Source organism: Macrosteles quadrilineatus, unplaced genomic scaffold (assembly GCF_028750875.1).
Source record: "Macrosteles quadrilineatus isolate MER2022 unplaced genomic scaffold, UCM_ALF_1.0 Scaffold_22__1_contigs__length_1958994, whole genome shotgun sequence".
In the NCBI taxonomy this organism is placed as follows: Eukaryota; Metazoa; Arthropoda; class Insecta; order Hemiptera; family Cicadellidae; genus Macrosteles; species Macrosteles quadrilineatus.
In genome coordinates this window covers 590,702-662,790 of record NW_026542615.1, presented here as the reverse complement: position 1 = coordinate 662,790, position 72,089 = coordinate 590,702, and the positions used below count along the sequence as shown (strand labels likewise).

At 32.7% G+C, this 72,089-nt stretch overlaps 2 protein-coding genes across 2 annotated transcripts; both read right to left on the bottom strand.

Annotated features, from left to right (window-relative positions):
- Positions 1–23,438: 23,438 nt before the first annotated feature.
- On the bottom strand, positions 23,439–28,208 carry LOC129005484 (uncharacterized). Its single transcript, XM_054434387.1, has 2 exons — positions 28,124–28,208; positions 23,439–24,411 (listed from the first exon to the last, which is right to left on the bottom strand). Exons 1-2 carry the CDS (start codon positions 28,188–28,190, stop codon positions 24,266–24,268), a joined length of 213 nt encoding a protein of 70 aa, XP_054290362.1. The 5' UTR covers positions 28,191–28,208; the 3' UTR covers positions 23,439–24,265.
- Positions 28,209–47,784: 19,576 nt separating this feature from the next.
- LOC129005518 (uncharacterized protein DDB_G0284459-like) lies at positions 47,785–71,853 on the bottom strand. Its single transcript, XM_054434428.1, has 5 exons — positions 71,811–71,853; positions 59,456–61,200; positions 56,381–56,576; positions 48,754–49,029; positions 47,785–48,224 (listed from the first exon to the last, which is right to left on the bottom strand). Exons 2-5 carry the CDS (start codon positions 61,152–61,154, stop codon positions 48,164–48,166), a joined length of 2,232 nt encoding a protein of 743 aa, XP_054290403.1. The 5' UTR covers positions 61,155–61,200; positions 71,811–71,853; the 3' UTR covers positions 47,785–48,163.
- Positions 71,854–72,089: the final 236 nt, after the last annotated feature.

Sequence of the window (72,089 nt, the reverse complement as noted above, 5' to 3'; positions counted from 1 at the left end):
AAAAGTGGTATTTTTTTTTAAAACGTTCCTAATGAATGAATTAATATGCGATCACAGGTTAATACAGTAGCAATCAACTACACAGCATTAAAACAGCACAGTGTATGTAAGGGGTGTGATTTATTTCTTGGTACTAAATTAAGTCATTCTTCAAGTATAAGTAAAACTTCAGCATGGGCATACTCTCTAACGTACTATCATATGATGGATTAGCTGAAGGCAGATAAGTCCGATTCAAGCTTATATTGCTTACTATAAAGATTGTTGTAATACAATTAACTTTAACTAGTGGTCGTCCAGTGGTCGAAAACTCGACCAAAAATATGTAATGTACAGGTTTCAAATGATTTAGGCCTAAAACTTTTTTCCCCGTGTGAGTAACTAAGGACTTCTGGATAGTTTAAATATGATATTTATATGTTTCTTATTCAGGAACAATGCCGTTCCGGGACACTATATAAATGGACGTCAACGTGATTATAAATTTGCATTTTACATAGTCAAAATACAAAAGGTATTGCGCAACCGTGATATGTTAAGTCATTAACCTTGGTTTACTAATAAAAACTACACCGTATGCTTACTCAAACAAAACAAAACTTGCTTACTGTACAGCAATAAATCACGTAAAGAACAAAACAAAATGAAAATGTAGACTAGAAGACTACTGATACCGTAGTCATCCTAGGCTACTACTACATGATGTTTCAGAACAGAAGTATGGGGATAAAAATATTAAATAACTCATAAAACACCATAAAATCATAGTACTGTACTTAAGTGTTTCTGGTAATAATAAAAATGATAAAAATAAGATAAAAATGATGTAAAACACCTCTTATTATTTCTCTTTGTTCTATTCTTTCTTTGGTTTCTCTACATCCACAAGTTGTCATGGTTACTAATCACCCAACGACCCAACCACAAAATATTGTAGTGTTGTGACAGCAGACAGAAGCAGACGATTGTCAGTATGTCAGTGTCAGTGCAAGATTGTCAGTCTGTAGGTGCGAGCGTATAGGTTGGCCTTGACGATACTGATCGATATTTCTCCGTTTTGCTTCCATCTTATTTTTGTTAAATGAACTGTAATATTTCAATAATTGGGAACCTACTGCACATAAAAATTACCGTAAATAGTTAAATATATCGTTCATATCGAAATATAACACTGAAAAACACAGTTAATAAAACATTTTCTTGGGATTTGTGAGGTTATATAATATATAGGCATCATGATGATGCGACTCCAGTTAAGCGAGGTTCTACTGTATTTGCAAGTTAAAGTTACAAATAGAAAACCCATTATATGGTTTGTATTCAATGACCGATGTATTATACAAAATAAATTATAACTTATTTTGATATTAATGAGCAGCATTTATTAGAGCTTGCAGCACTTATTGGTATATATAAATATCCCAGTTACTATTAGTAAAAAAAATAAAACACAAAATTGTGTGGCCATTCAATTTTTATAAACACAGTGTTAAACATTTGACTCTGCAGAATACCGGATGGTAAAGAGTGTTTGGTTTCAAGAAAATAAAATAAAAAATAGTTTAACCTGCTTTACTATTTATTTTGAAAAATAATAGATAGGAAACCATAAGGATAGGTATGGGATTGAACTGAAATAATTGCAGGAAAACTTAAATAGTAAAGTCCACAATCTATACATTGTTAGAGAGCGAGAGAGAGAGAGAGATAGAGAGAGAGATTTGATAAGGAATCTGAAAAGTAAACAAATAATCGTTTCTGGCGTTCGTTATATTATACCCCCCTCCCCCCCCCCGTATTTGCACTCGTGACCACTTTTTGTTGCTTCCTTATCATTCATCCGTCCCAAAATATAATTCCTGTAATAGTTTGTTTGTAAAATTGAAATTATTATAAAAATATTTTATCTTTCGAGTGTAGTTTCATGGTTATTCTTATCAGATAGAATAATATCGTTGTCATATGTAATAGTTACTCCTTCACGTTACGCAATTGCGTAAAAAACAGTTCCAGTATCTCGGACAAGATTCACGTATATTTCTCGAGATAAAGAAAATCCGTATAGTTCCCGGTCCGTGGAAACACTGTAAATACTAGGATAAAAAATATTGTATAAAGGAGAAGTTGACTAAAATTTCAACTGAAGGTAAAAAAAAAATCAAAATAACTTAAAATATGAGATGATGAACGGGTAGGATCAAGATTCAACCAATTATAATTAATTAATATTCGACGATCCTTATTAGAGGTGCATCATATTTATTTGGAGTATGAACATGTTTAAACATTAACACGTAGTTAATCACTATCCCAACACAAATAGTAACAAGGAGTAAACTAAGGTTACAGACCGCTGGGTTTTACCGCTACAAAGTAGGGTAGGGTGCCGTACTGGCTACACTACTCCACGATAGAACACACGATGAGACAGTCTCCACATTGGTATTGCAGTTACGCTTATCGACACAGGCAGCAGCACCGGTTTGCTGTTTTCATACGTATAAAGTGCACGGGAAGCCACACCTGACTGGCTTATGGGAGAGCTGACTGGCTTTTGGGCGGGTGACTGCCACACCGAGTAAATTACCAGCGCACTGACCGCCAAACCGGGTGGGCACAAAAGTATATATATATATATATATATATATATATATGCGTGTATGTGTGAAAAATATTTTATCAATAGCTTTAAAATAAGCATTGGTGTGCTAGTTATTATCTATTATGAATTAAGAAAACTAGTTGGCGCTTAACAAAATTAATGTAGCCTATATAGTACGGTAATAACACTTCCACCGAATTATAGTTGGTCCATGAAATAATATTATCAAAACCCATCCAATCAAACATAACTAAACATGACTAAACATAACATAACCATGACTAGTAACATGACTAGTAAACATGACTAGTATTAAGAGAGTGTAACATCCAAACTAATGCGGAGACATAGTAATTGGATCAGTCAGTTAGTTATCCCGCGGGTACTTAGTGTAATTGGCTAGATTACAATGTTGCCAACAATGATTACATTACAACTACGGCCAGTATAAGAAAATGTTGTGCTGTTTTTAAACTATAACAGGATTACACAATTTAAAAAAAAAATGGCATGGGTTTGAACCAGGTTCTTAAAGAACGTCGCATCTACTGTGATATTTGAAAAAAATCAACATCATTTTTTTTTTAAGGACCTAATAACAGAATGATACAATTATTCTGGCCTTAGCTCTTACCATGATCACTATTGCATAGTTAACATAATAACTAAAGGAAGATTTTTTACTTGTCCATTACATTTTGGGTTTACGTTTTACTAAGCAGCCTCTACAACCCTAGTCACGGTTTGCCCATTTATGTACCGTAATGGTCACACCCTTGCAGTAATGATCTAACAAAGAGTGCAAATTGCTTTCAATATTTTCGTCTAGTTACCTTACTGCGGTACTGGTATTACAATTTTAGACTATCTGGTTATCTTTACGATATATATGTTTTACTTTTTCTATCAATTAAATAAATATCATTAATTAACATATTCGTTGTTGATATAAAATCGTTTACAAGGAAAATAATAAACCATTTAGAATTGTTAATATTTTTATCTAATAACAATTTCAACAACGGTAACAAAAGAAGAGCATCTGTAAAATAACTATAACAGTTAGATAACTAATTATTATACAAAAAAAACTAATCACACACTTTTCAAAAAATTTCTATATTTCGGCATGAGCCTCTTCTTCAGGAACAAACAAATATATATGCAATTTGTTTTAATAAAATCTGTTTTGATTTATTTCCCACTAATATCATGTCATATTATAGCGGTAAAATGTTTTTAAGATACTGCATTACAGTTTGTTGATATTTTATATGTTACACAAACTTTTCCATCCAAGACCAAAACTTTGGCGTGCCCAGTAATATGATTTAGCTTTTCCGTTATCCTTAAAGTAGGGGGTTTTGGTGGAATATAAATCCAAGCTTCTAAATTGTCCTTTTTGTACATCTGACCACCCACTCTCAACTTGCTCTCAGTTTTATTGAATAGAACTGTAAAAAAACTAGTTATATTCTATTTTATCTTGAAAGTAATACTTATGATTATTTTGCTCAACTTTCATATTTTTCATTATTTTCATTATGCACCAGTTTAAGCTCAGAATATGTGTAAAAACATTAAAGTGTAAATAAGGCCTTATTTCTGTTTGAGTAAATCTAAGGTTTTCAGGCACAAATCGTGTAAATACAGCTTAATTTATAAATCAGCATTCTGTTTTATAGTCTTAACTAGAAGAGTACCCATCCTTCATACGGGGTTAGCATATAAGTATAAAATGCTTATTACAGGTATGGGAGAGGACGCGGTTTAAGAAAATTTGGTCATTAAATTTATAAGGTATCATATAGTGTAGCACACATCTACTAAAGACCTAATGTTCTACCACTGCACCTAAACCATACAAAAATGTAAAGTTCTCATTGTGTACTACAACTTTTTGGCCCAATAGCAAATATATAAAAACAAACTCAAACCATACACATATAGTCTAAACATTTATTTAAATGACATTACAAATACTAGCTAAGTAGATATTCTAAAAGATAAAAGTTAAAAGATTAAGTTTTTCGTTACAAATGCCCTGAATTTTATTAAAAAAAGAAACAATGTTAGCTAAGTGGTGACCAGGTGAGGTCGAGGTGTAACATTAGGAAGTCAAATGAACTGTCACTCACACTAGGGTCTAACAACAACCGATGTTTTAAATCAAACAAAAAAATCTATACTGATATTGTAGATTGTGTTGATTCCCGAAGGCTAAACAGAGTAAATAATAAAATACAATTTGATATTTTATACTGTAGTTTCATAAGATATCGATAAATTACGTTAAAATAGTTGGCAAAAGTTTGATTAAAATTTAAATTGTTATTAAATAAACATTTAATTATGCATTTTGTTTATTTTAGAGGTTCAAAATATATTTATATTTCGACAAAAAAATAATTTGGGAGCAATATTTTTAATTCGTTCTAATAAGTTTTTTATTTATCGAACCATGATATAAACATCAGAAACACGTTGTCAGCTTGACAATTCTCTGATTACTATGCTCAAACATTACAAAGGACATCTCAGTCTTTGTCCCATTAGTGGTTCTTTAGGTAGATGAATAGTTCTTTGACTGGTCATGTGAACATGGGACGAGAATTCGCCTAATGAGTATTTCCCCTGCATCATTCCTTTATTATTCATCTTTCCCCCGAATTTCAATAACTCCTTAAAGAAACTTTGCTATTAATTAAATTATTTAAAGTTTAAATACACACCTGGCCGATTCTTAAAAAACATCCAATTGGTATTTTTTACAATATTTATTCTCGTATTGAGTAATTTTAATGTTTTGTAACAGAGAAACATACACTAAATGCTATGTCAAATACGCGAAATATTTTACTAGGTAAGTTGTGTTTAATATAAACTGATGTAGAAATCAGGTTTTCCTACATCCAAGCAGTTTTACTTACGATTAGCCCGTCATATGACAAATAACTTTACTGTAACATTACGGTTTATTTCATTATTTATTAAATTAAAAGTAGGAACCATGACTGGCAAAGAGTTGGTATGGTGTTAAAAAGTTCGATATTGAAGGGTCGTTAGTTAAGAAGCTTTCATGTTTCATGGGTAATTAAGGGGGTTACGTACAACGTTGCCAAATGCGACAACATCGACATTACCACTGCACCAAACATCGTGCCAAGGGTCAACTGCATGGTTTGGACTTTTGCTGTTACAATAATCATGTGTAGATTTGGTAAGGTAAGTTATTATCTCTATATTTTATAAAATTCAATGACGTCGTGTATACGTGATAACATTTTCTTAAATGTGAAACAAAATCTTTATAGTTAGTAAAATACTCTACACCCTAATAATCAAAATACCCCCGTCGCAGCAAACCTGCATACTAAGCGAATTTCCAATTACCCAGCTTAATTTATACTAAAATATTCCCTATAAATTTTCAGATTTGTTTCCTATTTAAATAACATTAATTTTAGTGAGTACTGTAGTTAGGTTTGCTGCTACGGGGAAGATGTTGAGGTGTGTTTTATCAATTGAAATATTGATAGCTTAGTATGAAATAAACCAAATTGCCAAATTTGATTAAAATATATCCATAAACAAGCAAACTAGAACAGTTTATTTATTCTCCATAAGAATAACATGGGATTTTTAAATTTACAATTTTTTAATTTTTCTCCGTAGTCAATGAACATTCAAAAACACTTCAATATACTAAATTATGTGTTAGAAATTTAAAGTTTTTAGGGTCAAAAATGAGAAAAACCCATTTTTACCCCGTAAAACCCCCCATAAACCCATGATCCCATGGTCCGATTATGCTGGTTCGCGAACTCGTTCGAATAAATGTAGGTTTACACGTTTGTACCAAATTTCATCAAAATCGGATCAATTTTGCTCGAGTTATCGCGCTAACGGACACATATATAAATAAATAAATATATATATATATATATATATGAATTTGAACGGATAGTGTTTTTGGCCTCTGGGGACCTCAAAACGAAAAAGTAAATCGGTCCCGGGTCTAGGTCTTACCATGAGACCTACGGTAATAGCTTATTCCCTATATGGGAAATTCGCTAAAACTAATATTGTTTAGTAGAACCAAGCAACATATTTACTAAAACGGAAGGATAAAATATCGTTAGCAGATTATCTAGCAAAAGTTATATATTACGGGCAAGATTATCTAATAAATGGTTATAACAAATATTGTTTCGACGGAAAATGTTATTTTGGCTTTAAAGTTTATGTTCTTAAAAAATTTTACTTTTAGTTAATACTGGTAAGTTTGTTTGTAATGTTCTAATATTACAGGTGAAATGATGCGAAGGAGATGGTGAACTTATCAGTAAGATTGTATCAGACGCCTTCCCCACCACTTGTAATGTCTCGGAGCAGCTTATATGTATTAGGCCTTTGAACAGTGAAACCTAATGTAGTCCATTAGTTTGATACTGTTATTGAGTAATAACTACATGATAACTATATTTCTAATTAAAGATTGAAATAAAAAATTAGATAAATTACTACAAGAGATCAGAAAACTGGAAATCAAACCATCAAAATCCAAACGTTCAAGCTGGTTTATAATTGAAGACTTGTATTCGCTTGATAACTTTGCTCAATATAAATCTTTTGTGAGCTTTGAATAAGTGATGCATTGGTAATTAATAGCATATAAGATTTATTAGTATTTGCCATATTATATGTTGATTGGTTGCTTGGTGTTATATTTTAGTTTATTCTGTAAATATTTTAATCCTACTAGTACATGGTAATCTTTCCTTTCATCCTGTGTACTACTTTATTTATAAAGTTCTGTGACGTTTTCTATAGCAATGCAATGTTGGTAAATAAAAGACGAAATTCTAATTCTGTATTGTTAAGCTATGTTTGATGGTATTATTTTTTTCTTCGAATGGTTGCCTACTACCAATGCCAAAAAATACACAATACTTTAATCAATATATATATATATATATATATATATTTATAGATTAATTTATGTTCTAGTGAAGATCGTAGGGTTATGTTAACAATTATTGTAAATTAAATACGTGTAAAACTAATTGAGAACTGTATTGATTTTTTCATCCAAGAACTCCATAATTGAACTATATAACTTTGTTAAAATTACTCTTTTTAAGTAATAAGAAAATATGCATATTTTTATAATAGTAACAATTTTAATGTATATTAGTTAGTAATTATGTTGAAGCAGTAGTAGAAATTAAATGTTCCAATAGATGTAGTTATAGCATAAATAATAACATATCGTAGTAATAATGGGATTATGAAATTAATAATAATGTTATATGCAGGTATGTGCATACAGAGCTTGAAGTAAATTATAACTGAATAAATTCCAAGAGGGTGATTTGACAAGGCTTTACGAAGTAACAAGGCGTAACACAAATACTGTACAAGGAAACTCAAACACGAAGTACCGAGGAGTTCATCAGTTTTGTAGACGCCTACCAGTAACATGGCTTGTAAAAAAATATGGCTCCACTAAATGTAAAAAAAAATATTATCCAACATCATCTAATTGTATTATATTAAAGAGCATACTGACCTTTATTACTTCTTTTTACAAACCTGTAACAATTAGCGGGTTGTATAAATTATTTTTTAATAACAAAAATATGGCTTTACAAAGGTTAAACAGACAATAATTATACACATACTTATTTGGGGGATTAGTATTCCAGTATATATTTTTGAAAGTATTTTTTCTGAAGACTCAAGGAACTATTTATCGCACTATAATCCAATATGTATTAATATCTAGTAGTTTACTATTTTACAGAGAAGGAATTGTGTACACATTTCGTTATAGGTATGTTAACAACATGTTAATATAACTTTCGCATTAAAGATTACATTTACATGTTGCTGTATTACAATTATTATTTAAGACCTACTAAAAACACTAATTGACAAAGAACGGACATGCAAATCCCGTATTTACTTTATGAGTATCTCCTTAAACAGCTTAACAGCTCATTAACAGGTTAGCTGCAACATATTTTTAACAGCAACCCCCACTTAACTATACAATGCTTATGCAAGTGTAAATATATAACAAAATAGCATAAATACTCGTTAGCTGCAATGCCGATTTGCATATTATACCCAGTTTGCTAATTCAAGATGCACAAGTTCTGTAGTATCATATTTCTCATCTTTATTCGTTTGAAAATAAATATTTGTTATTTTAAGGTTTTAAGTTTTACCCTCCTGTGGCCACTTAAATCCAAAATGATTTTTAGCCACGCTAACAAGTTGCCTCCAGAGCTCAATATCCTCCGCCATGCCATTTTCTCCACAATTCTTCTTACATGGAACTCCATCCACTTTTGCTCGCTTCATCTTGATCTTGATCTTCGTAAGGACGAATTCCTTCTGGTCAACCTCTTCCCATCCTTCTTATTGTTGCATCCTAATCTCTTCTCCTCACATGATCAATCCACCTTATACTCCTGCCTCTTATCTGGTTCTGTACAGATTCTTGAGTTCTCTATTTTTCAGTATTCTCCAGACCCATTCGTTTTTGGCATGAGTTTTACTTCATATTGTGTTAACTGCCCACAAACATGTACTCAAACAGTATATTTCGTACCTAGGGCCGAAAATGAGGTTTTGCCAGCTTGAAAGCTGCAAAACCATTTCGGTCCGTGGTACGTACGCTATTTTTCACCACACTATACCCTATTACCACTATTCACCACAATAATAATGCACACTGATAGTCAACACAACTACAACTTTAAGGTTATGTCAAGAAATAATTTGAGGAATCAGCAAAAATAATCATAAATAGTTGCAAGGCAACAGTGACAATAAAACAATTCTATTGCAATGCTATGAATACTGATGGTGTATTAAATATACATTCATGTTTTAAGAAAGTAAGCGATCAGCTGATTTTACGGCCCTAGAGATGTAAAAACCTGCTCGGTCCCCAAATGACGATGACAGCTGGAATGGCCAACAACGTATTTAAAACAGCTAAAACATCATAGTGTGGTGAAAACAATATAACAATAAATATTCTGTAGCCCAGACACAAAGACATCCATATAAATATGGGGTAAACATTGCATACGTATATTTAGACAATATCTGCTAGCGGAAACAATTCAAAGTTAAGACAACAAGGTTGCCAAGTCTTTGTATGGAGTTCAGAAGGCTACTGTGTTTTTCCTTACGGATAATATTTCATTGTTGTTATTATGTTTGTTGGAACCATAAACACGTTTCGTTGAATATGTTTGTGTTTCCCTTCACTGAAATACCAAAGCTATTAAAAAAAAACATGCTTTTATTTGCTACGAAACTAATTTTTACTTATTAATTTGAAATAACAACTTCACCAATATCCTTGAATTTTTAATTGTTACGAGGCCTTTCGCCAGCTATGCTGGCATCATCAGACACATCACAAAACTGAAGGTTATGTTTATGTTTAAAAAATACAATTATAAATTTTAAAGAATGTAACATATGGGTAGTTAAACATAAAAACTATTCTGTTAAGTACATTTAGCTAAAATTATAAAAATTAATTATATATGTATAAAAATGAAATATAAATCAGAATTAACTTATAACTTTGTAAATTTAGAATTTAGTAATGTAACATTTTGAATTGGACCGTTATCATTATTTACCAAATCGTCCATTTTATTTATAAATAATGACTAGTGGAACCCCGTCGAAATCGACGGTTAATCTTGAGGTTTTATGTAAATTCAGCTAACTGCGTTGGATAGAGTGAAGTCATTAAAATCTTAGTTATATGAAGGGACGATAAGCAATAATAAGTATGACGATTGTGTTCCCTAAAAAACGTGATTGATGAATTCGTTTAACACAATATTTCCTACCTTTCTTTTTATCGGCTTTAGGTTGCCTAAAAGGTTTTTTAGGAGTCTTATAATTGTTTCTTCATGAGTTTGTTTCATACCAAAGCCACTTTCACTATATGGGAGAATGAGTTCATATAATTAGTCTATCATGTTACGGAAAGAGTCAATATTTATTACTGACCATTAATTCAATCTGCTTTAGGAAAATCATTCAGATTGTATCCGGATTTATAAGTAAATCTTTATCACTTTTTTTTTTTTAAATATCTGATTCTCCAGAAAGCAGTAACATTCTTACTTCGATCTCAGCAATTTTAAATCCTTCTCTTGCCACATCGACCTATGTATTTAATTATCCTGTTCTTACTTGATAGTTCATTAGCTTATGGGGTAGTTTTGCCTTGACCATATAGATCACATAAAGCTGTGCATGTATTTCGTGGATACGAATGAACCATAATTGTAAGAAATTTTATCACAAATCTTGAACATTTGCGGAACCAAATCCATAACCTAGTCCAGCATTGGTAACACATTATGCAAATGCGATGAGATGTGATGACACTGTTGTGTTTCCGAATGTTTTGTATGTAGTGAGGTTTAGATGCGTTGTTCAACCTAGCTACATGTGTACATCAAAGTAAAAACTGTGTACACATCTATAATATTAAAACGAAACAGTGTTTTTTTATTCCACGATTCTAAATCAACCACTCGACGGATTTTCATGATTTTTGTGTTGAAAGAAAGATAATTTTGAGAACTAGGGAATGTCGAAGCCATAAATTTAGTTTAGGGTCCCAGTTTTTTAGAAATTAATTTTTAATTTTTAAAAAGTCTAGCAGCCGACGCTAAGATTCTAAACTAGGGTATTTACTCAGGGGAGGTATAGAAGAGGCTACGATGACAGCTGTGGGCTTCTTATTAGCTGAGGGAACGCCATTACCGTAACAAAACGATTAGTAGTCATCGGCCTCGGTGATCTACTGGTTAGCGTGCCGGGCTGATATGCTGAAGGTTCCGGGTTCAAATCCCGCTCGTTTTTTTAATACCTAAATTGACATAGTTCATCTACTTTATCAAAACCATAGACTCCGTAGTTAGTCTATTCCAAAACTTGATCACAACTCTCATCCTCATCGTACTCATCTATGATACAATTTTCAACCCGATTATCAAAAACTGTTATACCAATAAATTAATCTCAGGCGTTCTTTCTTGAATTTAAAAATAAATGGTGATTGAAAGTAGGAAAAAAAGTGCCAACCTTACAATATGTATAAGCTAACCCGATAAGGAATAGTTATATGTTCCTTTTAAATTTATAAGTCACACTTATTTCATAATTTAAAATGTTCTAAGATCAATAAAGCATTGATGTTTGAACAAAACATTTCAAACGTATCATAAATTCATCATTTTGTTGAAACTATAAAAAACTTGCCATGCAGTGGAGAATCCATTTAAAATCATAAATAGTAATGTAAACATTTAATTTTGACAGTTTCAGTAGACCTTTGAATACAATTTTAATATTAACAGCTGGTTCATTAAAAGTAGTGTAAAATTATCCATATGGTTGAAATGTAAACAAAATTGCAGAGTGAACTTTAAAGGCCTCTGGGGCAGAGCCCCAAGGAAATTTACATCGTTTCTCTTTTGAGGGCTCACCTACAGACTAATACCTTTCTTTAGACACCCATACCAAGTTTCTACGCCCAGCCGTGTTCTCAAATTAGCTGTGACAAAAACCTCGTTTTCCTCCATAAGAATAACATGGGATGGGAATTTAAAGGCCACTGGGGCAGAGCCCCGAGGGAATTCTCCATGTTTCTCTTTTGATGGCTCATCTACAGACCAGGACCTTTCTTTAGACACCTCTACCGGGTTTCTATGCCCAGCGGTTCTCTCAAAATAGCTGTCACAAAGAAAAACAGTTTCAAATTAATATATAGACTAGTGTACCTGTTGCTCGAATTCGAGCAATTGCGAAGCATTACATGCGACTCAAAGATTATGGAAATACTCACGATCTACACAACAGTTAGATATAATCTAAATCTTTTGTAAATATCTTATCTTTTTTCAAAAAGTTGATCTTGTTTTTTTAGTGTTTTTTTAGTGTTTAAAAAAAAAACATTATTTCTATTTCTTTTACTTGGTTGTGTTCTATGACTTTTTCTATGTTTCTATTGTTTGCAAATCGGTTATTTAAATTATTGCTCAAGAAATGTAGCACAGTGTTAATTCAGTTTTATTTTTAGCCTATATCAAATTGTCCAAGATTTCTCGCTCTTTTCCATTGTAATAATTACACCAACCCAAGTTTGTCTACAGATACAATATGCCAAAGAATATCACCTACGTCCTAGGAGTGGTAAAAAAGGCAGAAACCAACCCATACAATAGATATAAGTTAACTCCATAAGAAATATTTTTAAAAGTTACTGTGATATTAGGATTTTCCACTGATTTGGTAATAGAACATTATATTGCAGAACATGACACGATGCAGAAGAAAATCAATTTTAAAATCAGAAAAATCCATTGCAAATACTGAACTTCATTTTGACAAATTCAATAAATCACAATTTAAATATTAACAGCTGTTGCATTAAAAAGTAGTGTAGAATTATGCATATGGTCGTAATGTAAACAAATCTGAAGAGGTAACTTTAAAGGCTTCTAGGGCAGACCCTCAAGGGAATTTACCTCTTTCCTCTTTTGATGGCTCATCTACAGACCAAGACCTTTCTTTAGAGACCCCTACCAAGTTTCTACGCCCAGCCGTTCTCTCAAATTAGCTCTGACAAAACCCCCATTTTCCTCCATAAGAAAAACATGTGGTGGGAATTTAAAGGCCACGGGGGCAGAGCCCCAAGGAAATTCGCCATGTTTCTCTTTTGATGACTCATCTACAGTCCAAGACCTTTCTTTAGACAACTCTACCGAGTTTCTACGCCCAGCCGTTCTCTCAAAATAGCTGTGACAAAGAAAAACAGTTTCAAATTAATATATAGATTCCCATCCATTTAGTTCATTGGACTTTGTTATATTTTTTAGTAATTTAGAATTATTGATTGATATTGTGTGGTCCGTTTCTAAGCAATGTTTTGCTATTGCTGATTGTTCAGGTCTGTTGTGTGTTTATGAGAGAAGTGTGTTCTTTGAATGAAATTTTTATACATACATAATTAATTTTCATAATTTTAGGAACAAACTAACAACCTAATTCCACCTTAAAATTGTCATTGTAAAGCAAAATTTTAAATACGGAAAACACCTTTAGACATGTACTTATAACCAGAATAAATATAAACCGGAACAATTATGTATGCTTTAGTTTTGCTAGGGATGTTGTACTATTTTTAGTAATGTTGATGGTGGATGGATGATTGATAGAGAGTTGTATCAGTGACGTGTCATCAGTCAGGCTGTCGTGACGGGCTTTACACATACGTCAAACGGGAAGATGTCATAAAAACCATACACAAGTCAAATATACAATTAGTACCCATGTAGCTTTGTATTAGGTATGTAGCTACTATAAATGGTGTATGTATAACATGTAATAAATATGTTAGTGAACACGAAGTTTTGGAACGCCTAATAGCCCACAAATCTGCAACCTCCTAATGTTAAGCTTTCCGTTTTTCCGTTTTTCTGGGGAGCGAGCTGGCGTAGTGGTTAGAGCGCGGGACTTCAGTCCCTGAGGTCCCGGGTTCGATCCCCGCCTAGTCACCAATGGATTTTATCTAAGTGATAATGCCGCAACCCCTAGGTCTAGCCTGAAGTAATGTGAAAAACAATCCCAGGCTCGTGCCTAGCGTCCTTAGGACAAAAAAAAAATGTTAAGCTTTCCGTAAAAATCCAATTCTGATTAACCCACTGGCCATAGTTGTCTTATCAACTTATCCTTCTTATTAGATTTTGAGGTATTTCAATAATACTTAAATAATGAACATCACAGATTTTATTTGTCTTCAAACAATACAAACATTTTTAAATTATAGTTTTGTCTCCCTGATTTGCACCAAATCTAGTTATAGATCATCTTTGATGTGCAAATGGATTTGTGGTACAATCACCTGTCTGTTAGTTACTTGTGGATTCTAGCTGGTGTCGTTAATTTTTCCACACAAAAATATCTGGATCGGTGTATCATGTAAATGAACTCTACAAAGTAATGACAAGCAAGGAACTCTTTCACTCTTTGAGATGATCTGGAACCGTGAACCTTGTAGTAGACTTCCATAAACCTCTGACTCCAGCTAGACGTATTCAGTTATTTAACCTTCAAGATGATCTGTATTTGGAACATACAGTTGATACTCTGTATAATTCAACGGCAGTTACGTCGAGTTATATTTATTGGTTGGTTTGCAGGCTTTTGTTTATGGAGAGAAAAGAAATATCTGCAAAAAGGACAAATAAAACAGTACAAGAAAATAGGTTACATCTGCTAGAAAGGAAACACGTGTTTGCCTGTTTCCTAAAAAAAAATATATGTTATTAAAAAGTGGCATGATTCTACAGTGGAAATCCCTCTTAAAATAGCAATGAATAGGTTGGTGCGACTTTGGATACTATTTTAACTTGACAACTGGTACGCTCATATACCACCTGCTTCAGGAATAGCAGTTAAATACATTTCATAAATCAGAATTAAAGTTGTAGTAATTATAAAGGTGTTCTACTAAAACTAAGTTTTAGAAATGCGTTCAATGTGTTCAAAAATCTAAGCAAATTTAGTTGGGATATTATAGCACAGAAAATATACTACTATTAGTATATTTTCTGTGGTTATAGTGAGAAATTGTTTTTTCTAGTTTTGAATCAACTTTAAATTGTATGAATAGGTCCAATTAAATTTATATCACAATTCTCCCTAAAAAAAATGTGAACAGTTTTAAGATGGCCTGGATAATCATTTTATTAAATATCATTTGAAAATGACTAATATACATGGAAAATGTTTTGAACCCCGTTTTATTTATCACGAAAATAATACTGAAAATATTCTGCATCATGGACATTGTACTCAACATTGACATTTCTACTTCAATACATCAAACAAATTGGATGGATGTAGTTCTGCACAAAAACTGAATTGACGACCGGATAAACTTGTCTTGCGGTTTTCGTAGTCCTTGCATAAAACCCTTTCTCACTCTTATATATATTTAGTAGATTAAACATTTCCTTCTATTTATAATAATATTGATGTATTGAAATTTAAGACGCTCTTATTATCGTTTTCTGTTTTTATAAAAATATTTATCTGCCTCATTAGCATGGCACGAGTTATTAAATTGACGGAGAGTAAAAACGTTGTTGTCACATGGAAATGGATAACTCCAAAATAAGTAGGCGTCCAATGGTGTTGTTTTGCATTCCTAACTCTTGTTTATTAACAGCATTAAAAATATAATGCTAATACTCTGAATACTCATTCCTTATGAAATTGTTAACATTACTAAACTGTACCTACAAAAACTGCAAAAAGTCAAAAACTATTTGAATGAATTTCACTAAACTATTGTACACTAAATTGCAGGTTAACACCAATTCATTTCAAACCCATTAGATCCATACCCTTTAAATTATATCAAAAATATTGTCAGGTTGTGCAATTCCGTTGCGATATATATATAGCATATATGTATATATATATATATATAGTTAATTGTAAGTATAAACAATTTTAACTCAAAAAGATTATTCTAAAAGACATAAATTTGAAATACATAGCTTCCATACAATAGTTAAAATTCTGACAATGTGTTTTATGGAATATCGTAGCTAGGAGTTTTGTTATTTGGACAAAAATGTATAGGTCTTGTCATCTTACAGTGATTTTACTCCTGCTTAAGGTATGTGTGAAAATGTATTATATAACATAGAGTAATTTGTGGGTGTATGTGTTAAAACAGTCATTAAAGCATGTTGGTGCCGCGGGGGAATAGCTGTCACAAAGATGACACGCCAAAGCCCTCATCTGCATTTTTCATCTACTATAAACTATGCAAGCTTTCCTCTACAATTTTCTATTCTTATTTTTCGTTTGATGGACTCTTCAAAAGCAGAAAATAGTTTAGATTTACGATATGCACTATTATTGTGTTTCACAAAAAGCAAAAACAGTACTTGTACTAAAAGTATAAACTACAAGCTGTCAAGTTCTTAGTTAGTTATATTCTGAAATATCAGTTTATTTTCATTTAAAAATGAAGAAAAATATTATAACTTTACCATTAGTTTATAAAATAGTTTATATGGACACAGTTTAAAAATTGAATGTAAGATACAATCAGTCTACATCCAACAAGTTGATTCCTTATCTGGAACAGTTCAGTGTACTGAATGTAACTTCAGCCAACTTTTTATTAAACTGTGTATATGAGGTAAGTTTATTATAGATTGGTCTTATCAATTAAACAAAACCCGTGTTAAAACTTAACTACACTAGGGACCACGAGAATCTGCACCAAACTAGCACAACGTTGCAACAAATCAGCTGGTATTATTAGATGTGGCAACACCGCACTATCCTCATTGGCTCCCTCAAAGTCACGTGGTAAATAGGCTCCTCCCTCAACTGCAGGCTCTCGTGGACCGTACTGTAAATGCAAATTTTCACAAATTGCATACTATAATAATATTATCGTACCACAAACCCTCAATAAATAGCCGAAAACGTTAATTAGATAATCACTGACTAAAATATTTGTTGTATCATTTAAGTCTAAATTAATTAATCAAAAACACAAGTCAGGTCCTTTAAGGAAGTTGTATGTCTAGCATTCACTGCAAACGCTTAAAACTTACACCATAAATTGTTTAATATGTAAAGATAATTATGTTTGTTTATATACTTATTATTATGTCAATGAATTCGAGGAAATTGAACAATGATATATATTTTTTAAAATAGTAATATGTTTAACTTTCCTAGCAGGTTTTTACTTCTTTCACAAAATATTATTATCAGAACAGAGGCAATTCGTTACTATTTTAAAAAAACTCCATATAATTACTATTTTGCTTCTCCCCAAAGGTTGAAAGTAGGGCAATGATAGCCTAATGACTGCCTTAAGGAAACTCATTGACTAAACATGAGTAATATTGATTTTTCGATGATTGATATACCAAACTACGGATTCTAAGATTAACGTAATAATGTGTCTACTACTCAGCAAATATTATTATTTATTTTCCTTATGAACCAGTAGAGTGAAACATTGTTGATTACATTAATTAAGTGCACCGCTTTCACGGAATTTAAATCTTGCATCTTGTGACCTACTTACCTCTTTTATGCTCGTCATGGTTAACAAAAGAAACGATTATTTACTCTTAAATATTTATTATAAAGTTTTATATAATTTTATATTTTAATAATGCTTTGAATATTTCGAATGAAGGTAAAATCATAATTTTCCATGTACACATGTATTGTAGGGACTCATTTCAAAATATTAATATTTTAACTACAATTTCAAGTCACTATAAGACAGCTCAATTTGACATATTCTGAGAAAGTCTATAAGTTATTAAAATGTATTTAGCTTTAATTATTTAACCTCTCTGTTAAATTGATTATTCACAATATTGTACAAGCACAGATCGAAATCGTAAACATTATAGGAAATTGGCCCCTCGTCTTCGTACGACCCGTGATTTGTAAAACTTTAGTGATAATATAGAGTTATAACTGATGAAATGTGTTTGACTGTTTTTAGTATTTTTCATCATAACAAACCCCTAAAATCATACTTTCTCTCCTTAAGCTGGTTTTTACTCCGCATAAATTTATTTCTATTTCTATTTCCTTCGTCTCAAGACATCATAAAACCTCAAATCCTAACTTATATAACTTAAAAATTATATACAATACTATGCATGCTTCACAAAACTTTGATACACAAAACTTTGTTTGATTGGGACAAGTTGAACACTGATATAAACAAACATTGGAGCCTGGGTCAATGTTTTGTTTGGAGAGTTGATCCGCAAATCAAATCCCAACCCAATCTCTTGTCAGTTGATGCAAACCCCTCTGAGATAGAGATGCGAAACATCTCAGTATGTGTTATAAGAAATTGACAAAGAATTAATTAATTAAATGTGATTTTAGGGCGGGTTAAATTGTCAGTTGTAATGTAGGCCTACAATTATTTCCGGATAATTATTATCTCAATTTAATAAAGATACGAGAAAGTAATTATTAATGTAGAGGATTTAGAATTGTAATTAATAATTTAAGTTGCCAAATCGTAGTTAAACGATTGCTTGATCCAGAAAGTGACGTGGGGTGGCTGTAAGAAATTACCACGACTGTTTTCATTGAAAGATAAATCAAAATTTTTCTACGTATTGAAATTTGTAAGACAATTTTAATCAATATTACTCAGGGGTACAAAAGTATTACTATAATATGTCATAGAATGTTTCAATATTCAAAGCAGTTGGGTTTTTGGTGTAGAATTGTGTACCCCATATTCAAGGTTACACAAAAAATATAAAATTAGAAAAATATAAAATACTGACTTTATCTGAGTTACATAGATTGTATACAATTTTCTTGTTGTGGTTTGTTTTTATAGTACAAATGTATAATGTAGTTTATTTCAAAACTTACTTTCCTTTCTTTCGGCGGAGACCTATACTGAGGTAAAGTTATAATTATGAAGGTGGTATACAATTTCCTCTTGACTGTACAAAAAGAATCCAAAATAGAAATATATAATGATATAATTAATTTGGTAGAATAAACAACTTGTGTTTTAGCATAAACCTGTACCCTGACAAAACATGTTTTGCTCTTGAGCCTTTATTTGAATGGTAAAAAAATTTCAACTAGTGTTTTTGCGTGGTAAAAAAGTACCAATGGACGGTTGTGTTCCACACTCGTACCCTGACTTGAAATTACTCTATATCTCAGTTATCCACGTAATACTAAACTGTGCTTTGATGGTACTGATAATCATTATCTAGTTTATTTGGTTGAATACTACTTTTTGTGTTGACCTGAACCCCAACTTTCGATTTGCGTATAAATATTTACGAGGGGTTACAAAGCCCATGGAACAGAAGTTACAAAATTCATAAAGGGTTTAAGGTTTAAAAATGTAGTGTTGGGGTACAAACCCTATGAAGCTTAACACCATTGATTTTAATTTGATACGATTTATCTATTTAGACTAATGATGAATGGAGGTCCTTATTAAAATATAACTCTTAAATATCATAATCATACATGATCAAAGACTTAAAGTATTTTTAAAGACTTTTTTATCGACACGCATTGTCTTTTTAAAATAATTTATAAACACTGAATAAGAGCAAGAGCGTACCACTGTAGAACATAGAAAGAAGATAAGAATGATTAAGAACACCTAAACTACCTACAGTAACGGGTAACAGTTCTTCACAATCGCAGTTTGTCAGCGACTTTGTTTTGGCTGTAAATCAACAATGGAATTGCAGGTTTTTATCCTCTTCCCTTTTCCTCCTCCTCTTTTTCTTTTAACTTCTTCTTTTTAATAAGAGATTAATTAGGACTGTTTTCTCCTATTACATGTGAAACACTTTTAAAGAAGCGGGTTTAATTGTTTTATTTCATAAAATTCATAAACAAAATATTAATACCACATTTACTTTTTTGCTAAATTAGCCCAAGCAAATTAGGAAAAATAGAGGAACAAATCTATGTATTCCCAATTTTTTCAAAAATGTGTCGGGGAGGGTCCCCTAATGAATATATAATAGATGAGAATAAAATCACCCTGCCGCTCTCTGGTGGTGGGAGGTATAAATGCCCCAATTTGCGGTTTTTTGCTTATAACTTGAAAACGGCGTGTCGTAGCTTAAATTGTTCAGTGTAAAAGTTAAAGCTTATTAAATTTGCTACAACTTTGATCATATACATTATTAGTGAAAGACGCATTGTTTCTGAGATATCCGCGCTCAAAAAAATATAACGTTCAAAAAAAGATTTTCATATCACATTTGTCGTTAAAATCTTATTTGTTTCTCCTCCCTTGTTATTTTTCAGAAATATTGACGGAAAGAAGGTTGTAGAGAATTAAATTTACTTCAATAATATATACAAATATGTAATTAGATAAGATGTAGGTATAAAGTTACAGCGTTTTTAAGATTAAAAGAGAAAATCATGAATTACACAAATAGTTGCAAAGTTTTGATTTTTTATCATTGCACGATTTGTATGGTTTCTGATCATTGTTTAGGCCAAATATAAGTATATTTAAGGTAAAAATTAGTAATAGTTATGTAAATAACAATTTGACAAAATAAAAAGCTTATCTATTTATTATGATGATCCAAGTTAAAACAATTAAATCATACATTCCCAGGTATGTACCTGCGAGGGAGCTTGCCTGAACCATGCAACAACAATGTGAAGATGATGAGGAAGAAGACAATGAAAAGAATAAGATCAATCTTTATCATAACATGAATTTGTGATGTATTTCTCAGTGGCAAGAACTAGAATATTTAATTATAGAACTAATGTTACCTTAGCCTTTGTTTTTGTTTTTGCAAGAACAACATTATTTTGCTCAGTCAACATTAGTTCTATAATTAAGTATGAATTTATTTTGTATGTTTTAATTGTTTTAACTGGGATCATCGTAATAAATAGATAACCTTTTTATTTTGTCTAATTGTTATTTACATAACTATTACCAATTTTTACCTTAAATATACTTATATTTGGCCTAAACAATTATCAGAAACCATACAAATCGTGCAATGATAAAAAATCAAAGCTTTGAGACTATTTGTGTAATTCATAATTTTCTCTTTTAATCTTAAAAATACTGTAACTTTATGCCTACATCTTATCTATTTTCTATTTACATATTTGTATATACTATTGAAGTAAATTTAATTCTCTTCAACCTTCATTCCGTCAATATTTCTGAAAAATAACAAGGAAGGAGAAACAAATAAGATTTTAACAAAAAATGTGATATGAAAATCTTTTTTCGAACGTTATATTTTTTTGAGCGCGGATATCTCAGAAACAATGCGTCTTTCACCAATAATGTATATGATCAAAGTTGTAGCAAATTTAATAAGCTTTAACTTTTACACTGAACAATTTAAGCTACGACACGCCGTTTTCAAGTTATAAGCAAAAAACCGCAAATTGGGGCATTTATACCTCCCACCACCAGAGAGTGGCAGGGTGATTTTATTCTCATCTATTATATATTCATTAGGGGACCCTCCCCAACACATTTTTGAAAAAATTGGGAATACATAATTGGGATTTGTTCCTCTATTTTTCCTTATTTGGACTTATTTGCTTGAACTAAATGTCAAATAAGCTGATTTCGTTAATTTACTTGAAGCCTTCAAACAAGGGATGACTGTATTGCAGCTGCTCAGGTTACATTTAACTGGAGGTTAGACGGTGATTTAGAAACTAATGTTACCTCTTTAATTCGTTCATCCACTTTCTTTCGTAGATATTAATAAAATATAATAACACTTTGGCAGAAGAACAAACAAAGGTCAAAGACAACGATAAAAATAAGAATTACATTTAATCACAGTCAAAAATAATTTCCTTTTATGTACATATAACTTTGTAAACAAGTTTTATAATGAATTAAATAACTGACATAACTTTAAAATTAAGAAACATAACAATATTAACTGAGTATTAGATAATTTACACTTTATAATATTAATTACATATATTGGTAGCTTAATCGTATTGCATATATTTCGTATTAATATCCAATAGTAATTACTATACGTGTATATTCATAAAAAAGAATATTTAAATTTCAAATTCTCGGATTATATACACGAATACTCTAATCCATGTAATATGGCCAAAATATTCCATCACTTTATTCAATTCTAAATTTATTAGACCACTATTTTTTAATGAAATTTTAATTTAGGAATCATTTTAATTTTAGGAAGTCCCATACAGTACCATTTTGTTCTACATTCAAATATCGTATATTTCATTTCATACGTTATAAAAGTAATAAAATCCTATTTTAAAAATACGCATGCTAATTGTAGTAAATACTAAGTTACAAATTTTCTGTAGTATTTGGTAATAATCATGACTTATAAATTTTGCCATCCGCAAATTGCTTATTATACTCTCTGTTCAAAGAGAAAACAAAGAATAGCAAATTTTATCATGTTACTCGACTATCACAATCTTTTTCTGATTCCTTAAAATTTTCATATTTTATTCCTAATTGTTTTCTTCTTGAATTGCTTATTTAATGTAAGATGTTTTTATATATAATAAAACTATTATCATAGTACGCTATTATGATTCAAAAACTAAAATCTAACATTTCTGTTTAAAACAACCGACAAAGTTTATTATATTTTGAATATCTTGCCAGTATTTACCACCGTTTATAAATTGGTGTTCAGCTATATAGTTACTTGTCACAAACTATTTACAAAAAGTTTCCTGGTAATTTAAACGGCATTACATCGTTCTAAGAAGCTGGTCCCCAGAAATCAAGCATTATTCTAATGTCCAGTAGCCTAATGTGTAAAGGCTTTACGACAGTCATAACATCATGTTTCACTATTTTTAGTGTATAAATAATATCATAATAAGGACTATGTGCTAGAATTTAATGGCTAAACAAAATGTTGAAATGTTTATAGGTTTGTTTTTACCGCACAGGAAAAATCGTGATGCTAATAGGGAACTGATGTGAGTGTGAATCATGACACTTTAAAATATACAAATCGTCAATTGTATTGACTGAAAAATTTCATATTTATGAAAAGGTATCGTTAAAGTCTTATCCTTAAATGCGCACTTTCGCATGACAAATACTTACGTAATACTATCCTATTATAAACACTTTCGTCTTGTAGCTTTGTGAAATTTTAACAGAATACATACAAAAAAAATCAAACTATTCTATAAAAAAGAGTGACTTAATTATATAAATTTTTCTTTCGAACATTACAATTCTTTCTTGAACTCCTAATATTAATAATACAAAAACAGATCTCAACCAACTTGTTATTGTTCTGCATGTATCATTGGTCGTTAGTTGTTTAGGTACCACTTTTAGATCGATATGCCTCCAAAATCATGCGTTGTGAGACTTAGAGAAATACAACCCTAAAGGGTCTTAAGACTAGTGGTAGGATAAGTTCTTGTACTTAGTAATAATGAATGGTCCACTCCTTCCAACCTTCAAGTCGTTTATGCAGTACTCCCTTTTCTCAACCAAAAAACGAGCCAAAGCAACAATATACTCTCTAAGGTATAAACTGTCATGGAGTCTATCGTTGTGTATGCCCAAATACGATACTTTTATGTAATAGTTCCTTGGTCCATGGGACAGGGGGGTTGACCGATGCAAACAAATAATAATAAACTATGATAATATAAGTTGGCTTGTATTATCATAGACTCTGCGTGGTCCAGACCCTAGGGTTGTGGAGAGTATCCTTGCGTATGTCCGAATGCTAGACGTTTATGTAATACTCCCTTGGTCCATGGGCCAAAGGAATAGGCCGGTGTTACTATAGACTCTGTGTGGTCCAGACCCTAGGGTTGTGGAGTCTATCTTTGTATATGTCTGAATGCTAGAGGCTTATGTAATACTCTCTTGGTCCATGGGCCAAAGGGATAGGCCGGTAACTATAGACTCTGTGTGGTCCATACCCTAGGATTGTGGAGTCTATCCTTGCGTATGTCCGAATGCTAGACGTTTATGTAGTATTCCCTTGGTCCATGGGCCAAAGGGATAGGCCTATGTCACGCGTGCGCCATATGGTCGTGTCGTTTTTTGCAGTTCTCGTGCAGCAAGTAGCACAGTGCTATTGTGATCAGCACTGCGATAGTGATGGCCAGCACGATGGACATCCATACGATCTCTTCGTTGATTCCAGTCAAACTTTGTCCTGAAAAAGAACAAGGATAATTATTAGTAACGCATAGATATTGATTAGAAATCGTAAATGAAATTTACCAGACACTGATATATAACTTACTCGTAATTTGTCCCATCATCCATAAACCCACTTAACCTTCTTCTTACATGGTTCCTGAATTACATGGTTCTGGATAATACCTTTTTGTGAAATATAAATTATACGTGTAAATCAACAACTGTCCTAGTAGTTATAGCAGAAATCAATTAGCCTTTTTTGTAGTTACTGGTTTTGTTATATTGTTTGTGGATCTAAATTAGCATCGGATCTTTAGTGTAACAACAAGGTAGTCAAGAACATAAGCTGTACCTACTTACAACCTATCAGGACAAAATTTAACCTTATATTTTACCCTTATAATTTATTTTTCATATTATTGGAGTAATTAAATATTCCTATATATGATTGGTATTTTAAAACATTACTTGATTTTTATTGGAAATTCGTATTTTGTTGCTGGAGTGAACATTTGTCGCAATGTTCTTCAAATGGTCGAATGAGGTCCAATCTGGTACAAAATACAATCCATTACATGGGCCAGAAATGAACTTTAGACCGACATTCATTTTCCGACCTCAGCCTCACTACAATCGTTTTTTTTAACAGTATTTTTAGGTTCTTTCCAGGCCTTCACGGTGAAACATTCTATTTTCAAAACATGTTTTAATCAAACATACTACTACAATTTGCTGCTATTGCAGTTTTTTTGTTTACTAATACAGTTTGCTGACCCTATGATAGTAATGCTATACAGTGAGCTTTTTCCTACTTATTGGTTCTCCAAATATCAATACTCCCGTTTAGATAACGTATTACAGTGCAATAGTTACTTCCAGTAGTATCATTGTAGAGAATAAAATACAAGAAATAAATTTCAAGCGGTTTCATCATTGGGTGTAGCGTAGACAAGATAGGATTTCAGAAGATGAAACTAAAGACCCTGTCTCAGTCTCAACCCAAAACAATAGTCAATATTTCACTGTTAAAAAACAATTCTAGAAAACATTACTCTTGTATATTTGGTAATAACGTTAATGATGCACAATTTTAAACCACAAGGTTAAGTAAGATGCGCTTTTATTTGCAGATTCGTATTCATATTATGCGAGCTTTTAGTGATTTTTAATTTCATTAAAACAACATTTTGTGTTACTTGTAACCCTAGGGGTTAGCTATAATCGTTCGAACCTTTTAAATGTTATTTATTTATGACGTAAAAGCAAAATATAGACGTTAACGTAGAGAAAAACCCTAAGTCCGATTTCTACCGTTTTAAATTTATACCTTCCCATAGGGTCTTACTATGACTGTGATAAATGTCGTGCAGATCGCTTCAGCCATTCATTGTGGTAATTTAAATGAAAGTTAAGTTTAAGTAAAAAAGTTCATGATTACTTAACTTGTAGTCTGGTGGTTTGGGACGTTTGGGGAAAATATAAAAACAAGTCAAATTGAAGGCTACGTTTAGACTGCTCAAGTGGAAATATCATCTGTCTCCTATCATAACCTTAAAGTGTGCTTGCCAACCATTTAGCGACGGAATTGTATCTAACCTTAAATTTCTCATCTTATTACAGGAAATTGTGTTTTTGGTCTGGTGAAATTAATTTCAAAATAAATATTATGATTTCATGAATCCCTTAGTCATTAAATAACCAGGTTATACGATAGTAAAACAAAATTAATAGTTTATTTTAGTTTAAAATTGGTTTGGTTTTCAATTATTTTACTATAACTTATACACAATTCTATAATATGCCAAAATTATAACTACTTTTGTAGACCAGATAGATGAATATAAATGTATTTTCAATGCACTTTGTAACAATTTTATGAATTTTGTATTTTAAAATTTTGTCATTTAGTAAACTTATTAGTTTTGTCAAAACTTGATGTAAGCCTGCAACCACCGTGAGCTCTCTGATTGGCTGTTCATAGTCGATCCTATTTAAAGATAATCAGAGTGCCTACGTCACAACCGAGCTTATAAAAGAGGTCGGACCACGTGACCCGGTCTCATTTGGTCAGTGTAGTATCTCATTTGGTGTTGTATCATGTGAATTGCTTAGTGAACCCTTTGTGGGTAAGTCCTAGCTTAGTTTTAACAATTTTATTCTATTTATTGTTGTGAGTACGGAGGGTGCAGGCAGGCAGTGGTCTTTTATTTAATAATTTTCAGCTTCATGTAAGAATATACGTTGGCCCTTAAGGCAATTAAAAATAGGGTTCAACTACCAGTGAGGAAAAAGTCAATAAATGGGAATTAAATCTAAAAGACTATTAATTATTTACAAGAACCAAAACCTGCATACTTAAATTTCTGTGTGAATAAAACTATCCAAGAACAATAAATAATTTGTACTGGTTTGAAAAGACATTTTAAAGTAAAACGGTACAACTTTACTAGTTGGTTTATAATCTGTCTCAATTTTACACCTCAAAAATAAAAGGTAAAAGGTGTATTATTGAGAACGAAAACACTAAATATTGCCTATTTATGATTTGTTTTGAAATGGTTAAGTATGACTTTTGTTTTGCCCTAAAGTCAAACTAAAGGTTTGAAATTAAATAAAAGATTCTGGATGGTTCATTGATCATACTAATTATTTGTATCACCAACTTCAAGCACAAACACTTTGTCATACATCCAAAATACAATTTCCTTCCATTAAAAGTTCAGTCTAGCAGTCTGAACACAACATTGTCTTGGTTAGTTATGGGACCCGTACACAACGCACTGTCAAAGTCAGTTTATTAGTCAGCCATTGACAATGAGTGACATGGTAATATCATCTTACACAGTGTCAACATGAATCATCGTCTAAGGTTGAATTACAGTGTTCAGAGTGTCTTAACATGGAAGAAGACACCGTATTCTCTCATAAACAGTATTTTGTTACTATTATAATCGTTGCTCAACTTATCGTAACTAAAATAATTTCTCATAATTTAACATTTTTATAAACGTAATCCGCAGAATATTTTTTTAGTGATAATCCTGGCTAATAGGCTAAAACTCATTAAGCGCACACGCTAGTTAACCAACCGTGTTTACTAAAAAGAACTATTCCACGATTAGGAATTATAAAACTGGACATTAGTTAAGAACTTAATTTTTAAAGACTTCATTGTTGCTTTCATTTTAAGGTTACCATTTCAATGAAATTTCGAGTCATCTTTCTACTTAAAACTCTAACCTCAAATCGTCTGAAGAAAAATGTTTCAGGAGATCTGGAAATAAAAATAATCCTGGTGGTGTTAAACAGGTCTAAACATGTATTATACTCACCCCCTTTGGTCCGCAATATTACTTTGAAAGCAAGTAAAACGTCAGCACCAGAGCATTAGTGTAATGTAGTGATTTTAAATGACGCCGCGAAATTGGGACGAATCTAGAAGAATTCCAATTAAGACTTGCTGTAGACTATTTTACTTAATCGAAAGCTAGAAATTGGTTTTGATGATTTTAAAATTTCAATTTTCCATCATCTTTGGTCCTTCCGTTCATAAAATATCCCCTAAAACGTCCCCTAAATATAATTAAACGTGTTTAATTATTATTTCTAAGTCTTTTAAAAATATGTTTCTAGCTAAGGATTTTGTACACAAAATAACCACCTTATTGATTCAAATATAGATCGGTTGTAATTGTCTGTGATATTTCTCTAAATTTACCACTCACCATTTCTGATTCCATAACTTTGGACTCCTCCACCAACCCCCTTCCCTCCACGACCCCCAACAGGCATCTTGGCTAGATTCTTGACATTCCTGTAAATATTAATGGGTAGATTTGAAAACCCCCAAGATGTAGAATAAAATTGGTTGCTCAAAATCGAATACAGTTTTCTAATTGAAACACGATTATCATACGGATACGAAGAATTTTTACTTAATAATATACTACAAATTATTTTGACTATTAGTTAAGTCTTCATCTCGTATGGATAAAATACAGAGTGATTACAAATGAAATAGATAGTTTGTATTTAATTTAACGTACAGCTTGTCTATTTCATTTGTAATCACCCTGCATGTAACCGAACTGTCATCGCCAACAATGTTAGGCGACTTTTTATTTTTCTATTGTTTCGTATTTCAGTGCTATTACGATTGGATATTAATTGTTTACTTCTTAGATTATCTATCGCGTCATTAAACTGATTATTATTTGAAAATTGTGTTTTTGATCATCAAATTAGTATATAATTACGTTAACTCTAAATACATCTTAAATTCCGAAAGATTTGGCATAATTATATGTATGTTCTTTACTATGCCAGAAACTTGTCACTACGAGTAGTACTATGTATTTTGCGTTAGAGAGTCTCAGAAATAATATATGTGTGAGTGTGTTTTTGGTGTCACTTAAAAAATGTACACTTCTTGGATTTACGCGAAAAAGAACTTTTTAGAAAATGGAAAGTCTAAACTTGGTTATTGTTGATATCTCTACCATTTTTTTGTAAAAATACCTCGTTATATTGTCCAAGAACAAAATGACAACTGGGTCCTGCATCAAATTAGAAAGCTTTTTGAAGACGAGTGCTCTAAAAATTCCGCTAGTCAGTCAGTGAAACCTTATAAAATTTCAACTTAATTATATTTTTATGTGCATATTTTGAAAGAGTTTCTTTCCTTATATGCCCTCAATTAGGATTTTATGACTTATTGTTAACACTCAAGGTATACTTGACAAATCGTGCACAGGTCTAATCACCAGATAATTTAATTGTTAGTTTCACCTCACGTGAAACTTAAAAATCATCAAGATTAAATTAACAAATTAAACATGAGATAGCACTGACGTTATTGGTTTTTCTGGGTACGAAAGTAAGTTAAATTTTTACATTTTTATCCTCTTGACGTTGCTGTGTATTGAAGCAACGTTTAACCTCATTAGCTTTTTTTATTAAACGTTTACACAACATTTACTAGGTAAAACAGATTTTCCAACGACCTTTAATTTTCAAGATTTATTATTTTTCGAATTTATGGACAACTGAACTTTATTGATGAGTGAGGTGTGATTTTATTAGAAAAATTAATAATTAAGGAATTAGATTACTATTCGTATTCTTGAACTAAGGAACCCAATTATGCATGTAAACAAATTATTGGTATAATTTAGTCAAAACTTTTATCTAGGAGTAATAAATAGTTGGGAAATACTCTTAGAGCTTACTTAAGAATTAATCAAATACCAAGAAAAAATAAATTAAATCACTAAGTCTGCTATCGCCAGAGATGAGGTTACCTGTAAATTCTAAGTCCCTCTTAAATACTTTGCGGTGATTACTTGTAGGATCTTCTACATCGGAATATCCAATAACACCATAGTTGGACTTTACTTTTCTTAAATGGTATATTAAATAGTGCACTGTCTATGTTTATCTATATAAATAAAATTAGAGTTTTGTCTGTACATTGCTCAGAATTATATATTTTTAGGTTATTTTTACGTCTTATACATTAAATAAGCAGAAACGAGTCTTATCTCAATTTCTGTCTGTCTGTCTGTCTGTCTGTCTGTCTGTCTTTCCCTTTGTCTGTAACACTCAAGATGGCATTTTACGCTATCTTCTCCTGGAAAACGAGAGTACCTATCAAGATCCAAGTCATTTTAATGTATTCACTGGATTGGCGAGATTGTCTTTAGCCATTAAAATATGGCCTCACTACTTTGTAAATAATATTACGAACGTTCAAAAATGTAGTTTTGTGCGATTTATGTCAAGTTTTCGTCAAATTTTTATTGCATAATCATCTATGAAATAACGAACAGCTGTTCGGATCAAGATTATTTTTCCTAGCTGTCACTGATATGTTTACAAATGTTGTTTACAAATACCGCAACCTTTTTCAATCACGTTTTGAATGTAAATCCCAAGTGATTAAAAACGTTTTTCTTACATAACGGATTTAATTAATCGAAAGTGCAATAATATAGTGTAATAGTGTAACCGTGTAAATGAAATTAAATAACTAGGCATCATCCAGTTCAGGAACCAGAGATTCTTTGTGTATAAATTGTTCTTGAGTTTTGATAACCAGAAAGAAGACCTTGAATCAGTGTTGTATACGGCTGGGAAACTTTAAATTTAATAATGATCGTCGCCAATGGCTTAGAAATATGGTTTCCACTCATTGACACGGCGCTTCAATGGCGGTTGTGTAAGTCAAAAATCACAACTGCAGTGGTTGATTGTAACAGAGGTTTACGGATGATGCTAAACTCGCTTTTCTAATGTGTTATTTTCTGTTCCTACCATTGACTATATATATATATATAGTCAATAGTACCTACTCACCGTGTGATGCAATCGCTGGACCATACAGCCATGCTCTTGGGTACGTACGCCTACCCAATTATTCATAACAAACTGTTCGACGACGATCCTTGATACCGGTACTTTTCCCTAGAATACACGGCCTACCTACTTAAGAAATAAAATTACAAACGTCCAAAAACCCAACGTTGTGTGATTTTTGTCACATTTCCTTCTAAGATAGCCTTTACCAATCATTGTTTAGAGAATAGGTACGTAGGGCCTAATCTATTAAATAACAAAAAGTTGTTTGTATGAGGTTGTTTTTTTTTAAAACTGACACCGATAAGTTTACATTAAAAGTTGTTTACAAATAAAGCAATTATTGGGAAATAACTTTGATTGCCGTTTTAAAACGTTTTACGAGAAAATCAAAAACCAAGAGATCAATAACCTCGGGACTTGATTAACTCATATAATTGGTCGGCTGTACTATAGTTCTCAACTGTGAACGTTGGTTTTTGGTACCGGTTCTATTCCTTAGAACCGTTGGTACTGTTGGTAGTAGCAAGAATCATTTTTAAGTACCAACACATCACTGTACTTTACAAATTAGTTATCGTTGGTGTTGCACCTTATTTATTATTACAGGCGTATTCAATTTAATTGATGTCTTAACTGTACAATTTTTGCTTTTTCTTTCTTGATTCCAAAATGTTAGTTTATGCTAAGAAAACGATAACGCACTTTAGTAAAACATTTATTCAGCTAACCATAATGAATTGTTTAAACGCTTTGCGTTGTTTACGTATCAATAGTTCGTGGCCTATTTTGGTAATATTTACTATAAATTACCAATCGTCTATACCAGGGTGGCTGGACCACCCTGGACCAGTCGTCTTCATTTCATATAGTGAGCCGTCATTTCGGGTCATCATCGGTCCAAGCAAATATACATTGTTATGATGAAATTTGATGACATTAACAAAATATTTTAGATACTAATTTTACAAGTACTTTGTTATGCTTAAAGCGTAGCAAACCCCAACGAAGTGAACGAATCTATGTATCGTGTATAGCGGAGTCGGAGAAAAGTTGTCCGCTGGAGTATGTGTGTGTGTGTGTTCGCACCTAAAACTCAGGAACCGTTGCACTTATAGCGTTCAAATTTTGCACAAATAGTTATGACACCAGTGTAAAGACACCATTAAAATTCTAGACGATTCCGCTCAGTAGTAATTATAAAATACTTAAAAAACATTTTTAAATTTGTCCCATAAGAATAACATTAGGAGCTACCTTCTTCTTCTTTTTATTTGTTTACGTTTTGCGACCAACAATTTTGTTGTCTACTTAAGACAGAGAGAACGAATTTTACTCTAAGCTCTTTCATTCATGGAGTAAACAGTTTGGCGTCTATGAATATATATCATTATAATTTCACAGCTTTCAGAATAATGTTATTTAAGCTAATTAAATCTCACAACTTTCATAATAATAAATTGAACTTAACAATATTAGTCGGCAGTTATATACCGTTTATGTTCAGTATTAAAATGTCGCCTTTTAATTAAAAGTATATAGGTATGTATGTATTTAGAACAAAGCAGCTTTTTACATTATTCAATTTAATGTTGGCATTGAATATTAAATATTCAAACCTGAATATTATTAACAGGTCCCCGACGTAGAGAGTAGTAAAGAAAGCGGAAAGGTGAGCAGTGAAAAGAAAGGAGTACGGAAACCCTTTATGACTGTTAAATTAACGTATCTGTAATACTTAAATGCAATGGAAAGATATGGAAACAGGTCTACGATGTAGGAAGTAGTGAAGGAAATAGTGAAGGAAGTAGTCAATGCGAGCGCTGCGGAGTGTGGGGGCCTTTATGACAGTTAGAATAATGTATCTGCAATTCTAAAAATGCTATGGGAAGGGAGAGAAACAGGTCCACGATGTAGGAAGTGGTGAAGGAAGTAGTCAAAGTGAGCAGTCCGGAGTGTGGGAAGCCTTTGTGACAATTAGAATAATGTATCTGCAATTCTAAAAATGCTATGGGAAGGGAGGGAAACAGGTTCACGACACTTAGGAAGTGGTGAAGGAAGTAGTCAAGGCGAGCATTCCGGAGTGTGGGAACCCTTTGTGGCAGTTAGATTAATGTATCTGCCATAATAAAATGCTATAGGAAGGGAGGGAAACAGGTCCACGACGTAAGAAGCGGTAAAGGAAGTAGTCAAGGCGAGCAGTCCGGAGTGTAGAAACCCTTTGTGGCAGTTAGATTAATATAACTGCAATTCTAAATTCCAATAGGAAGGGAAGGAAACAGGTCCACGACGTCGGAAACGGTGATGGAAGTAGTCAAGGCGAGCAGTCCGGAGCGTAGAAACCCTTTGTGACAGTTAGATTAATATACCTGCAATACTAAAATGCTATAGGAAGGGAGGGAAACAGGTCCACGACGTAGAAAGTGGTAATGGAAGTAGTCGAGGCGAGCATTCTGGAGTGTAGAAACCCTTTGTGGCAGTTAGATTAGTGTAACTGCAATTCTAAAATGCTATGGGAAGGGAGGGAAACAGGTCCATGACTTAGGAAGTGGTGATGGAAGTAGTCAAGGCGAGCAGTCCGGAGTGTAGAAACCCTTTGTGACAGTTAGATTAATATACCTGCAATACTAAAATGCTATAAAGGGAGGTAAACAGGTCCACGACGTAGGAAGTGGTAATGGAAGTAGTCGAGGTGAGCATTCTGGAGTGTAGAAACCCTTTGTGACAATTAGATTAGTGTGACTGCAATTCGAATATGCTATGGGAAGGGAGGGAAACAGGTCCACGACGAAGGAAGCGGTGATGGAAGTAGTCAAGGCGAGCAGTCCGGAGAGTAGAAACCCTTTGTGACAGTTAGATTAATATACCTGCAATACTAAAATGCTATAGGAAGGGAGGGAAACAGGTCCACGACGTAGGAAGTGGTGAAGGAAGTGGTCAATGTGAGCAGTCCGGAGTGTCGGAAGCCTTTGTGACAATTAGAATAATGTATCTGCAATTCTAAAAATGCTATGGGAAGGGAGGGAAACAGGTTCATGACACTTAGGAAGTAGTGAAGGAAGTAGTCAAGGCGAGCATTACGGAGTGTGGGAACCCTTTGTGGCAGTTAGATTAATGTAACTGCCACAATTAAATGCTATAGGAAGGGAGGGAAACAGGTCCACGACGTAGGAAGTGGTGATGGAAGTAGTCAAGGCGAGCAGTCCGGAGTGTGGGAACTCTTTGTGACAGTTAGATTAATGTAACTGCAATATTAAAATAATATAGGAAAGGAGGGAAACAGGTCCACGACGTAGGAAGTGGTAATAGAAGTAGTCAAAGCGAGCATTCTGAAATGTAGAAACCCTTTGTGACAGTTAGATTAGTGTAACTGCAATTCTAAAATGCTATAGGAAGGGAGGAAAACAGGTCCACGACGTAGGAAGTGGTAATGGAAGTAGTCGAGGCGAGCAGTCCGGAGTGTAGAAACCCTTTGTGACAGTTAGATTAATATACCTGCAATACTAAAATGCTATAGGAAGGGAGGGAAACAGGTCCACGACGTAGGAAGTAGTAATGGAAGTAGTCGAGGTGAGCATTCTGGAGTGTAGAAACCCTTTGTGACAGTTAGATTCGTGTAATTGCAATTCGAAAATGCTATTGGAAGGGAGGGAAACAGGTCCACGACGAAGGAAGCGGTGATGGAAGTAGTCAAGGCGAGCAGTCCTGAGAGTAGAAACCCTTTGTGACAGTTAGATTAATATACCTGCAATACTAAAATGCTATAGGAAGGGAGGGAAACAGATCCACGATGTAGGAAGTGGTAATGGAAGTAATCGAGGCGAGCAGTCCGGAGTGTAGAAACCCTTTTGACAGTTAGATTAATGTATCTGCAATAATAAAATGCTATGAGAAGAGAGGGAAACAGGTCCACGACGTAGGAAGTGGTAAAGGAAGTAGTCAAGGTGAACAGTCCAGAGTGTGGGAACTCTTTTTGACAGTTGGATTAACGTATCTGCAATAATAAAATGCTATGAGAAGAGAGGGAAGCAGGAATTACATTACGTATATTACCAATGACTTTGGTTAATTAATGGACGAGAAGTTAGGATTGTTGTTGACTGAGATTTGTTTTTTTTTAGAGGTTGGTCCAGCCTCTTTTAACCTCGCCCGTGCGTGGATCGTTTACAGCAAAGCAATTGGTGAGCCGGTACAGTACAAAGGTGAACTGTACTGATAAAATTTAGTGGCAGTGACCAGGATCTGAACTCACGACATCGCTGCCTTGGGCCCGAAGTTCGCGTGACGCTACCGACTTGAGTCACCGACTCACCATTATTTGCCCCGACTCATGGGTTGATTTGCCCATACAAATAACATTATTGTGTACACCAGTGACACCGGTAAGTGTGCTAGGTGTGGGTAAACTCTTTCATTATTGCGCTCATGTTCACTCATCCTGTTACGCGCAGAATAAGCGTACTACTAGTAAAAATACATTTCTAAAAAGTTAAATTTAATATTGTTCTGAGGTTCGTAGCTGGTCTTTAACTCGTCTGATTTTAATGATCAAGAGCTCAAATGAAAGCCCTTATATTACTAAATATTTAAGCCTAGAACGAAGTACAAGCGTCAATAAGAACTGGAGATATAAGAAAAATAATTTTAAAACAATTATCAAACTACGAAACGTCCATAAGAAATGTATGGTGGAGAGTTTTCATTTGAATATATCTTCTAAATGAATAAAGATATTTAAAAACGGATTTCGGCATTGAAATCAGTGTAAAAATGTAGTTGGTAATGATGTGTCACAACACTATCATTACATTGAAAAAAAATTATCTATGTCCAATATGGCGGATCCAAGATGGCGGCCAAAAACATGTTCCCTATCAAAATGAAGTACTAACCACCCAATAAATACAGGGTGTGGTCCCAAGTCAATATCTCGAAAAATGTGCATAACAAATGCGTGTGAAATATGTTTTTTTAATTTGTCCAATGTTGGAAAAAGCCGCCATTTTAAATTGTGATTTTAGTGGTTTTCTCGTGCACCGATTTTTGGCAACTTTTAGTATGTCATTCTGCAAACCCAACTCTACAAAATAAAACCATAAAACGTTTTCTTGCAATTTTTTTAACGATCCCTATGTAAGTTTGTTTAGTTTGCTTGGACTATTTAGCATAGAACTAAATTTGAGGGTGGAAGTTATATGTTATAACATTATATGTCTTAAGTAAGAAAATAATCAACCAGCCATATTTAACCATATTTAGATTAGTTTTTACAATTATGGTACAAAAAATATATCTCTTTGACTTTTACTAGTATAGTATTTGAAAACATTTAATTTCAAAAATTATTGCTTTACATACAAGTATGGATAATGGCCTAAAAGGCTTTTTACAACCCGAATTTAAAATAAAAATTGGCCATAATGTAAATTCTACAGCTATAATTCAAATGCATAACTATTTATAGAACTTCCCCTAAAATTACACTTGACACAAACAACCTAATTTAAAAGTAAATTAAGCTCAATAGTAATTAGTCTTTAAATAATTATTAAGGTTTTTTGGTTATTATTGATCGTTAATTGAATTGACATATCAGACCGTTTCATAAAATTTAAAATAATTCTGAAAAAAATACATTTTTTGACCACATTTAAGCTCAAGCTAAAGATAAATTTGGCTTGAACAAACCAAAACCACAAAATTATTCAAACTGTGTGTTTCCACGTCTTCTAGCAAACAGAACTGCGTTGTGGTGACCAAGTTAATCAAATAATTGTGTATGATTTTTTATTTTTTATCAATTGTTCCTTAAAAATTTTGTGAATAAATAACAGAATTATATACCCACTTTTATTTTATTACACTCTAGTGCATAAAATATATTTTACGACATTTATATCCTACGTTAAACTATCTTAGTTTTAAGAGTACTTAAAGGTAAAATTCACCCTAAAAAATACATAAATTAACTTAAATGTGTATAGTTAACCATCGGATACACTTTTTATTTGAACCAAATTGTTAATCTCACAATGGGAAGTGTTATTTTAAATTTGGCTCCTAAATCTAATTTTAATTACGTATACACGGACCTAGGTTAAAGCTCATTTTCCCGATATCGCTACGCTCATATTACCTTTATTGTATCCATATCGCAAGTCCATTAATATTTTTTTACAGATTTTCTTAAGATATCATTATTATCTTTGTTTAAGTTACCCATACAGGAATATCAAGACCAAAATAACGATATGTATTAAATGTTGTTATCAAAGCACATATATACATTTTATCATCGTTTATGATACCAAACTTTAACGTTACAATGATTTTTTACTGTTTAGATATTCAATTTAATTTTAAAAAAAACTACAAAATGTTCAGAATGGATTATTAACTACTTATATTTTCATATTTGTGCGGTTTATTTTGTCATGGGCCATGAGATAAATACACAGGTAGAAAGTTGCAAATTGTTTCTTTGGAGAAGTAGACTAATAACTACCTATTTAGTACACGTTTATACATTTAATACACGTTCATTCTGATAATTCTAACTTTCGTAAAATACTGCCATAAGAAACTTTAAACATTTCCCTATCTAGGATAAAACTCAATATACATACAACAGATATATTATAGATACCAAACATATGTTAGATACCTTGTGTGGCGACTCTATGTGTAAGCTCTGAACATAGACTTGACACTACACACAGCACGAGCACTACTGATACTGAACACCAAAACCACCCCCCCCCCCCCCAAAGCTCACTCCCCCTTATCGTCACCCCCAAACCCAAATTTCAGTGGTTCTCTTTATGTTCTCAGTGCCACCTCACTCTGTAACTTGCAAGCGTTTATTATTAAAGCAGTTACGTTGTAAACATCTCCAGATAAAGTTGTTTAAAACAAACTTCTGTAACTATTTTTACATAGCATACTTTTTTATCATTTTGTAAAACACACCTATAGACCTATAGACAAAATATTCGTCATATCAATATTTTTATTGGTATTTACAAAGTGGAAATCATCTATCTATATATTTAATTCCGTTTAGGTGTTAAAGTTGTTGGGGTTTGAGAAGTCGTAGAAAGATGGAAGATGGTTTAAATTAAAGGTCATTGTTCCTTGATTGTGACAAAGTAGTGGGCTTTGCATAACTTTGGTATACAATTAGATGCCAAATTAATATTCCCCACAAGAATAGCATAGTAATAAAACAGCTGATTTTGATTACATCAATACATGTGATTGTGTTGTATCTTAAAGCCAGTATTAAATTGTATGCTGGACACAACAGGGTTTATTCTAACCCAAATAATATCCCTTTTACCTTTGTTTTCACGACCAGCTTCTTTTTTACCAGAACCATTTATCAAATGTTTAATGGGCAAGAAAATCTGAGTTTCTAACCACCAATAAATAACTGTTTGACTAGACGATTTTCACAATACAAGGAGAGCAAGAACCGTTCAATTACTAACCCTAAATCCCCAATGAGGTCTGAAAAAAATTAAAATTATGATAACTTTTTAAATGAGTACTACTGACACGTGTGTACCAAAAAAGCCAACTACATACTAAAATACGTATACACTATGAAGATTTAGAACGTAGAACATGTGAAGTTAATTGGTAAGAACTTGATACTTAGACTCTAGAGACTTGGTTTCGAATACGTCCAATCACTGACGTCATCATATAGTTTATAATGAAGCGTAGTTTCAGTTCAAAGTTTTGTAATTTGTTTTGAGCTTATGTTCAGTTAGAATGACATAGCATATGTTAACATTAAAAGATAAATATTAGAATAGTATTCAGTAAACTGCTCCTTATACACGCAGATATACCAAATGACAACAATTCTATTAGCTCCAAACGTTCAACAATGACAGTTTAAACACTTCAAGCTAAACATGTAGATTCCACTCCACGCAGCAGTCAGCTATAACGGTTTAATCGCCCTCTTACCCATTTAATAATCCACTAGAGTCTTTCCGCCCTGTTTTCTCTTTTAGTTTTAAACATTCTCTACTCAAAACCTTTTTCACTTCACAATTTCTTTTCTTTCAAAAACGTGTTTTAATAACACATTTTGTAAATTATTGCGTGTAACCTTTTTTCACAACAGAAGAATAATTTTTTTACTTATACTTATGCTGTACATCACACCAAATATCAGCCCAATCCAACCAGTATTTTTCGCGTTTACTTGTCACAAACATCCATCCATCCATACATTCATCCATAAATCTAAACTTTCTCACTTATAATATTAGTAGGATACAAATTTTTACAAATACTTCGTAAATTGATGATGAATAGGCAGGCGTATAGTACCTTATCTAAAGTTTTTTATGTAACGCACTTACTAATTCGCTATTCTGAGATCGGTCGATCAGAAACCGAAAGCAAACAATATCGGAGCATTTCCCTTGGGACAAGTTTACAAATTAACTTACCTTCTGTGGCCCTTACAACTCTAGATCAGGGTTTTTTGTTCATCTATAATGAATTTAATGGAATAACGCTTTGTAAAATATTGTTTTTTTAACATTTACAACTTTGGTTGTTGGATTTTAAAGTAAAATAAAAACTAGAGGCAATTAGCAGTTTAATTCTAAAAAAACTTAATTTCACGTTTCTGTACATTGATACAAATTCTTAATATTAGTTAATTGTATCCTCAACAAAAGTCAACTATTTATGAATCTTGTCCAACCGAACAACGGTGATGCATTTAATTTTAAATCATAGGTTACTATAAAGTAAACGAACAATACTACTTTTGTTTTACAACCAAACAAATACATCACGTTGTAGTAAATTAAATTGTGTATTGTTGACTTTAAATCGACCTCAAATACTTGTTGTGTATGTTTGAACAGGAGATTGACTACAGTGGAGGAGGAGATAAGTATGCTACAAGCACCGTGTGACGGAGCGACAGATTACACCAATTCGTCCCTATCAAGTAATTACCTTGTTACCCTCTAACTTTACTGTTCAATCTCACCTACATACATATCAAATTATATTCTTCTAGTGTCAAGCTGTTTGTTTTATCGAAGTGGTTACCTGTTACAGGCTATTTACATACACGTTTGAGTTTTAAAAATATTTACGACGATAAGTTTTTTTTCCCATAAGTATGTTTTTGTGGCAAGAATCCATCTTTTGCATCAAACAGTCAAATTAGTCATATGTTTCGCTCTGCTCTGAAGTAGCTAGACTAAGTCTAGGATGTATACAGGATCCATATTGTAACAAAATAGGCTTTGGATGACATCCTAGTCTTGAAAAAAAGAACTACTCATAACTTATATCATTCATGGGTAAAGCTTGGTTATATACTTTTTAGCTTTTTGTCAAACCCTATAAATATCATACAGTAGAACCTTGATAACAAGACCCTAGATAACAAGACACCCTTGATAACAAGGGTCATTTTCAAATCCCATTTAAATTATTTTACACCTAAACACATGTTATTGTAAACCTCGGTAAGAAGTCAAGCTTGATAACAAGTCTTATTTTATAATTCCTATGAGAGTCTTGTCATCAAGGTTCTACTGTACTTTAAATTTATTTAAATACACAAATATTTACCAGTAAAACAAGATAGTAATAAACGGTATCAGCATTCTGACACATACTTTCTCCCATAAGTTTGTCAACAACCTTTATCATGTGTAAGCGGTGAGAGTAAATATACGGAAATAGGATTTGTAAGATTTTCTTCAGAATTTAAAGGACTATAACATACTAAATTTTTATCAAAATCGTTCGAGCCAATATTGGGAAAATATGATTTTCCGTTATTTTATGGGGTTTTTATGGGGAAATAACATAATTTACAATAACTTTTGAACCGTAATTTTTACAGAGATGGGATTTGTACCATTTTGTTCAGAATATAAAGGACTATAACATACTAAATTTTTATCGAAATCGTTCAGGCCATTTTTGGGGAAATCTTTTTTCCCGTCATTTTATGGGGTTTTATGGGAAAATACCCATTAAAAATTAACATTTCTAAGAAATGAGAAAAACTATCAAAATTGTAAGGATCATAACATACTATGTTAAATAAAAAACGATTATTTTCGTCTAAAATCCTATTTTTCGTTAATTTTTGGGATTTTTATGGGAAAATAACATAATTTACCATAACTTTTGAAACGTAATTTTTACAGAAATGGGATTTGTACCATTTTGTTCAGAATATAAAGGGCTACAACATACTAAATTTTTATCAAAATCGTTCGGACCATTTTTGAGAAAATCCGATTTTTCCGGTTTTTTATGGGTTTTTATGGGAAAATCCCCATTAAAAATCAAAATTTCAAAAAAATGAAAAAAACGCCTGGATATACCATGGATTAGAACCTACATACCAAATTTCATCGAAATCGGACCACAGGTGTAGTCTCTAGCTCTGTACACATCCAGACACACAGACACACAGACACACAGACACACACACACACACACAGACATCACTTCGAAAACCACTTTTTTGGGTCCAGGGGGACCCAAAACGAATATATCCACTCAAAACTCAAACTCGAAAATTTTGACGAAAACAATACTTTCTCCATATACTATGGTATAGGGGGAGAAAGTAATAAACACAAGTTTCTGAAACCGAGGTAAGCGGTGGTTGTAAACTCGTTATGTCTAGATTGTCTGGTGTAGGAATGTCTATTGCCTTTGTTGCAGCCAAGATTTTTGTTACAGTTTATACTTGTACAACTTAATTGAAACATGTATTATACTGTTGAAACCTTTAATATTTTTAGCAGTTTTACCAAAAAATATACTCCATTGTTAGTGTTTATGTTATGATATTCTGGTTATTAATTCAAACTCTGCCGTTTGTAATCTTAATCTAATTTTATTTTGAACGTTTCGCACACAAAGTATTCCTTTAATATTATTAAGTGAAGACGTTGCTGTTCTAATGAGGCAAATTTTTACTTTACCCTTTATTCTACTGCAGTTAGTAAAATCCTATTAAATGTATACGCTGTCAGTTATATAATCCAAAGTGTTAATGAAAGGGAGCTTACAATAAATGAAATGGAAAAATTACTTTATCATCAACAATTTACAGTACAAAGCATCGACGTATTCTGCAAGCAAATGAACAATACACATGATTGAATTATACAAAAGGACAGTTGTAGTTGTGTATGTGTGTGTTGGTAGCCTTCTAAGTGCAATTAAAGGCCTAAGTAATTGATGGCTGTGCTAAGCTTGTTGCAACTATAGATCAACGTATTCACTAGGTAGTCATGTAACGTGGCAAGGTCAGTACAGTAATTGATAGCTGGCCTGTGCTGTGGTCCATAAACTTGGAAGACCAGCTATTACTTACTCCCTGCAAATATAGATACTGTACTTCTCTAAACAGTTATGTATTATAAATGTGGCTTTATTTTGTGGAGTTGCTATTAAATTAACAAGTACCAAATTGAGTTTATGTTTAATTGTTTTCCTTCATCTGCTGAAATATTTAAACGATCACTTTTTAACGTTCTATGTTTGAAGCTCTATAATTTATTGTTGAGTTTAAACTTTCCTAAATAGGCAATTTTCTTCGCTATTACACACTAAGGAATCTAATGATAATAGTTTGTATTTTAGATATATCACAATTCATTCGTTAATTATTATTATTTCCAACATTAGATAATGCAATACCTATAAGGGGGTCAACTACATACAATACTAAACAAATATTGAATATACAAAAGTCTTTTTAGATTGAAACCACGCAAATCCTGTAGGAAAGTATTTAAAAATTACCAGTTAATGATCTTTTACTCTATATATATTTACGAAACATTACTATTTTTAAAGAAAATTTTTGAGAAATTCTGGAAAAATGATGAACTATGTGTAAAGAATTATAATTTCTTATAATTTCCACAAAACAAAGTTTTATGAAAACCCTATTTATTACAATGGAAGAAAACTATTTAATAGATTGCCTATTAGTATTCAAAAATTAAAAGCATACAAAAAAAATGAAACAAATCCTCACTGAAGATACAGATTGATATATAGATTGATTGTTCTATCAAAGAATTCTATGAAAAACTTATAAAAATTTTAAAAATGAAATTATAAAGAGTTTAAATTAAAACTTACCTTAAATTGAGAATGATTGTAATGTCGATACAATGTATATTGTCAGACAATAGTATTATTATTATAGCTTTATTTTAAGGCCAGTCATTTTGTCTTGTTGTAATTTTTTGTTGCAATGCTGCTTTGTTTCATGGTCATTATGTAACTTCTCTTGTTTTTTATCTTTTCATTCTGCTCATGTGCTTAAAACACATATATTTTGTAAATGGTGTGTCCGTTGATATGAATAAATACGTAAGTCAGTCGGAAACAAACTATTCACTCCCAACCCAAAGTAACTAGACAACTGACAGTGTACGTGTTAATGGACTTGACTTGTAGTCTGTCAATGTTGGCCAGTAAACAATGTTCTGGTGTTGGTTTTAAACTCACCATGTTTTCGTCAATCAATCGTGTTAGTTTAGGCATGGTTACGACTTTGTTGTTTGTAGTTTAACACAAATAAATAACACGAATGTTACCTGTTTTTCAGTATTTTACCACAAGTAAAGCTGTACTACTATCCATTGTGGTACCTACAATCTACACAAATGTGCGAAGTGTATTCCAATTGTGACTGCTTAATACTATGAAGCTAATTGTATTCTTCAATGTCTACTAGTTAAGCTTTAAATATACACCTTTTAAGTTTTTGACAATTATTATTAATTGACTAAGCTAATCATTCCATACAGATCGGTAAAACTAAATAATATAATAACCATAATGGTTATTGCGTTATGGAATATCGTGTTATTATATTGGTTAGTTACTCATTACTAAAGCTAAAAATAGCAGATTGACTACTCAATTCCTAGAACGAGGTAAACTTTGAACTACAAAAATTGAGAAGTTAATTCAAAATTCTTTTTTCAACCAAACTATTTTTACCTCTATTTTTCTTTGTTAACTTAGTTATTTCCTCCCTTTGCTTCTGTAATGTGCCAGAATCTTTCAAAACTGCGACTTGAGAGAATTCTATCAGAAAATACTAGTAAAGTTACACATCCGTTTAGTTTTTCTTTGTATAATCTATAGTTAAAATAGTCAGTGAAGTATTTGATAGCTGATATGCAGAGAAACTAGGTTATGTAACATGCTACCTTTATGCATTTACGCTATTGCGTAAATCCCCCCTCCCTTAAATTGGTGATTTTTTTTGCTGGATCACATGCAGTGTTGGATGATATGGATAATACACTGTTAACACTTTAACATTTGCGAAAAAAACACTTTTTATTTAATTAATTTATTTTTAAATATTCAAGGTTTTAGTTTAAGGCCATTTAAAAAGTAAACCATGAAACCAGACTAAACTCCATTAATCATTGTGTTAACAATAGCTCCAGCGACAAGTCTGTTGGCCAGAAACTTGATTTACTGCTGACATATATTTCCGGGATAAAGAATTACAATAAAAGGTTAATGGTGACATTTTATTTATCAAGCAGGACGTATAGGACTCTGACAATGATTTTAAGAGTGAAAAAATTCATGATTATGATATAAGTTATATGGAAACTGTGGTTCAAGGTTTTTGCACTGTGAAGATACTATAGACATAACCATAAATAATCGTAATGTTGAATTCAATGCTTTTAGAAAGTTGCCATAAATATGCACAATGGGACTGAAAAAATATAGTAGCATGTTTTATGTTGTTGCAGCTTGTTTTTGTGTGTAAAATTGTTAGCTATATTTTTTCGTTGTCAATCATAAAAACGTCACTCGTTTATTTTCATTATAGCTTTTATAAAGTATATTCTTATCATGTTTAAGGACATTTTTCTTATTCAAATATTCTATTAGGTTGTACGGTTGTAGGTTCAGTAGTTTGTATTTCATAACAATTAATTTTCATAACATAAAATAAGTTACAAATATTGATATAGAAAGTATTTTATGATTTCCATCAAGTAACTACAGATTAGATAAATGAAGGTAATATAGATCACATGTCAATAGCTGCTACCGCCTCCAATCCTTGTGTGGCACAACGTGGAACTAACAGAATAGAGATCTTGTACAGAACTGACTATTTAAGTCGTAATAATTGTGAAATTGGTAGAACATATTCAAACTCAAAGTAGGCCTATATTACTTTGTTTACAATATATACACAATGGTTAAGTCTAGTTGTTGAATATTGTTACCTAATACTGTAAAAGTAGGTTGGTGTAACTATACAGTTCAAGTGTCTAGACTAAAAGAGCGATTCAACAACCATCATTATAGTGCGAAGTTAGTTTAGTGGTAATTTGTAGACACTACCTAAACAAATGCCAACATTTCATTCAATCATGTCATACCGAAAGACAGATTTTTGCCATCTTCATATACTAATCAACATGATTATTGAAAAGTAAAAATAAAAAATACTGCGACTTCTCTAGGAGTCTAAATACCATAAAAATCTTTTTTTTTTGCTTTAAGTTTTAAATTTTTCTCTGTGGTATAGTTTAAAGTTCAGAGTAAGTATATCATATCATTATGTTTGCAATCGTTTATTTTAAAATGATTTTTAAAAGAACTTAAAGTTTCAGATATTATTTTTGCTAAAGTTTCATATTCAAAGATTTGTCTTCTAATGAAATTTTAAACAGTAACTAAACTGTAGTGACCTTAAAGTGTCTATAATATTGAGTTTTAGTTCTAAACTCAAAACTATTTTTTCTTCATCATTGTTGTTCTTTTTAGTGATGTAGTTGTTCTTAAGCTGTAAATAAAATTGCTTATCCTCCTTTCTTATATTGAATTACTTTATGATTTTCTTATTTAAAAAAAGGGTATGAACACTACACCACAAACCCATCTTGTAGAGAAATCTTTATTAATGTTTGAAGCATAAAGCAATATGTCGAATGCGTTAAAAACCTCACTTACGGCCCTTGTTGCAAAATATACACCTTTATTGTTTTTGGCGTTTGAATATCTTGAAATACGAACAGGTTGGGGTACCGTGATCGTATCTCTATCTTGACAGCCTAAAATTATGTTTGATGCACTTATTTTGGTTGTTTAAATAAACTAAAAAATTCGAACTTTTTTTTGTAACTAAGAAAAATTTTTAATTGGTTTTATTAAAAACGTGTCTTTAATGTATTTGGCTCAAAGTAAACTGTATTCTTACTTGACTACAAGCCACATTATACCACATGTTTTTTTCTCATTTCAAAATATATACGATCTATAAGATGTCAAAGAAAGACGAAGTATCACAGTTAAAATTCATAGCTTACTAGCTAGCTTTCAACTAGGGAAAAGAAGTTTTAAGTTAAAATTTTATCACAAGTTTATTTAATCTTTTTACAAACAATAAAATAATGTGTGATGTTTGTATAACAATCCATAATAACATTCATTTAGTTTCTAAAAATACAATTATATTTGTGTTACACATATTTATTTCATTTTTAACGTCAAATATATCTCTAAAATCCGTAAAACTAACATTCATAGGCTCTATGTTAAGTTGTGCTTAGTTTCTTAAGCGTCAGTACAAATACTTAATACTTGTGTACTATTTAGTTGCAAGTATGTACACAAGTCTGGTTATACATAGGTCTATACAATATTACTATATTTAGTTTACAGTTATTTACTTGTTACATTTTCATTGTTCTGTATGAATAAGGGCTATTAGATAAAATATAAGATACAAGACTGCAGTCTTAGAAAGTATATTAGTATATTAAATAACAGCTTTGACAAAACGCATCATCCTCGATACCAACACCAAACAAAAATATCATTGAACATTATTGATTAAAAATCTCTAGAGGGTTTAATCGTTGAATATTGGAGTCAGAGAATTGATCTACCAATAAATGACTATCCGTAAAATATGCATTTTAAAATAGCATGCTTTCACTTCTCAGTGGTTTCACAGTCATTTTTAATATATAAAAGATCAGATAATATAACAGAAACATACTTAATGCTTTAGAGTTTTTAATACATAATAAAACCTTAATAATTTAATAGTGATTTTTTCAGTTTACAAATACATGGCCTTTACCAAGGCATCTGCAGGTTCTAGCAGAAATTCGTTTTGAATTAATAACATTTTCAGTGTTTCAAATTTATAAACATAAAAATTATAGAATACGCTTTTCCTCTTTTGAACAACCCTTTATTAGGTTTGTTATGATATTACCATAATATTACCCTATATTATGGTTTGTTTAGCTTTTGGCCCAATAGATCATCTACTTTAAAATATGTTTTCATTATGTAAAATGTTACAAATACATAACTAAATGTGCTTTTGCAAAACAATACTTACTTAAAACGATTGCAAACTAACATTAAAAGTTTTTTTTACTGAACAGCCACATTTTTGATGCATCTATTAATGTCACCATAAAATTGCATATTATTCATCTCTCAGAACCTGTTCGCACAATCAGCCTTGAATCCACTTTGTGGAAAAATTAAGTTGTAAAAATTAATTAAGTTGTTAACTTGTGTTGGGTTGTTGTTGTGTTGTTGTGTTAAGTTAATTGTTTCTTTTGTTAGGATCGAATCCAACTAAATTATATTTTACCATCACGAGTTTGCTTGGTTAAGAAAATACACAAAAGATAACCATTGAGTAAAAAATGTATTCTTTATCTTTCACTTTCATGAATAATTATAATTAGACATGTAATCAAAAAGGTAAAATTATTCACGATACATTTTAAAAATAGTTTTTCACAACTACTGACCTCCCTTTTACATTAATGAGTCAATTAACCTCATTCAAATAACCTTTTAAATAAATAATTGTCTTTCTACAACTACAAAAGTATTTTCTCTTTTTCCCAAGACTTATAGAACGATATTTTACTTCCTTAAACATAATTACAGTATCTCAGTACATTTCTCCCGGCCTAAAATATGTAGTTGATGAATCATTTTGACCATATAAGAATGTTTTGATGTTGCATGTTGATATGCATGTCGTGTTGTTGGGATGCATTTCCTGTTGTACTTTGACATGTAGTGTTGTTCGTATACATCGTGATATTAAACCTTTATTATTGATATTAATTACACGTTTTTTCAGTATGCTGTGTGGTCTGTATGTTTGTCGTGTTGTTGGTATGCATATCGTGTTGGTAATATGTTCTTGGTTTACACATCGTGTTAGTTTAACTGCTGCATTTTTCATGGTATGCATAGTAAGTTATAGGTATGACTATCGTGTTGTTGATTGTTACCGGGTGTTAACGTGTTGTTACACCCCCTCCTCCATTGTCAGCTCCAGACACAGACTTCTACTCATTTCAGCACGTGGAAGACATTGATTTCTTGTGTAGTCGATACTCTGTGGGCGTCAGCATACCTCTGAAACGTTGTTAAATTAATTAAATTAAGAAGGATTTTCAGTTAAATATGTGTACTTTAGCTATTTTGTTTTATCTCTTATCTGAAACTACCTAAAAGAATTGATTCACCCTTTATTTATTAACAAATAACTGAATTGAGTTTATGTCAAAGAATTCTTTTATACAAGCACCTATATTTTTAATCTATTATGTTCCGTTACGCCACTAATTTAATGTTACTGTTTTGAAAAATATATTTATTCTGGTTTTGTAGAAATAGTTTAGATTTGACAGTGTACTTTTGGGTGTTGAATTTTGACCTAGGCTGTTGAATTAGTCAGTAAAGCACTCTGACTACCAAATCAGCCGACTCTCTTTCCAAACATATTCAACTTTATAGTGTATTGAGTCAAACATGAGATACCAGACATTATGACGAACATATTACTTTTATTCTACTTACTTCACATTCCTTATTCAAACTGCAAATGTTTTCCACATCTCAAGATGATGTGCCCAAGTACTTATAAGTCTAAATATCTATGTACCTGAGCACCGTGTCGTACGATATTGATACTCCTTTGTCCGCCATCTTGCGGAACATCTGCCAGCACTCTTTCTCCTTGGCGGTCTTGAAAGATGGTTCGCAGTCCGGGTCCTCCGCTGGGTCTAGGGGTGTCGGGGCCGTGATGGGTCGAGACTCAGGAGGTGCAGGCTGCTGCGACGGGGGGGAGACAGCTGGTAGTAACGAGGGTGGCTCAGCCTCCGCTACAGACGATTCTTCTATCTCGGGTATGGACTCGGCGTCGATGCTGTTCTCCTGACTGTGAAAAATTTCAAAGTTAAAAATCTTTGTATTAAATAATTCTTAATTGCTCAAAAACCATATATTTGGTTCAAACGAATGTCTTTTGGTAAAAAAATGGGTCGACCTTGAATGTATTTGGCATTTAAGCCTGTGAGTGGAACGTGAAAGTACGTAGTGGACTGATAAAGTTTTAGATTAGAAGGTACCGGTATGTTTATTTGTTCGCCTACGGCATACACAGATTTACAATTTTACAGACGCAAAAACTGATGAATATTATATCGACGGGACTGCAAGCCTTTACTTCACCATCATTAGCTGAGCCAAATCTATAAATATTTATATGACGAAAACGTACATCAATATCCTTAGTTATGTTTAACGTATTAAAAGTATTTACGTTATTTAACTTATTTAATGGATATTTTTATTCTAGATAGTAAGAAGACCACGGTTTGGACCATTCCCTTTAAACATAAAACCAACTTATATGGAAAACGCTCAAAATAAAAATTAAATACTTGGTCATGAAAAAGAACAGTAGTAACTTATTTACCTATGTTACAGTTACGACTCCAGAATGTAAATATAGCTTGTGTAAAATTCATACATTAATCTGAATGGATTTTTTGTCAATTTTAAAACAAATATCTACTAAGTTTTGGATACCTATATAGACTAAAATTGTAATATTTTCCCATGGAAATTTACAAGTTAACTGAATGTAGTGCTCGTTAAAATCGTGCATCAATGCAATGTTTTTTTTTTTTTTTGCTCACTTTACTTTGTCAAAAAGTAAAGAACTTTTTTTTAGTCATAACCTACTATTACTGCAATCTCGATTACTGAAATTACTATTTAACTATGTAACCTTGTGAGTAATAAATTCGTCAATTATTGTTTTTGATACGGCTAAAATTATTGCTATTATTATTATTTAAATAGTTAAAACAAACCAATTACATCCCAATCATTTCATCGCAAACCATTGACTAAAACCAATCCAACCCGTACAAGAAATATTTGCTCTACAAGAACAGAAATAGCTAAATTTATTGCTAGTGCTATTACAATATTAAAAACAAACAAATTACGTCCCAATTATTCCTTCGCGAACCATTGACTTAAACCAAATCCAACCCTTTCAAGAAATGTCAGTTCAACAAGCTTTAGTAAGCTTATTTCATGTTTGATTTGACGTTCTAAAATCACAAAATCAAACCCCGCATATGTCATCGGTTACAGCAATGTCAATACTCATATACTCTCTACTGACAACGTCTCCCCATTCGCCAGTTAAACTGTTTCCCTATTACTAGACAAATAGATCCGGTAATGCAAAGCATGCAAGTCTCCACGGAATGTATTGAAACATGATGAGCAATGACGTGGTCTCATCATGTCATCAATGCCTTCTTTATATCATGTACGTTTACTTTTAACAAAACTTTATTTAAACATTGTAGCCCTAATGGATGTCATTCGATTAAAAATCTAAATTTAATTCAATTCTTCTGGTGATAAACGAAGAATATATCTCGTTGTCATGTTTTTAACTAATTTTATGGGTTTTGAGTCATTCAAATGACTTAAAGGTGTATGTCTGTGTTTGATAGTAATCAAATTATTAAGTAAAGCCCTTATTTTATCTGTTCGAAGTAATTAATGCAGCTTCATAAAAAATCTAAGGCATATTAACAGAATTCAGACATTGAGATTAAAGTATTTACACTTTGTGACTTGTCTTATAGTACATGCAGTATGCGTCTACAAAGCATGGGGTGGGTCAGCTAATGTATTGATGTATTTATGTATATCTTATTGTAGTAACATACAGTAATTACAATAAATAATGATTAGCAAATTATAAGTTCATAATAATAAGAGATTTTTTGATAACTATTTATAAAAGTAATCAAACTTATTAAGCGGAATAACTTTTTTATTTATTTTGTATGAATATTATAAACTGTTTCCATATTTCTAATGCAAAAAAAATTTATTAACAGTTTGTAAAATAAATTGTTTCGTTTCATTTAACTAATCTTATTGAAGTATGTTTTGATTTAATTACATTTAGTAAATAACGTTTTAAAAATTAGTAATTTTCTAAAAATAGCTAAAAACTACTTACGATATAAAAAATTAAATTTGTTATAAAAAAATTATGTCATTCGAGTCTACGATAGTTTTTTTTTTACAAATTAAACATATAAACATTCATATACATAACACAAGATATGCCTCATTATCTCTATGCATTACCGTGTGATAAGACCGTTGAGTGATTAAAATTTACCTTGTTAACGAATAAATGAATTTATACTTTCCTCAATATTTTGAGGCCGTTCTGTTTATTGTTCGAGTGTTCTTTTAAATGTTTGAACCCAAAAGAATATTCGCGCTTGATAAGGTATGATTCCTAATAGTTAATAATGATAATATTATATTTTTAACTGTGTATTTTTTATTTCGCATAAAAATAAAAATAAACATACAAAATAGGTTTTTATTTTTTTATATTAAGTGGAAAGTTGCAATGGATGACTCAAAAAAAAGTTTACGACACAAAAAGATTAGTGTATTAATTAGTTATGTTCTGAAAGTTTCAGATCTAGATTATAACTATAGTTTTGCCACAAAGTACAAAAGTATATTGTCAATTTAAATAGCCTATAATTAAATTTGTAATGATAAATGGGTCTAATTTTATTCCTACAGTAGTTATTTTAATTTTTTATGTCAAAAGTCCAATGTAAATTTACTATGTTAAAATGATTTGACTATTTGTGCGGATAGCATAATAAAATAAAATTAATTTATTAAAATCTAACTTTGTGACTAATGAATTTGTTTTTACTACATCTCTTTTATTGTTTAAACAATATTTGAAAAATATCATCAACGCTTCTGACTCATATAAATTAACGCAAATCATGTTACCTGGGCAAAAATCCGTGGTAGTTGAGCGGAGGCATGTCTATTGTCTACTGCTAGACTGACGACTAACAGATACAGTGCCACAGTGGCGTGACGGTCGAACAAAACTATCAATCGCAATGAAGGGAGGGTCGGCGACCCAAAATGTGGACCAGGGGGCCAGGGACGCCCCGCCGGGTCAACTCTATATTTTCACTTGCCCTCTTTTCTTTTCCGATCGACTTACATGTTTCCTTTGTCTACGGTGCACGGGTTATGCGCTCCGGCACGAAATGGTGCATTGTCGCTGTGAAAAACGGCCCCATTTACAGTTCTTGTTATCCTTAGTGCAAAGGTATGGTTTACGGTGGCTTTTTTCTTTTACGAGTTCGTGAAGATGGGGATTGTTGTCTGAGAAGATGGGGGTTTTTGTCTGAACGTTATTTTCCGTTTTTATTTAAGAGTCAAGAAGATTTTTTAAAAGTTTTTTTTACTAATAGGGAAAAGGATTTTCTCGTAAACATTAAAGATATTGGTGTAAAAGTAAACCACCTTTAGGGTACGAGATTATTAATTATCTAAATAATTAATACGCTACATGAAACTTTGTCGGTTGAACTCCTCCGCTATTTCTTAACAGATTTTATCCATTGACGTCTCATTGGAAAGAGCATGTCACGTAGATTTGCAAACTGGCCTTACATTTTTGAAAAAGTCCCTTGGGCTCGTCCCCAGTGGCTTTGAAAGTTCCCATGTTATCCTTGTGAAGAACATAATTGTTTACATTTTGATCAGATGTATAATTTAATTGCTGTTATTTATTTTTCAATTCAATGAAACGCATTGAGTACATTTATTTACTATTTGAGTTTGTGTAAACATAACCCCCAAGACGGATCGTGTGAGTATGGTTGTATCTTAAATTTGTGTATTTATCGTTATTTTGTGTCGCTATGATGGATGTTACTATGATTGTAACTTAAATGTGTGCATTTATCGTTGTTTTTTGTAGCTATAATTTATTTATTTGTTGTTTTTTCCTTCTTTTAAATGCCTCCAAAGCGATGACAACGAAACATACACAGGAGGCGTGGTCGTGATAACGAACGCAGCTACAGAACAGTGGCCAGTAATATGCTTAACTCATCACAGTCAGCACTTGACCCTGGACTATCTCAACTATTAGGTTACAAAATGCGCCCTTACACCACCCCAAAACGACTTTTCGTTCTCAATTAGCCCTCTATCAATAACCTGTGTTGCCTGTACAGCGAGGTATTTTGAGAAGAAGAAAACCGGCCGGAATGCTTTAGGTTTATCATTAACGAAAAAAACGTGGTCTGAGTTACACACCGGTAATCTTTGAGTTGACTCTTTTAAACTCATTGTAAATATGACTGTTATTCGTTTTGAAATAACTCCTGTAATACTTTACAATTGCTCGAATTCAAGCAACATGTACACTAAATAATTATTAATTATTCACAATATATCTTAGTGTTTGCCATTACATGATTTGATTTTCTAACTAAGACAGTTTACCACTTATGATAGCACAAAGCCATTTGTAATGTAAATATTTTGACAAATAATAATAGTATGCGTTACTCGCAGTTTTTGTTGAGGAAGGAATACAATATCAGTAGGCTTGCAATTTCAGCGAGCTCGTCAGAATGTGAAGGATCCACAAAACCCGGAACGTAACACGCACCCACGCTAGGCTGGCCTACTTTACCACCCCTACTGCTGTGAGTAGGGCAAACACCAGTCAGTCACAAGCTCCTTGACAGCTGATTTTTAATTATTCATTTTCAGGACATGTTTTAACAGACTAGCTAAGCCGGTGGCACGTTTTCCATTAACCTAGATGATAACACAGATCGTCTACCTAATTAGTTCATTCTAATTCATAACACTTCAAGTAACTACTTTTACTAAATACAAACTAAATATGTTGCAGGTTTTTTTTTGCTCGTATCTATGCCAGTGGCAGTTTTGTAATGAAGTCAAACACTTTTAAGGGAAAGCGGTGCAAACCCATTAAAGTTTTGTGGATGTGCCGGGGATTGAACCTGTCCCTCCCGCACCGAAGTCCGAGATGCTAACCACTAGGCTAACAACACACCCCAGGGTTGTTGTCAGAATAGGAAAAACATCAAATATCTTTGAACAAAAATTCAGTAGCCTATTTACTTTCTAATTAGAACCAATATATTGAGATACTGCAGAAGGACTTCTCATTCTGTCAAACTTTTGAAGCGGTTTTGATGTGTATCATTTCCGGATGACGTCCGGTATTGACGACAAAATCGTATTACTGAGGGGTCTCTATGAATGGTTTATTAAGAGAATAAACGCTAGTTTATTAGTATATCGTTATGTTTGGCCGAAAAAAATACTAAAGTAAGTACAGTATTTTAACACAAGAAACTATAATGATATACCTTAGAGGGTGATATTTTGCAGTTGACTGTTCTTCAAAGGAACAGCATTACGAGCTGTCCCGACAAACACTTCCTGAATTGAGTTAAGTTCTCTGCACCAACAGGATTTCTTGTTTCCGTCCTCTTGAACTTCCATATTTGGTGTGGTTTAACTATTCCACCCAAAGGGTCTTTATGGCTAGGATTTTACTAGTCGTGTATTTTTTTCTTGTTATATTGATTAAGTCATTTCCCACTAAATTTGGTATTTTTTTATTGCAGTTCGTTTCACAAGTTTTTTTTTATATTACCAACACTTTTTTGAACAGCACTTTACAAAGGTATGGTTGTTCTAGCTGGCATGGTTGTTAAATTACAAACAAGTCAAAATCACAGAAATTTTACAAATTTTAAAAGTAGGTCGTTTTTTTTTTAAGATGAAGGAGGGCGATTTTCGGAAAACGCCCAACGATGTTTGTAGAAAATGTAATTCCTGACCATGAAAACTCTTTCAAATCTTTGCTAGTTCTTCCTATAGCCGTTTAAAGAAACGCGTTTTTTTTTTTAAAGGAGGTAAATAAAAATTTTTAACTGACATACCTTTTAATAGGATTGACTTAGGGACCTCTAATTTGCACCATCCTTTTTTTTTTCTTTTTCCATGCCCTTTCATTTGATATTATATTTATTATATTTACAAATTTAAATTAAATGTAGGGGGAAGAGGGTGAATGGGAACTTAACGTTGAAATCACAAAAATTGTGGCCTCTAAGTCAATAGATGATTCCTGCAAACTGCATATTTCTAGTTATTGCAGTTTTTACATAAATAAAGAACCAAGTTGGAAAAAAAAAACAAACACACTGTATAAAATATTACTATAAAAAATTGATAAGTGCAATCTGCTTGCTTTAAAATAAGGATTTATATTTAGACATTTTAAACTTATTCGACCATCAATATATGTTTTGGTAGAGTTGGTATTGTCATAGCTATAAGGTTTTTGATACTAGGAATTAGAGTTCATTTAGTTTGTTCAAGAAGTATAATGAAACTCTTAAGTGAAGAGAAAAGAAAGTCAATGACAATTGAATGTTAAATAAAAGCAATTATGTTCTCTAGTCACGATAGTAATTAAGAAAACTTTGGCTACTCTAATTAAAGTGGGAAATTACTTTGAAATCGAAGCAAGTCAAAAATGTTATTCTCTTGTAAAAACGTTTTGCATCTCTTTTACTGGCAATTTGACTTTTTAACTATAACTTTCAAACTTTTATTTATAAGTGCATTAATACAGCACAATGCAGTTAAAAGACATTTTAGTAGCCAAATTAAATTCTTGTTTCAAACGAAATTACATTTAAAAAAAAGGAAGGGAGATCTTATCGCCTTACATTTTTAAAACCATTGAAATAAATGAAAATTAAATTAAAATCAGGAAGAAATGTATACATCCATGAATGTTTCCTTAAACTTACTACCAGACAAATAAAACAAAAATATATATTATGATTATTTTATTCCTTTTTAAGAAAACAAGTAAAAAGAATATAAAAACAATCAGAAATTTATCAGTGCGTTTGAGAATAATTTTAGAAAACAGTAACTATATTCGTGTACAATGAATCTTTGTTGCATCTCTTGAAATTTGAAAAGTGCTACAAACCGTAATATTAACACAAATAACTATTTTCCAACCTATCCACCAAAAGTAAATATACTACTTTAAATATCTGAAACATTCAACAGTCTATGTTTTTATCAGAGTTTTCTAACCAGCGTAAGCACATTCTACGTTCACCCTTCATTCTTGGTCAGCTTAATAAGTACAAAGGTTTGCGTCACTGTGAATTGTGCGTGCTGGAATCAGATTGGTCCCTAGATAGGTCCAAGATACTTAGGTATCTTTGTTGCTGCTATATTCAAAGCAAATTATGGCTGCCAAGTTGGTAGCCAGAGTTTGTAACCTACTTAAGCTTGCAATACGCACGATCACACCGTCAGTCTGTATCCTAGGTACCAACCCTATGTTGCCAGTGCTCCTAGCCTTGGTGAGGCGGCGGCGGGCGAGAGGCGGTGGTGCTGCTGGGGGCGGCGCTGCAACTGGAGGCGGCGGAGTAGTGTCCGGGGGCGGCAGTATCAGCGACGTCCCGACACCTCGTCTAGACGGGTAGCTGGCTGTATAGCTGCGGTTAGGAGGCGTCCCTTGCTGGAAGCTTACTGCAATCAACCAAGCAGAATTGTATTAACTTTTGGGTTTAAAAATATTATAAATTAAAACAACTTATCCTAATACGGCAATTATTGTTTAATATGAGTCATTTTTATGTTTATTATTCAACTTGAAATATTATTGACCATAATTTTACCAGTATTAAATACAAATGTAGCTTAAGTATATAGGTACTCATTATATAGCTGATTGTTCAAAACAGCAGTGACGGTAAAAGCCATTTTGGAAATAAACAGTAAGTAATTATTGTTAGGCAAAGTCGTTGATGTGTAAACATTTTGTGCGGCATGCTGTGAATATAGTACATTCCACGGCCTCAAAGTGAATTTTGATCTCTACTAATTTGCTAACCTCAGCTCCCCGTTGGTACAATGTACGAAGTACTGAGCTCGTGTTACAAAGCCTCAAATTAGGTTTCACCGCAAAGTACAATCTTTAAGAGAAGAAATTATTTTCATTTTGAAATACTTTTAATGCTCAATTCATTATTTTAGTAAATAAATATTTTCCCTTAATATTTCTAAATTTTTACGTACTTTTTCAAACAAGTCTTAGAAAGATAGGGATTTTACATAAAATTAGTAGTAATTGCAGGTAATTGTTTTCTCAACAGAGGTCAACGCTGAAGCATTATTGTTGACGTGTCTTAGCAACAATTGTGTTAGTTAACTTTTTCTGGCAAAAGATGGGTTTATCATCTGGGAAGATGGCCTTGCATTGTTTTTAATGTGAAGTAAAATGGGCGTTTTCGTCTTGGGGAAAAGTGGGATAACATTTATCAACTTTTCTAGTTCTTGAGAACGTTTCGGACTCGATCAAGAGACAACGATACCTCACTTTCCAAGTATACTATTTTACAACGTCTCGTAATGATTATTGATAAAAATATAAAAGAATATCAGAGATGATTTATATCAATACGATTTTACCAAATTAAAACGGAAACATTGATAAACTATGGTCTACATGGCTCACCAAAGACTTTTATATGAAAGGTTATGCAAGTCCCGCACAGCTTCTGCGTAGCTCGATTGCCTGCCGACGCCTAGTTTCATGTATGCTGATCTAGACGTTCATTGATGTAGATTTTATTATCTCGTGTATATTATTGGTTTCGAATTTCACAAAGAGTTTTTTCTTTATTTAGCGATTCCCTGTGAGGGGAAATATATATAAATGCAAGTAAGCATGGACTGTTTACAATAAATGATTCCTGAATCTGGGAAAAATAAATAAATAATTCATGGTTTGAAACATATTCGTATTTTTAAAAGATATGAAAAACATCTAAAGCTCAGTGTCATAAATCTCATATATTCCTAAATTGGGTATGCGTGTACAGTACATTAGGTTTAGGTTTAAAGGAGGAATAACAACTCAATAAATAACTAACCAATCAGGCAACATTAATTTTAATTAGTTTGATAGCTAACACAATACCATAAGCTTAGTGTTTAGGGGTGGTGGTTTGTTGTGATGTTTTCCCCCTAACTTAACCTTTTAGACAAATTAAAATTAAATAAAAAGTAGCCAGTTCATAAAAAGTTATAACCTTATGGTGTAACAAACAAAAGAACCCATATGTTATTTGTATTTTGGTTTTAAAGCATACACTAATTTTACAACACAATTAATTAATTCCGTATTTTAAGTTACAATTAATAATATAGGATGCCAAATCAGGATTGAGTGCGATGTCAAAAAATTTTATGTAGACCAACATTTTTAAGAATAATATAATGCCCATAAGACTATCCAATTTTGCCATTACATAGTAAGCCAACCAAAACTAAGTACCACGTGTTTGTATGTTTTTCGTGGCAGAAAGGACTAATTAAGGATTATTTATGTGACACAACACAAAATGATTAAATTGGTGGTTTTGGCCATTTAAAATTAAAATGCAATTAAGTTACTGGAAGATTTATATGTAGGTTTTCAGCAATAGGGTAATTTTCCCATGTTGAATCTGACTGAGGAGCGTGTGAGTTCGTGCACGATTTGTCAGTTGTGAGTCTGTATAAAAGGTGGAGAGTTTTGAGGTGATAGTTTTATAACGCGAACGACAATGTTTCAATTTCCGGGAAGCGATCGCATGGAAGCGGTCTATCGAGGAAAGAGGGTAAGAGGAAACTGCTGTAGGTAAGTTGTAATTATCTGCCACGCGTTTTCCTCTCCTCCACCAACCACTAACTGACGTAATTGCCTGTGTTCCCACGGAGGGGTTATACTTGGGTTACTCCCCTATAACGCCACGTTGTACCGACTACCGGTAGCTGAGTACAACGCACAACGCACAAGCTATCCTGTACTACGGTTCCAAAAGAAACAAAGCCTTTTCAACCTTGGTGTAAAAGAATGCAATATTTATATGCTTTTTAAAATTCATATACCAAGTATATATTTTAATCCGTCGATTTGAATTATCAACCTAACTTGTTGACGTTAAAATTTATTTCACAGTATTGTCTAAGTTAAAACATTGGCTTTTGGGGACTACAGTAAACATCTCTCTCTACATGGGAAAAGAGTGGTGATTTTTTCAAGTTGAATGAGCTACACACAAATTGAGATACAGTCTAAAAAAAGTTTTCTCATTTTTTATTGTGATAGTTGATATGACATAAAAATATTCAATGGTTTGTAATACGCTTTCTGTCTGGCTTGGAGTACACGGAGAAACACAGTAATTTACATCAGCAAACTTTCGGTTAAAACACTCTCGGTGACTATTGAACTTGATTATTCATGTTAAATCTGGCTAAACCTTAACATGGAAATAGAATATCTAGTTCTATACATAGTCGAAGGTTAAAGTGAACAACCAATTTACCATCACTAAGAAGTACACTTGATAGTGGCTTACCTGTTTTTGTTGGGAACTTGTTGCGTAAACACATAATGTTGATAGGAGTTGGAGTGGCAGGGCTGACCTTGACCTCTGCCTCAGTCTTCGCCTCTTGTGATACGGTCCTCGTGGTTGACCAAGCGGAAGTGTCTGGTGGCAGCTGGATCACCGGCTCTGGCAAGTCTTCAACTTCACTCTCGTTGGGACTCAAAAGAGAGACCATCGTTATGATTTCTGCAGCTTTCTCCACAAACCTCTTACGATTTCGTGGCTTGGTGACTGCAGGAACTTCTTCTTGGAACGCAAACTCGTCTTCAGAGCTGTCATCTTCGTGGCCTTTCGGCCCTTTTCTTCTGCCACTCTTGAATCTTCTTCTTGCAGGCGCAGATTTTACCCTGGTCTCTCTCTGGACGATGGTCATGTCGTCTTCGTCGAACTCAGGGTCTATACAGTCGTTCCTCGGTTCCAGTCTCGAAATCGACGGATCTTTTTTAATTGTTGGATTTCTTCCCCCTGCAGGTGCAGACATCATCCGTTGCAGAGGCTGTCCAACGGGCTTCTTCAGGATGGGTTTTGCTGGCGCTGAAATAGGAGTGGCAGGAGGAGTTGCAGAACTGATCGTTGCTGCCATCGCCGGGTTGTTACTCATGTTTTTAAAGTTTGCTCTTCTCATCGTTGCGGTTAAGTTATCTTTCCTCGATTTATCACTTTCTTTTAATTTTTCATTTTTGACTTCTACTTCGATATTTTCAGAGCAATCTTTTTTGGGGGATTCAACTTGTGAGTAGCTGTCAGGTTTCAAAAAATTGTCATCCGGTTTTTCTACGGATGATGATAAGTCTTCGTCGTTTTCAGTCCCTATTCGTTGATCGTCAGAATCCAAACCATGGTCGAATGATATCGTAATCGAAGGTGTCAATTTTCTAGTGTTCTCTATTTTTAATCCGATTTGTGTCGAAGGAGCCTCTTTTTCACTATCACTCGATTCTTTGTACGACGCCAAGGGGAACGTGGTTGTAGGAAAAGTTTGAACAGAGGATATTTCAAATCGGGGAAAGTCATTGTCATTTCTTCGTTTAAAAGAACTATTAACGAATGCCTCGGAAGGTTTTTGCGTGGAAATTTTAGAAACCTCAGAAAAAGGAGTAAATTTACTAGATTTTGCTAAATCCTCTGTAGATAAAAACTTATTTTTTTCCACTTCAGTCTGTATTTCTCTTACACTTATAATTGCTTCTTCTGGGTCGGACTTGTCGATGCTGTTGTGAGCCAGGAAGATGTCGAGGTTCGGTCTTTCCTGTCTATCTTTCCACGCCAGCCGGAGTCTCTCGGCGAGCTCCTGCCTCGAGTACAGTATAGAGTCTGGCGCCGTGGTGGTCCTCGCTGGCTTGGCGGTGACTGGACGAGGGAGTCCCTTGCATCTCTGCACTACGACTCCCACTGGAGGCTCTGAGTCTAGTGTCACTTGTCTCCTCTCGGCCCAGGCTAGGCGGACAGGTCTGGGTCGCACGACGGCGGGCTGTGGGTCTCTCCGTGGTCTACCGTCGCACTCTCCTGGAGTGACGATGTGGCTCGCCAACACTCGCAGACCGTGGTCCTCGGACACCTGACGTCGCAGCCGCCCCTGGTTGTCTTCCTTGCTCCGCGGATGTCGCCTCGCCGACTGCTGCAGACTCAACTGTCGCACCGGCCCCCCGGCTCGCCGCTTCCCCGACATGTCGTCAATTGTCCCTCGTCCGCCGACCTTGTCGCATCGACCCCTCCTGAAAGAGAAGATAAAGTGTGAATACTTTTCCAGGCTCGGATCGATAAGCTGACGCTTATTAATGCCTTTATCCTTCTTTATTTGACAAAGAAAGTAGAACGGATTGACTTTGTACCTGTAACTCATTCCGCTAGTGTTCGTAAACACGCTTGGATTGAAAGCCATATGAGTAAGATATACTTCCTAAATAATGTATAGATAGTTACGTCAAGACAGGATCTTTGCCTACCAAAGCAAAATCCGTAAGTTTTTTTTTTAAGAACCGTTTTAGGTAAAGCAAGTTTAAAATACATTTTTTAACAACAACAAAAATAATTTGAGTGAAATTGAATCTCAGTTGTTGATTTCCCAAAATAGGATCCTTAACTACGATCCCGTTTTTTTATAATAATACCTACACTAAGTGAAACTTTAAGTTTATTTATTTTATTTGCGTTATACTTAGTTTATTTTTTTTTTATAAACTGTGAAAACGATATGTCTATATCCTAACCAGAAAAGACAACATTCACCTAAATTGTTCATTATGACCGTAAAACACGTTCAGAACAAAAAATATCATCCATTTAAATTGTCTACCCTTCGATGTTTTAAAAATGTGTGTTGAGATTTCAAGTGAATCTATACCATAAAATATTTAAATTATTTCGATTAAGCATCACACTTTTTCAAACCATCTCAAAATGATGGCAACTCAAATATTGTCAAATACAAACCCTACAAAATACCCAACTTTAAGGCAACATACAGTTTTTTAAAGTGCATAATGGTGAAGGATAGCAATTTTTTATTTCAGTTAGAAATCGAATAAAAATAAGCAATATATATATATATTAAAACACTTAATTTTTTACTATATTTTACTTGCAAAAAGTTAGAAAACTATCTTTAAGATACATTGAACACATATAATATTACGATTGGTTTTATGTTTTATGATCTTCTCATAAAATGTCAGCTTGATACAGTTCAATAGCCTCCACATTTTCTTGGCATAAAGCCGTTTTTGTCTGCAACAACAATTCAATAGAACAACAAATTAGCTGGGTTCCCAAGCCCGGAGGATATCTGATATTGATTCGTTGATGCATGACTTCAGCAATAAATCATGACGACCCAGATCTGAGGAGCAGAACCCAGACCTATGTCAGATACAATTCACTGTCGCCTGAGACAAGGATCTAGGGAGGAAAGAAAATTTCAATGTGTACAACTAATGATTACAATAATATGGTATACAGTCCACAAACCAAAATTAGGATGCGGGCGGCAATAGCAGTTCGATATGTAGGTTCTTTTAAACGAATTCAAATTAAGATTTGGTTGACAAAATCCAATCAATGTTTGTTTCAGCTCCGGGTGGATTGTATTTCGCTGACAAGGTCAGTTTAATGTTCGGGTCAGTTCTACGAATCTAAAATTGGATTTGGGTACGGCAAAAAAGAGATTTTCCAAAGCTGCACAGTAAACATCGACTCTGAATTATGTATGATATAAATAACCCCTAACGCGAAAGGTAAAAAGTTATTCATTAGTTCAAAAGGAGAGTGTCCTCAAGTGATGAGAATAAAAATAAAACTTGTAAAATTAATTTATCGATGATAATATTAGTAATTGGATTATCACTTGCCACATTTCTTCAGCCTGAGGATTGTTTCAACTCGATTACGAAACTACATAGCCACTCATCCCAAATACCGAACTGTATTTACATTATTTTCAAGAACTTTCTCATTTAGGTTTGAAAACCACGCTGAAAAACCTTTTGGGAACCTAATTTATTTTTGTATACTTGCAAATAATCGAAATATTTAATCTTTTTTCCAAATAAGTGGCGATATAAAATTGTTTTGAAATAACTAGAAAAATACCACAAAAGTGAAATAGAATTCAAGCATAGAAACTAAAGAGATATATTTTACATAAAATACTGTATACTGACTTCTCATCATATTTTGATATTTGTTATGTCTGATAACGTTTAAACTATGTTGACTAGTATCTGAACAAGTGATTAAATAATACTGTATAAATTTGTATTGAACCCTTAAACATGTTCTACTTTTGCACGCGATAAATAAACCTAACTAACTCTCTTCGGCAACTCAGTAGGCTATGTTTAATCACAGTATAATACATTGAGACAACATTGTTAGTCCAACACGTAAACTGTTTAGTGTGAAGAACCATGTAGTGTTACACGAAGACGGAAATTAGAACACAGGTATCTGAGGAGTCGCGAGTAGGCCCGAGTAGCAAGTAGCGAGTAGCGAGTAGCTGTCGTGAGGCATGCTACAACTACTTATCACTCCTACTCTATAAATATCTACTTCTGCTCGCCATCATTCATAACACAACTCCTCTTTTCAGAATCTGTCTATTCTTGAGTTGCGTGCTCCCTGGAGAGCACTTGACCTTAATTTCATTATAGGAAAAAGTTACGACGCTCTTGATTGATCGAATCGAGTGCAGGATTGAAACACTTCAAAGTTAGGATGAAAGGTTCTTATCAGAAGTTTGGACAGGTATTTTCAAAAGTAAGGTTCGATATTTTTAAGCTGATTAAAACACGGAATACTATCTAGAGCATGCTGAGAGTACAAGATGGCGTAGGCTTGGTGTGCTTTCGTGGCTTCCTAGTGTTTGAAACTTAAAAATATAAAACGTTAAATAACAACTGTAATTTGTTTGATTTAATATTAGGTCATTTCATTGATGTGCCGAAGAAAGTTGTATTTAATTAAAAACAATCTAAAGTTAAATATTAAAATTATAATAAAATTTTACAATATTGCTCTGTTTAACACAAATTTGAAACTGTTTAACGAATTTAAAGTTTTTAAACGAAAATTTAAACGAAATCCCGATAGTGAAATTTCAAGCGTAACTAATCAAGCCTTGAGATGGTAAGGTTATCATGGATGACCTGATCATCTCATCATCATATCATGGATGATGGTGGTGATCATGGATGGACTGGCTGTTTTGGGGGTATTTTTCAAGGGTGTTCGTATTTTGATACTCAAATATTAGTATTACTGTTGTTTGTTTTCCATTCTGATATAAATTTAATTTGCAGAATATGTTTTAATTAATTTATGTAAAGAGTTTTCTACAAAAACACTTTCAAAGTGGCAAATATAGCTTTGAGGTACTGGTTTTCTTGGGGAAAAGATTAGATGCATCTTATCAGGTTTGTAAGGGTGTCGCGAGACTTGATACTTAGTGTAATCAGACTCATTCGGTGTAGGCTACAGGAACGTTGCTTGTACTCAGCTTCTCAGATATTCTGTGATTAACATAATTTTTAGTTTATGAATAGACTTTATTTTCAGCAGCGCACTGAAATACTAGTGAGTAATTTTAATTTTTGTTATTATTAATTTTATGACTTTTTTCTAATTGTGTTTTTATAGAAAATGTTGTACTATCAAGAAAAAATATCAACTGTTTCGGATTCTTTACTGTAAATACTGGGAAATCATTTAAATACCCCCGCCGCAGCAAACCTACAGACTAAGCGAATTTCCATTTGCCTGATTTGATTTTCAGTTAAATCTATTCAAATAACATTTGGTTTAACGAGTACCTAGGTTTGCTGCCCACAGGAAGGGTAATAAAGTTTTTCTTTTTAGTAAAATATTAATAGCTTAGTACAAAACAAACAGATTTGACAGGGTTGATCCAAATATATTCATAAACAAGCAGACTACTACAGTTTACTTATTCTCCATAAGAATAACATGGAAATGTTTAACTCACAATTTTCTCCGTAACCAATAATCATACAGAAACACTTCAATATACTCAATTGTTTGTTGCGCTCTTCAAAACGGTATAGAGAAAATTTGGGAAATCTTTAGTTTTTATTGTCAAAAACGAGAAACACCAATTTTTACTCCATAAATTCCCCCATAAAACCTTGTTCCCGTGGTCCGATCATGCTGGTTCGCGAACTCGTTCGAATAAACGTAGGTTTGTTTGTACCAAACTTCATCAAAATCGGATCATTTTTGCTCGAGTTATCGTGCTAACGGACATATATTTATATATTGATTTTGATAGTAGATATATATAATTTGAACGGATGGTGTTTTTGGCTTCTAGGGACATCAAAATGAAAAAGTAAATAGGTCCCGGGTCCAATTCTTACCATGAGACCTACGGTAATAGCTTATTCCGTATATGGGAAAATCGCTAAAAGGAAGTTGCTCTAATTCAAGCAACGAAAATTACGAATTTATTTAAATTTGACAGGATATCAATATATATATATCATGTTATATCAAATGTAATAAGGCATTTTGCTATTTTCTGTCATCTTAACCATGTGTTCACTAATGACATAACAAGTCATAAAAATGTCATGTTTTTATGTTCAGTAGATTGAAAGATCATATAAAAATATGCATAGTAAAATCTTTGAATAGTCCCTTGGATTCAAAAGGATAAACTATTAAATATGTTTCACCAAAAATAACTGATTACAACCAATAACTGTGTAAATCATTGTCTATATTGACTAGTCTACCAGATAGACATTATAGTCAGTGGTAGAAGGCATTATATCATAGTAGCGATAAACCCCCAGGTGATTTTGAATAATATCAACCGCTTAACGTTAATGTTCGCTTATCACAATTCTACTATCGCCACTTTCCCCACGTCACTCCCCATCACGCGGGAGAAGCGTGAGAAAATGTTTACAAACACGAATATATTTCTTAGATAAGCTTCAATAGAGGCAGGGCATTCCCGGCGAAGTATTTAACATGCAGCTGTGCTGTGCATGTTGCTACGGGAGTGGCTGAATATTTTAGATAAAATGAAAGAGTGACACTTCATTCTTTTGTGTGTTTCACTTTATTTTGCTCGGACTTTTACATAATCAGGTCGTTGGTACGATTCTACACGAACAAGTAAGCATGGATTAATCTCTCGAAGGAAATTACATTTCAAAATGCAAGGATTGTGTTTTGTGGTTCAAATCGTAGTAATAACGTATATTTCACTGATAATTGCATTTGCTTGCTTTAGTTTACTTGACTATGTAACACAAATACAATAATACACACATACATATTATAAATGAAATATACAACTTTTGTTAATAAAATCAAACTATATATCCATCTGAAAATACAAACATCCATAAACAAATCCCAAAATACCCATGAACTTTTGAGAAAACTAGACAACACCCACTAAACCACTAGTCACACCCCCATAAACCATATACCTAAAGTTCGTCATGACGAGAATCCTTGAGCAAAACTATCCATTATTTCATAAATTGCCCTTTAAGGTCGTAATTCCTTTCTAAAGGGAACTTTCCATATACCTAATGTTAATTTTTTTTTTTGTATTCTTTGAATGTATTACCCCTTATTAACATCAGGTGTGATTATTTGTTTGTGTTACTGTATTCTGTTTTGTTTATTTCAGCTTAACTTAACCAATCAATAGTTTGATACTTATGAAGTCAAATGGGGTGAAGCCCGTGGGTAACAGCTAGTAAGCAGTAATACTTTTATTGTTCAAGAGTATATGTTTAACGTGATATGTTTAACGTGACATGTTTAACGTGATATGTTTAACGTGACATGTTTAACGTGATATGTTTAACGTGACATGTTTAACGTGATATGTTTAACGTGATATGTTTAACGATTTCTTTAAACAATAATTGTAAAGCATTAGACTACTTGAAGTTACTTAGGTGGAGTCTAGATGCGGAGAAAAAATAATGCAGTAGGCCTATTGATTTGGGGATTTTAAACGGAACATTCATAAGAAACCAGACATATTGAACATATTGTTTGAAAAGCCCCCTTTTGTTTGAAAAGAAAATTAACATTCCTTTAAACTTTGTCGTAAATCGACTCTCTTACCAAATTTTGTCCAATCAAAAGACATTGTTATTCTTATTTTTCCACAACCCACAATCTGAATAAGCTATCTAACAAAAAACCACTAAGTGGTAACACTTTCCCCGCCAAGTCAGCAATCCAAAAAAGTTAATAAATCATTACTTTTTCCGCCAAGAAAAACAATGTAATGTATGTAAGTTTGGAAACTTGGCGGCAGACTTTTGCTTGGTTTTTTTCATTTAAGTTACGTTCGTGGATAATTTCACAAATCAACTTCTCTAATTAATTAGTCCAACTAAGTATAATTTATGAAATGTGGCACAAATAAGGTCAAATTTTGTAAAATAAGCTCTCACCTAGCAATGTACCAATGGGAGGGATACTTGCTCAATGAAACTAGTTTTATGGTATTTTTTTAAAGGGATCGAGCAAAAGTCTGCCGCCAAGTTGCCAAACTTACATACATTACATTGTTTTTCTTGGCGGAAAAAGTAATGATTTATTAACTTTTTTGGATTGCTGACTTGGCGGGGAAAGTGTTACCACTTAGTGGTTTTTTGTTAGATTTTATTTATTTTTGTAGAAAATTAACAGTTAAAATAAAAATCCTCTTTTCTCTGATATATAGACTACGGCACAACTACATCTCATTTAATTTCAATAATATTGTTAATGTAGAACTAAATTCTACATTTTTGGTCTTATCTGCTTTAAACAGATTAAAAACTTTTTGACACACGTACCAAAATTACTATTTAACAAACCCACTGGGCTTAAACACAGTTTCAAATTTCATCAATGCTCATCTTGAACAACATAAAATGTGTTGATGTTACATAAGTGTTCTAATAATTAAACCCGTATATCTAAAGACTAGTGTAAATTGAGCCCTTATTAGAGATGTAAAAATGTAATCAAACTAATTAGGTTTGTTAGAAATAGCATAAGGCAAAACAAATATTGAATAACTCATTTATCCTAAATTTACATATCACTTTTTAATTGCTTGTTTAACATATGTAGAGTGATTTTCCCGATCGTTTTATTTGTTTTAGTGTATCAAAACATAGAACAAACCTTAGTACTAGCGTACTAGTACTAAGTTTCAAGTTCCTAGGTTTCATATGTTTTGATAAGTAGTATTAAACTGTTAAAAATGACGAGCTGCTGTACCAGTGTACCATCGGTACACTGCATTTTTCAATGGAAAGTATCGGGGAATATCACTGCTCTAAGTAATTTTATATAGTAAGTAGTTCAAATCATTCAGTATACCTGAAAAAAATACTTTATAAAAGTATTAAAATAATTTTTCAGCTGTTCCTATGAATTTCTCTAACATTTAATTAATTAAGATTTAATCGCAGCTGGTCCTTCTTTTGTTTTGATTTTAATCCCATGTTATTTAAATGGGCCAAACTCGTACTTTGAGGGCTTGCCAAGGGTTTATGGGTCAACGCACCGACTTGAGACCCTCAAAAGGCACATCTACACGCTAAGGGCTTTCAAACAACATAAAAAACATTAAAATTGAGCCAGTGGTTTGGGCTGTAGGTCCGTCAACATTTAAGGAGAAGAAGGAGAACACGGAAAATTTGTGAATTTTCAAACTAGTTTTTCTTGGCTCAAACACAACCGTTTTTTAAATTCTTTTTTTTAATTTTGTTGAGAATGATTGCCCCTATCCAGTAGATGAACAATTATTTTAATAGCTTTTGTTTCTTCAGAGCTATAGACGAGTAAAAAAGCCACTTTGTCACGTCATGTATATATACACTGCAGCAGCTGTGTACCGCTGGGGGACTTGGCGGGGCGGAACGCTGCCGCGTTCCTTAATAACAAATTTACTACTTTCTTGTATGTTTTCTAAATTGAACAATGTGTTGCCAATATTTACGTTTATCATTTTTTTCTTGTAAATAATTATAAAGGCAACTTTAAAGTGACGAAACAGTTATGTGTGTTGGTAACATTGTAAAGTAATACTCACTACTATTATTCGTGTTACAGCGGAATATAAATTAATCGCAACATAATATGTTTCACAAATATATGCAACATTAACATTCTATTGGTACTTTTTGGTATAATAATTTACACCGTGCGTTTAGCCTATTTGTCTAAAATTTCGACGCAGGGAAATTATAATTATGATTTTACTATATACTCTTTATAGTGGACCTTTTTAGAGGATATTGGACTGCTACCTGTGTGCGCAAATGGATCCCACCTCTTCCTAAAAAAGGCTTTTTAGTGATTTTGATTAGTCTTTATAGTGATTTTGAGGAGAAATCATTAATAGTACTGTATTATCTTTTATTTTCTAAGCATTTTTCATTAAATATGGAACTTAAATCACAGAATAAGTACAGTCCCACCCATATTTGTCATTCTTATGAACAAGTAGAGTGTGTTTTTGGGGGTTTTCAATTTTAATGATGTCCCGGAACTCTCTACCAATATTCTAGGGCATTGTCCCTGGGTAGGAAACATACCTTGATATCATATTTAAACTGTCAAGAAGTCCTTTGTTACTCAGACAGCCACCATTTTGTTTTTTCACTTATTATTTTTTTATAAAAACTGGTTAAACATTAAAATTGAAACTTTGCACAAACATTTATGGCAATTAAACAAAGCTAAAAAAAAATGTTCCCTAGTTCATAAAACAAAATGGTGGCCATTTACAAATATAAGATTGGACGAATATTAACTGAGATATGGCAGGTAGTTGTAGTAAATGTTTGAGCAAATTTTCGATTTCATATGTTTAATCACTTTTACAAAGAAATTAATAAGTGATAAAACAAAATGGCGGCTGTGTGAGGAAGTAAGGACTTCCGGAAAATTTTAATACAGTATTATATTTAGATATGTTTCTTACCCAGGAACAATGCGCTAAAATATTGGTAGGGAGTTCCGTGACACTTTGTAAATTCAGTGAATTTCAGCTATATAAAAACGATATATTTAAAAGTATTCATTTTCCTATGTTATTTTAATTAACTAGTAAAGCAAATTGTTTTTTTTTTTACGGAAAAAGAGGAAAACATTGTGGCACAAACAATCTATTCTCTGTGGTTGTGGCCAATTTGAGCAGGCTGATGTGATGTCGGTGGTCCGGTTGGCAACAAGCGGAGGGTGCCAATGTCAGTTGTTCACACCGTTCTTCTTTTCGAATGTGAGACATGGGCAGAGGCCCTTTGAAACAAAACACTAAGAAGAAAGATGGCAACAGTCCAGAGACACGTATAATTTGGTTTAACTACTGTATCTTCAATTTGATTTTATATCAATTGGTTTTTGTAAAAAAATAGATGAGCCATCTCAGAGGTATTTCAGCTAAAATTTGAGTGCAGATATTTTTTCTCAATTACTCATAACGCTGGAGCATAGAAGTAAATAAGTAGCAAAGAAGTGTTAGGCAGTACTGTAGTTAGAATAGTTTAGTAAGCACTTGTGACTGAACTAATAAACTAAATTGGTGTAATACAAATGATAAGGCAACAAGTTAATCAGGTGTTAGAAACATTATAATACAATATAATAACTAGGGTGGTCTGCCGTTACACTTTAGACGCATAAATGAGAGAAGCATTATTTAAAGATTGTCAATGGTACCTTTGTAGTGAAACTGGCCATCCTGACCATTTGCTTGTACTTTGTAAATGCGCATAGCGGGATGTACTCGTGCTATCTACATTTGTTCTACAATTGTCAGGTCAGTTAATTCGCTCGGGACACTTGACACATCCATATTATTTAACGCCGTGAATTTAGTTGCATTTGAACGACAACGCGAACAAATCGGTGATTGGTTTGAAGCTGTGTTAGTTGTTGGCGATGACAGTGTTATAATGCGATGAAAAATGTTATAAGCGGAATCTCGCAGTGGTCATTAAACAATAACAATTTCCACTGCTAAGACTAACACAAAACTCATTTCAAATTGTAGGGCCTACTAGTAAATGGAACGATGTAAATTACAATCAGTTATAGATGGGATTCTTTAGGTTATTAGTTTTCGGAACATTTCTATTGTAGACCAACTTTTTTATTAGGTACAGATATTTTTATTAATCGTCAATTTGTCGTTGTCAGTAAATTGATAATCTATAGCAATTCCTTTTGTCTTTTAAAAGGTATATTTTAAGTAAAACTTGATCCGTTTAAGTAACGAATTTATTGTAAATAGTATTTACATTACATTTTTGGAGTGCTATGTTAAGACGTACCACAAGTTTGCCTAAACTATATAACTTTAATCGCAATGAAAAGTTTAAATTTGCAATTATATCTATGCGAATTACTCACTGAAACGTCAAGAAAACATAAGTAAACTAAATAATACCATACACTGTCTAAAATAAACAATCCTTTGTGATCTAAACATTTATTTACCCTCTAACTATCGTTTAAATAAACATTTAATATTTTCATTTTAATTATTCACCAACTATTGCATTTATTGTTGACTTCAACACAACAAAGTGCAATGCAACGTAGATTCCCTACTACACAATACCAAAATAGCAATCAATGGAAACAATGTAGCACTAACGTGACACGCATCAGTTTCACTACTCAGCACTCAGCTGTAGTAAACAAAACAGTTTGGAAGGTAACTTTTGTACTTAGAGTTTGCATTGTTAGGAACAATAGCGAATAACTCTGTGTAGTAACTTAGTATATTTTCCAACCACATGTTATCTAGTCTACTAGTAGAAGTTAGACGTACCTCGCTGTAGCGGACGTTGAGTCGTCGACCTGAGTCGGCTCGCTGACTGGCTGCGACTGACTCAACTTTTTATTGATCACTATCGGCTTATTCCTCAGCCTCTGTTGATTCGTCCCCTTGGTTACCCGTTGCCGCCAATTCTATAAAAACTATGGCGATGGGTTTTTAAGTCGCATGATGCCGAAGCTGATTCATGGGGTTGATTGCGCTAAGCGACTAGGTGAGGTAATACTTTATTTTGTTGAGGTTTGATCTACCAATTGGGTTGGTAGGCAAAAG

Bases quoted from the DNA above. Each gene is read 5' to 3' on its own strand.
- LOC129005484 (XM_054434387.1), bottom strand. From the start codon at position 28,190: ATGCCTGTTGGGGGTCGTGGAGGGAAGGGGGTTGGTGGAGGAGTCCAA. The intron at 24,412-28,123 runs GTGAGTGGTAAA...GTTCTTTTTCAG, and splicing joins AAGTTATGGAATCAGAAATG to GACAAAGTTTGACTGGAATC.
- LOC129005518 (XM_054434428.1), bottom strand. From the start codon at position 61,154: ATGTCGGGGAAGCGGCGAGCCGGGGGGCCGGTGCGACAGTTGAGTCTG. The intron at 56,577-59,455 runs GTAAGCCACTAT...GGTTGATTGCAG, and splicing joins CAAGTTCCCAACAAAAACAG to TAAGCTTCCAGCAAGGGACG. The intron at 48,225-48,753 runs GTACATAGATAT...ACAACGTTTCAG, and splicing joins TCGTACGACACGGTGCTCAG to AGGTATGCTGACGCCCACAG.